At 34.6% G+C, this 72,089-nt stretch overlaps 2 protein-coding genes and 1 long non-coding RNA gene across 5 annotated transcripts in view; all 3 read left to right on the top strand.

The window, feature by feature from the left end:
• The window catches only part of LOC111043963, a 9,474-nt gene extending 906 nt beyond the window's left edge, over positions 1 to 8,568 (top strand). Inside the window, exons 1-6 of one of the 3 annotated variants that reach the window (XM_039442793.1) lie at positions 130 to 2,401; positions 3,172 to 3,383; positions 4,387 to 4,648; positions 5,879 to 6,138; positions 7,507 to 7,666; positions 8,392 to 8,568. In XM_039442793.1, coding sequence (XP_039298727.1) covers positions 5,929 to 6,138; positions 7,507 to 7,666; positions 8,392 to 8,519 — 498 coding nt within the window. In that variant the 5' untranslated portion in view covers positions 130 to 2,401; positions 3,172 to 3,383; positions 4,387 to 4,648; positions 5,879 to 5,928 and the 3' untranslated portion in view covers positions 8,520 to 8,568. Of the gene's footprint in view, positions 1 to 129; positions 2,402 to 3,171; positions 3,384 to 4,386; positions 4,649 to 5,878; positions 6,139 to 7,506; positions 7,667 to 8,391 lie in introns of those variants that run through there. The other 2 variants (XM_039442794.1, XM_039442795.1) reach the window with 2 other exon arrangements.
• Positions 8,569 to 35,540: 26,972 nt separating this feature from the next.
• Positions 35,541 to 48,107, top strand: LOC120354709 (uncharacterized protein DDB_G0285291-like). The gene is made up of 2 exons (XM_039442143.1): positions 35,541 to 35,621; positions 47,662 to 48,107. Exons 1-2 carry the CDS (start codon positions 35,582 to 35,584, stop codon positions 48,105 to 48,107), a joined length of 486 nt encoding a protein of 161 aa, XP_039298077.1. The 5' UTR covers positions 35,541 to 35,581.
• Positions 48,108 to 48,134: 27 nt separating this feature from the next.
• Positions 48,135 to 57,044, top strand: LOC120354861. Its single transcript, XR_005573257.1, has 3 exons — positions 48,135 to 48,318; positions 49,796 to 49,869; positions 56,857 to 57,044. It is a non-coding gene; the product is annotated as an uncharacterized LOC120354861 (long non-coding RNA).
• Positions 57,045 to 72,089: the final 15,045 nt, after the last annotated feature.

The raw sequence follows: 72,089 nt of genomic DNA, 5'->3' as shown, positions 1-72,089 counted from the left end.
CTAAAAAGAAGAGCGAAGAAGAATTTAGTTATGTGTTGAAGTGGATTCATCAAAAAACGATATTGGTGAAGTGTTTTCCTCTGAAGATAGCATTAGTACTGTAAATAGTGGTATAGATGTAAATAGTTCTGATTTTAGTATTGCAGGATGTAGTAGTTGGTATGAAGATGCTATGATGGAAAACACTATGTCAGGTCCAATTTTTGATGATGAAAAAAGTATGTCACCAAGTATGCTTAGCCATGAATCAAGCTCAGATCAAGAAGAAACAATTTCTGTAAATAATCGTAGTCCAGAAATTAAACATCATCTTGAAGAATGCTCAAATTCTGGGGAAAAAGTTGAAGATAATTTTACATTAGACTCATTTAAGAACCAACTTTCCAATTGGTGTATAAGTGAGAAAATCCATCACAAATCTGTAAATAGTCTTTTAAAAATATTAAAAACTGTTCCAAATCTTGATGGTTTGCCAGACTACGTTCGTACTCTACTTAGAACGCCTAGATGTACTGCAGTTCGGCCCTTAATGAGTGGACAGTACATATGTTTAGGTATTGAAAATGGATTGAAGAGCATTTGAAAGTCTTTTCAGGTTTCTGATGATATAACAGAGCTCAAACTGCTTTTTAATATTTATGGGCCACCTGTATCTAAAAGTTCAGGTGGTCAAATGTGGCCACAACTTGCAAGAATTCGATCAATAAAGAGTTCACCGGTTTTTGTGGTAGGCCTGTATTATGGCAATGAAAAACCTAGTGATAGCAATGAGTTCATGAGAAAATTGGTAGAAGAGTTGAATTGTTTATTTGAAAATGGTTTTTATTTTAATGATTTATTTTTTAAAATAAATCATGTTGGGTTTGTGTGTGACATGCCAGCTAAGGCCTTTGTTTTACAAATCAAGGGACACACCGGGTTTTACTCGTGTACTCGGTGCACAGTGGAAGGAGAAAGTGTAAATAACAGAGTGTGCTTTATAGATTCAAATTGCTCAAGTAGGACCCATGAAAGTTTTTGTTCGGTCAGTCAAGAAGAACATCACATTGGTGCAACAGTACTGACATCGTTGAACCATGTTGATTTAATTTCAAGTTTTAGCTTAGATTATATGCATTTAGTTTGTTTAGGAGTAGTAAAAAAATTATACTTTTGTGGCTTAAGGGTGAGCTAAGATATCGATTTCCACATAGGCAAGTGCAAAACCTAAGTGACAGGCTTGTCTCATTGAAGAAATTTATACCTTCAGAGTTTGGAAGGAAACCTCAGTCTCTTTCTGAGGTTAGCCGTTGGAAAGCAACAGAATTCCGACAATTTCTGCTGTACACGAGTATTGTAGTTTTGCCCCCTTTCTTATCCTCAGATATGATGACAAACTTTATAGCTCTACATGTATATCTCATTGAGAATATTATTGAAGGACAACAATGGACAGAACCATATCATAGACTATGCTAAGGACTTGCTGAAGTTTTTTGTTGAAGGATTCGCCCAAATATATGGGAAACAGTTTGTGTCACAGAATATTCATGGCCTTATTCATTTGGCAGACGATGTGTCAACATTTGGCCCATTAGATGAGTGCTGTGCTTTCCCTTTTGAGAGCTACATGCAAACAATAAAAAAGTCACTACGGAAGTCTAAGAAGCCACTGCAGCAGTTTTTAAAAAGACTTGAAGAGAAAGAAAATCTAATAGGTCAATCAAAACCAAGTTTGCCACAAAAAAATTCTCCTACTTTTAAAAAAATACATGAAGATGGACCTCTCTCTTTGTATTGTCAGGATCCTCAGTACAAAAAAATAGTTTTAAATGATTTCAACTTGTCAACTGCAGAACAAGATTCATGCTGTGGTCTAAAAGACAAAACAATAGTGAAAGTGAAAAATTTCTGCTACAATAAAAAAATGTGCTGTATGGTTGTAGTCGGTAGAATATTTTCAATAGTGGGAGAATTATATGAGAAACCTGCACTCTCTTCAAAACTTGACACATATGTTGTCAAACTTAATACAACTCTTAAATCTTGGCCAGTTAGTGAAATAGAAAGAAAGTATGTACAGTTTCCATATGGTAAAGACTCTTTTGTGGTAATTCCATTGATACATTCAAGTTTTTATTAAATGTAGGTAATGTAGGTAGGTAAAGTTATCAACTGCACAACAAGATTCGTACTGTGGTCTGAAAGACAAAACCACAAAGGCCAGTTAGTGAAATAGTGTAAATAGTGTAAAATACTGTGAATAGTGTAAAATACTGTAATAATCGAGGAGTCCGATATCACTAGGCATCAAACCTGCTTAACTGAAAAAACAAACCAATTCGATTCAAAAAACAATAATAATGATCTGAAAGTGTAACCCATGAAACATATATCTATCAGAAATCTTCAACAGAGACAAGTGAGTAGTTCATTACATCCCTATATCTACAATCACATGTTTACCGTAATTAATTAATTAATTATTTATTTATTCATATATGCACAAATCATAATAATGATTGAGAGAGAAACAACAGGCTTAACCCAAAATTATTTTTGATCAAAAACACAGTCTAACAATGTTAAATGTTTCTGCTCCAATTTAACAAAAACAAAAACTTACAGTCAAAAATACAAGAGACTGAAAATTTTGAGTATTTATATTCTATAGAACAAAATATACTTGATAATCATTGAAAATTCAAAAACAATAAACTTAATGTAATGAACTAATGATTGATTAGACCCTTATTATACTATCAAAGATTTGATAAAAACTCGTTGACAAAATCTTTGGTACATTATGTAGGCCTATATATACACCAATTATAATAGACCACATTCATCAACACATTCACTATTTCATCATTTTATAGAGAAATTTATTTTTTATAAAAGATACATGGGCATATTAGCAGGATGACATTATCATTTATCATATCGTTTAGCAAATCTATGACAGTCTAATATGGGCCTTGAGTTATATTTCATTTTTTCAGCACTATTGTGTATATGTTTTGAATCAACGATGGATAACTTACTCAGATTGTTCCCCAAATCTGTTTGTAGTATTTAACTTCCCAGTACTATTTGCTTCACTCAATTGTTCCATTCATTTCATCATACAAGTGAAGTTTTAGCAAGATGATAAATTTTATAGAATTGTAACAAGTTTTTGTGTTTTTCCAGATTTATAATAATGTGGGTGGTTGTCCACTTCGTTGAGGAGAGTAATGTTGAAGTGGTACCATGTTCATGGTTTGATGGGGATTCCTGTTGGTGGCCACAACACATCACCAGTGATAAAATAAAAAAACTGGTTGAAAAAGAAATTGCGCCAGGCTCTAACTCATGTACGTGGGCAAAATATAAGGCCAGAACTATGGGCAAAGAATATTATGGTGAGTTGAATTAATTAAGTATGTTTCATATAAGTATACAGAACTTAAATTCAATAATAACTGTTTGGTAAAACTGATAATCCTAGCTTTTTCTTAAAAGTGGGTAGTAGCAGTTGACTAAATTGGTTGATGTCCTATAAGGTCAATGTAATTATCTAAAAAGCATAGCACTGGTATTCTTGCACATAAAATGTGAGACAAGAATAACAGTTTCATGATTGTCGTGAGTGTCATTGGAAAGGTCTACAAGGCGTGTAATTTATAGTTTTTCAATTGAAACTTACTTCAATAACTACAGCAAAAAAGTTTGTTTAGTTTAAAAAAAGGAGGTTTTTGGAGAGGAAATATTAGAAATTCGAAAAAGTAACTGCTCTGCAGAATTTTATAATTTATCAAATACGACTTGTTTTAAGACAATTCAAATGTAAACTGTAGACGTGATGCGATTAAAGGTCACCATTCACTGTAGCACACTCTTGAGATATTAACAAATAAACCGATTCCATAGAGTATCCAAGGACCCAACATAGTACTGGACAAATAAAATTTTATCAAATTTAACACTTTTATCAGAGATATTGTGGAACTTCTCCATATTAAGATAAAGAAAGGAAAACTAGTTTTGGTGAATAAAAATGTTATAGTGGAATTCGACAACATCTTTTTTCCTTTCTTTATCTTAAAATTTTATCAATGAAAATAATTGCTTCTATTTACAGTTAATCTCAAATTATTCAAACTATTTCTCAAAGTGTTTAATTCATAATAAAACATATATTGATTAAGCGGATTATTATGGATTAAAAATATAAAAGTCCTATGATCATTTTATGTTTATTTTTTGTAATATTGCCTGAATATTTTTATTATTGCACTTTAGTATGTGGTCATGACACTATAACGGTGGTGCGAGGGGCACGAAATTAGTAACATTCTGTACTGTCCTGCTACCAAGAACTGTCTCTTAACTTCATTATCTTCCTATCTTTTAATTATTTTTCAGATTCACTATTCGCAATAGTTGCAATCAAGCGCAGTACACTAGCGATATTGGCAGTGATTCCAACAGTGGGAAGAGGAAAAGAACGCTGAAGCGGCCTCGTATATACTCATCTTCAGATGAAGACGACCCTGCTGCTGTGACGCCTGCTTCAGTAGTTTGCAGTAGCCCCGGCTTATTAATACCCTCATTCCGGAATCTTCAAACGAGCCAAACCAGCTGTTTCATTCCTCAACACCAAAATGTTCAGAATCTACAGAAAGAGGTAAGCTTTTGAACATTACTAATTTGGACTTATTGATTGAATATTGATTCAAAACTGCACTATTTTACTTGGCTATGTAGGCCCTAAGGCCCGCCGCAAAGTAGACTCACGCCGTGGGATGTTTTGTAAACCATAGATTGCTTTAGAATTATTCATAATCAATCAGCTGACATTGCATGTATTACACATATGTCTAGAGAAGCCTAGCAATGGTTTACAAAACATCCCACGGCGTGGGTTGCTTTTCGTGGATTAGTGTGGGTCTACTTTGCGGCAGGCCTAAACGTTTCACTCGTTAGTCCCCCATTATAATTTAATCTATATAAATGAAAATCGAGCATCAAATTTTGACATTCAATAACTTTTTTATTTGTGCACTGAATTTGATGATTTTTTCTAGTTGTGTTCGTTATGTTCAGGACCAGGTTTATGGCCTATCTAATTTATAATCCGACTTCAGGACTCTTTCCAACGAGCCTTCAAAGTTTACATGTAATCCTTATGGGAGAAGATTTGTGAGCTGGCCACACACAGAAATGAAAATCAGCTATTATAATCATTGCATCATACGACAGCCGTCGATAGATAGTAAAAAAGAGTTTGTGCTGCTCCATAACCGCCCATGTGTATTTTATTCTAAATGTCCCGGCTAAATCAAAATAACTTGTGTGTGTAACCATCCAGCAGTGCGGACTCAGGTTAAAGACTTACATGCTCTATAGACATTGCGTTGCTTTGTTTCAAATAATTGTGCTGTCTTCGGTTTTCAGAATTAATTGATTTTTAGTAAATTATTTATTTTGCAGTTGGAAAATTATCTATAGGCTATAAATAAAATACCGCATCGCGCCTCCTCAGGTGTGCATCCAGCTAATGTGTGTCATGAGATGCATTAAACTATTTGGCGGTATGAATTTCGCCGGGCCAGCTAGTCAAAAATACACACAGATCAAACATTTTTAAATTCATGATGAGCTAGACTTCAACATTTTTTGAAACATAGGTTGGAACTGGATGACAATGCAATATTCACTTATTATAACATATAAACTCACCAAAAGACATGAAAAGAAGAGAAATAAGTCATTAAAAATAAATAAATACATAAATATGATTTTATTGCCGTCAAATTCTTAGAACAATAGGCAAAGTCAAATATTGAATACAATATGACAAAAGATACCTGTGTAATAGATTCAACATGACTGTATCTATAATTATTGTTTTCAGGTGACAATAGCTTCAAAAAATATCTTGTGCGGCAAATAAACTTGATAAAAATGAGACTCAACAAAATTGATGAGACTCAAGAGACGATTGTTTCTCTGCTGCAAGAAAGGGAAGGAGCAGTTGGTCCATTACCGGTTGCTCCAACACCTCAGCAGCCGGACATAATCATGAATATCAAGAACCAGTTGCCCATTACAACTGACGAAAAAATGGATATTGTGGAGGATGAGCTGTCAACCAAGGAAAAGATGGAAGAAATGGTAAATATTTTACAACATAATAATCCTATACTTTTTGCTGAGAATGGTGCCCACATAAGCTTTAGGCTTGTGCGTGTGTGTATAATGGGAAGGATGAAGATGAGAGGTGAATATGAGTAAAATTTCTTTGCTTGCGCTCTTACAAGTATCTCAAAAATGGCTCTGAGGATTTCCTTCAATTATTGGAAATAAGTTACTTTTGGCATATAAACGTGCTATTTCGAGTCTACTTCATCTTAGAAGTGGTAGTAGTGGAACACATTATCATTGGCTTTTCTGAATGAGGCATCTTTTGTGTGCTAATTACAATGTTAGTTTTTTGTGCCAAATTTGTTATTTTTATCTAGGAAGAGCACCTTTCCGGAAACAAAATTCTATGACAGTGACAAGACTATATTTATTATTCCAGTTTACATATTTCACAAGAATAATCTTAATTCTTGATTCCCGTAGCGAAGCACGGGTGCCCTGCTAGTTTATCATATAATTTCATGAAAAACCACATTAGGGAAAAGATCTAGTAATGTATGAAACGTTATCTTAATGAAAGCAATGAATATGAAATGAATGAAAGAATCATGATATCCTACATGAAGTTTTATTAATAAGTTCGATATCAGCTAATTACAAAGGCAATTTCCTCAAGAAACTCATCAATTTTATAGGGACAAATATTAATAAGTATAGATTTGAATTTATTTTTGAATATACCAGGGGTAGCACTTTCTTTGATATTTTGTGGTGGAGCATTGAAAACTTCATGTACTCGTATACAGTGTACTTAACGAATAGAAATAGTTTGAAATGTCATTGAAATAGAAGAAACACATGAATAAAATAAAAATTTACCATACAATATATGGAAAATGCTAGGTATGACATATTCAGATAGTGCCCTAGTAAATAATAATTCCTGCAACGGCATAACCATTCATGAGAGATAATTGGACCAGCTCAGTTAGTGACCAGAGTCTAGTGGACAAGGCTCCTGTCAATACAATTGTCAAATTTTTTTGTGATGCTTCATTTTTCAAAAATCAGTTTCTTGTATTAGGGACTATATAGTTATATTTGAACTAATTCCTTTTATGATTGAATAAAACCCTATTTATTTCAATTTGACCATCATCAAATCAACCCTTTGAGAAATATCTTGAATAATTTGAAGTAAACTGTGAATAGAAGCAATCATTTTCATTGATACGATTTGATAATTTGATCAGGACTATGTTGGGTCCTTGAATACTCTGCTGTATCGGTTTATTGTTTTAATATTTATTATCAATTAAAACTGCCACTTATGAAATTACATTTAAGGACTCTAGATAATCGCTTTTATATACTTTATAATATCTCATCTGATTCCAGGCAAGATATCTTTCAAGCAGTGGTGGAAACACAATTCCTGAAATTGTCAGACGAATTCTGAAATCCACTATGAGTGACCATTTTGCTGCAAATTATAGCTGGATCGGATTTAAAAAGAAGAAGGTCTTCTCCTCTCTTCATCTGAAGGAAGCCATTTTTAGTAAGTTGCACTTTCACTTATAGTTAGTTTCCTTTAAGAGACAATTCTTTCACCATTCAAAAACAAACTAAATTTACTTTTGTAACCTGTACAAAAAAAAAAACTTCCCTACAATATATTTCGAAATTACAGCTTTTTTAAGAATGTGAAATGATTTATTTATAATTGAATAGCTGTTCAATTAATTTCATATGAAGAAATAATTTTATTTACTGTAAGTAAGCTGAAAATTAGTATAGTATTGTCCAAAGAACCATATTGGAGACGAGGTACAAGAAAAATACAGCAGAGTTGCAGAACTAAAAGTTACTTATTTCTATCAGTTAGGAGTTAGGATTAGCTGAATGTTTGTGCAAATTAGACGCATCTTGCACCTCGAGTCTTCAATATTATTTGCTTATTCATCCATTTCAATCAACTTATTACAAACAGGCATTTTCCCTTAACAGTAATGATAACAAATTTAGAAATATTGATTGAAAACTGGTCCAAATTTTGAGGTGTCAAAATTTCTTATTCCATCAAAGATTTGCACTCGAGAAGAAGGAATCAGAGAGTAGATAAACAATTTTTAATTTTGAAATGTAGATAAAAAAAATACGAACATTTAAAGAATATTGAGATTTTGCGCCCAAAACAATGGACAATATGGCTTAGAAAAATGTTGTCTTTTTTGAAATTACAGTTGCAATTTCCATTTGCATTACCATCAAATTTTTTCACAGGTGGAGTAAGACGTAATTCAAGAACATCGTCTGCGTCGGATGCAGAAATTGAAGATGTCATAAAAACGTGGGTGAAATACGCAAAAGCAAGATTCCAGGCCAGAGAAAAAAAAGGAAATTCAAACTGATTTTGTTCCAAACTAAATGAATAATAAATGAATAACTTATTCCTGAGTATTTCTGTATATTTCATTTTTTTAGCGAGTTGCCTATGTCGAAGTATGCTATTAAGGTAGCCGTTATGTTCAAAATCTATATTTGATACGGTACAACTTGAACATTTTTTTCCCTGTACAATTCATACTTATTGAACGTGTGGCAGAGACACTGAAGAGGGCATCTGTACTTCTTTCCATCAGTTTGGTGTTATGATTGGCTGAATTTTTGTACAGATCAAGCGCTGCACATGGGTGAGGTCTCCGCCAAACGTCTGACAACTTTGAATATTGAACCTTAGCACGTTTTGGGATGTCTTCAAATTTTATAGTTTTCCAGAAATTGCTATATTGGTGAGTGAGTGAGTCTGTGATATAAGAATGTTATTAGTACTATAAGTATAAGATACGATTGCAGGTTCGTTGGAATTCTCAGAGGTAGTTTGTATCTTTATTCTGGAAGTAGGAGGAGGCGCAATGCAGCACGGCGATGGAAGAAGATGGTAATCTTTTGGATTTCTTCTCATTTGCACCGCTCCTCACCGCGAACGCATACTTCCATTCAAACGAATACGGAAGAAGTCCCTTAAGGATGCAAAATGCCATGCTGCTTTGCATCACACCTTCTCCAGAGTGTGTCCAGCCTAAATTAAATGCTCAACGAAAGGTTGATTATGAATGTTTATTAAAACGTTGATATAACGTTTATTGAAATGTTGACTATAATGTTTATCAAAACGTTGATATAACGTTTATTGAAAGTTGACTATAATGTTTGTCTAAACGTTGATATAACGTTTATCAAAATGTTGAATACAACGTTTAAATAAATGTTTATTAAACGTAAACGTCAGTACCAACTAAAGGTTGAATAAACGTTTAGAAAACGTGATGGTCAACAACATACAACGTTGTCTAAACGTTTCAAATGTTTAAGAGGTAACGTTTATTAAACTTTTTATAAACATCAGTGTGCTGTGTGGGATAGGCTGAATGAGAGATGGCATTCTGTGAGAGACGTGGCATTCTCAAGTTGTAAACTGTTCGTGTTCTTCAGCCCGATAACTTTGTTGTATTTAACGTTGAATGTGTGTGGAAAGTGCGTAAAATCAGCGTCTGTAATTTGTAGTATTGAAATAGTATCATACTGTCGAAGTTGTGGATGGAAGGAAAATATTCTCTCTATGGAAGTTGCGAAAGCCTGGAAATTACAGTAACACGTCTTGTGATCCAATTGCTTTCCATCCTGATTCTGCACCTTTCACCTTATAAACAATTTTCAAATAGTCTAAGTACTGAAGTCAGAGGAAATAACTGGTGAGTGTTGCTTTCTGTTATTTATACATATTTTCTTTTTTGTGTTTTTGAGAAGGTGATATTGTGCTAATTATTCATATTGAATGAAAAAGACTAAGAAATTGTCGAAAACCACAGATTTATTGATACTTAAAAAGACTGGTTTCGGTTATTACACCATTGTCAATCTCTGATAAACTAAAACTAAATACAAGAGCAGCAGAATTGAGGCTAGGCGCATATGGAGATGCCAATTCTGCTGCTCTTGTATTTAGTTTTAGTTTATCAGAGATTGACAGTGGTGTAATAACCGAGACCGGTCTTTATAAGTATCTATAAATCTGTGGTTTTTGACAATTTCTTAGTCTTTTTCATTCAACATATTCTCTTTATTCATTTACAACTCTTGAATGAGTGAAAATCAACTCAGTATTAAACCTTAGTACTTGAATATATCATTATCATACAGTCCATTCTTTGCTATCATAGCTGTGTAGTCCAGAATTTGAAGTGCTCCTGACATTAAAGTATAAACCTGGTTGAGGTGATCTTGACACTCGAAGTTTCAACAATCGTATTAACAAATGTGTTCTTGAATTTGCAACAGGGTTCCCTGTGCAGCACGGAGGTGTCTTGGGAGGCGGTGGAGAAACCAGTGCAGACCCTGTGGGTGCCAGACCATGCCGTCAGTCATTGCACAAATTACCGCAACAAATTCTGGATAGGCAGGCGTAAACATCATTTCTGGTAAGATGCAAGCCACATCAATCTAAATGTGTCACGTGACTTTCCACATTGAGGCTAAGCACATATTGAGATGCCACATATGAGCAACTAGTCTGCTAGACGAATACATATTATAATATAATAATGTTCATATTTAGATGAGGCTGACATGACATGAAGTTGTCAATAGTAGTACTTGGTTCTGGCCACGACAGCACACGTTAACGTCACACGTCCAAATGGGCGGCACCTGCGATTAGCATATCCTGGCAGGTGTGACACGCAATCTACTACCCAACGGCACTGCCAAGTAGGTAGGCGAGAATCACGGAGGAGTTTAGCCTGCATTGAGTGGAACCACCACTTTACCGTTCCGGCGGTACGTTGGCTGGGCAAGCCCGGACGTATCCTCTATCTCGTCTTACAGAGGAAAAATACTCGTAGTTCCCAATCGTATATGTCTGCATGGTGGGCATTTGCACGTCCACCACACAGGCACCCAAAAGGGGGCGCGAGCGTTTGTAAAGAAGGACCAGTGAGATGATTTTTCGTCATGCTATGATGCTACTTCCAGAGACGGAGGCATACCCAATTCCCACAGTCTGTAGGACCCGAGGTCTGGCCTCCCGGGGGTTTCACATGCCTGCTACTTCCAGAGACGGGGACACTGCTGGTAAATAAAGTCCCATAGTCTGGTCTCTCACTGGAGTCACCGAAACTCCACCAGATTGCTTCACTATGCCCAGGTACTCCCAGAGACGGAGAGCTCTGGTGACTCGGTCAAGCCAGAACCTCCCATAGTCTGGAGCCTTCACCCAGCCATACTGCTAATTAATAACATTGAAAACAATACAGTCTTATCCTCGAATGAATATTAACCGGGGTTCCCTGTTCTCATAGTGCGGAATCGCGCTGCACGTGTAGTGCTGTTTTGTGGGTGAAATATTTCTTGCTATAGTGAGGTCCTCGTTATAATGACAGTATTCGATCAACTTCGGTTTTGCTATCCTTGTCTATCATTTGACAAAGCCAGTGGTACTATCCTTTTCTAGGTCCACAACGATGACAATTATGTTTTTGACGGTGTAGAAATATATTTAATCAATGTAGAGAATTGGCATCGCTATTCTTCTATCTTTATCCACTGCCTTTATAACGTGGACCACACTATAGATGTGTTCCTTTCACATTTTGGAAGCACACACAACGAATACCACTGAGCTTATAATAAGAGGAGACAGCAGTCGCTGTGGTCCCATCAATTTCTTTTATTGAGTTTACAATACACATATCGTATTGTAAACTTGATAAAAGAAATTGACGGGACACTGTTGTCTCTTGACTTCTTCTGTTATTTTTAGCTCATTGCTATTCGTTCTGTTATAATAATGATTATTATAGAAACGACAAACTGCCTCTTCTACAAAAGCGCTGCTATCGCACGTGTTTCCGATTTACTCACTGATCCATTCCTTTACATGAGTTACAAAAACTCATCCTGTGTAGTTTCTCACTCACGTGCTGGCCAACTTGCGCCTTGCCAAGCGTCACGCGTGTCGCGTCTTGTCATGTTACCAATTTTCTATGATCTATAACTTTGTGCCACAAACATTCACGCTGTTTCATATGCCACATGCCCCAGTCACGTCTCAATATCTCAATATCCACCAAGCATACCATAGTACTATACTTACTTAGTTGTTCACTAATACTTATTTTTACTGTTACTAGTTGAAGCTTGTTTCACACCGGTACCGTTCGGTTCGGTCAGTTTACACTTGCTGCTGAAAATGAATTAAAACTTTCATACATACAGGGTTCTGACACGGTTCTAATTAAGTTCTGTATTTTTTCCGAAACACATGTTTCAGACGCCTGTCCCATAGTGAATATTGATTTATCAGTAGAGAGGAGTCAAGTTGATTCCGTGTGAAATATTGTTTTTCATTTTTCACACGTTTTGTCCCACAACACTGGTTTAGATTGCACTGCATAAATCAGTCTATCTATATCAACCAACATCTGGCCAACAACTCAATTTTATTAAATAAAACTGATACAATAAATTGACAGAATAGTATATTTCGCACCTAGAGCAGAAAATGAGATTTTTCCGGCTCGAAGTCGGTTTTCAAGTCAGAGGCCATAGGCCGAGGACTAGAAAAGATTGAGAGCCAGAAAAACATTTTTGCCCGTGGTGCGAATGATATTTTTCGCCACACTACAGGTATTGCTGACAAAATAAAGAATACAAAATAAAGAATACTCTTTATCATACCTATCTCTTGATTTTAGTGGTAGAAGATTTGCAGTCATGATTTCAGATCCTTTTAAAATTTCACTTGGAATATCACGGGCGTCGTCATCTTCAAGCATTTTTGAAAATATGGAATGCACTAATCAACAATAAATAATTTAATAAAAATGGTTGCGAAGCAAATGCTGAATTAGTTTGATTCAAAACTTGAACTGAAATAATGGCGACTTAAGATGAAGAAGGTTGACACTCGCCCGATCTAGTGGATGACTTATTAACTACAGACTTCCATGTTAGCGGCTGGAAAGAGTACATTTTCCGGCCTAGGCCGGAAAGAAACCTGTTTCTTACGTCAGACGAGAGTCGTCTGCAAACAAGGTCTTTCAGATCTATGTAGGGACTCAAAAACAGCTGCTTTCTGTGCATTGTGGCAAAAACATTTTTGCCTGTGGTGCGAACGCTATTTTTCGCCACATACAAAAATAAACAATATATGAATGAGAATAGTTGTTTACTAAGCACTTCCAAAAGCAGAAGTGGAAGTTGATAGCTCAAGCAAATCTGAGGTAATCTGAATATCAGGAAATTGTCCAAGTATTTTTATTTTTTATTCTGATTCGTCTAAATAACCTAAAAGATGATGTTCAATTATGTGGGATGTTGAGTTTATACTTTTCTATTCTTTCAAATGACAATAAGATGATATTATTATAAATGTTTTAATTATTGAATAATGAACACAAATAATGAAAATTTTTTTGATCAGTTGTTTTTTGATCACCTTTCTTAGTTCCATGTTAGCGGCTGGAAAGGGTACTCTTTCCGGCCTAGGCCGGAAAGAAACCTGTTCTGACGTCAGACGAGAGTTGTCTGCAAACAATGTCTTTCAGATCTACTTAGGGACTGGAAAACAGCTGCTTTCTGTGCAGTGTGGCAAAAATTATTTTTAAAAAATGCTAGAATAAATTAAAATTATGATTTTGACTTTAAAGATTTAAAAAGTGATCGGGTTGAAACAGAAAACGAACAGAACGTGTGAGAAAGACTTGATTTGTTTGCTGTTCCCCGGTAACGAATGAGCCCTGATGAAACCTATTCGTGTCTAAGGTGTGTTCGGTGCTGTGTGGTTTTTATTAGGTTTCACACTTGTCGGAATTGACCGAAAATGAATGGAACCGTATACGTGTGAAACAAGCCCAATTATCTGTCAACTGAAAGTTCCTTCAAGAAATGTTTCACTGATGAGTAAAATAAAGCGAAAACTGAGATCAATAGAAAATCGTTACGAAGAGTAGTATATTAGATACTTCTAGGGAGAAGGTATAGCATTGGTCCTGAACAAATTTTTAACTGGATCTAATAGTTTATCAGTAGTTACATCTCAGCGTTCAATATGATAATATTAAGCTAGTCAACATTAAAATTTTTTCATGTTAGTGAGTCTGAAATTCGAAACTAGTATCTCGTTGTGTATGATATGCGTGGTTCTCATCATAACTAACCTTAGGGTATTATAATTGAATTAATTGCTCGAAGTGGTAATACCGTAGGTACTTTCTCACAATTTCGTTCCTTTTTTCAGAAAATGTGGCCAAATCTTTTGTGCGGATTGCTCGGAATACCTTGTTCCACTTCCAGATCAAAAATTGTTCGAACCTATGAGAGTTTGTATTTCTTTTAGACAACAATTAGAAAAAGCCAGTAGTACCAGTGGTACCACTTCTTACAAAATGTCAAGAAAGTAATACTTGTATTGCTTTACTGGGCTCAAATCGATTAGAATTTATATTTGGCCAAAAATTACAAATATTGTGAGCTTTGTGAGTTGTTCTATTTTTGTGCTCAATTCATGGATTGGTTATATTCCTTGAATCAATTTTTATTTTTGACATCAATTTTTGTTCTCAATCTATTTAATTCTCTGCAAATTTTTCATTCTCTAATTCAAATATTTATATTATGCTCAGTGTTTAAAAACATCTTTCCAGTTTCAAGCATTAATTAAAAATTCAATTCAATAAAATAAGACATTAATAAGTAAAAAAAAATTATAATTATGTTTTTTCAATTTACAAAAAAATGAAATTAAACTATGTTTAATACATACCACCTTGGTATCAGGAAACTACTCATCTCAATTAGTTGAGTCAGTTAATTATCTTACTCTTAATTTTGAATTACCTTAATTGTTGTTTATCTGTATTTGGTTTCGATTAAAGCGAAAATTTAAAAGACTGACAATGCTCTTCTCGAAATTTTGTAGCAAAATTTTAATTTTTCTTTTGTCTATTTTTTTAATGTCTTTTTTCGCTAAACTCTTTGTGGTTATAGTTGTATGTTTTCTCTATTCGGGAGTGTGTTTCACTGACTTAGTCATTAGTTTTAAATCACTTTAGAATTAAGATGTTATCACAACCATGGAACTGGAGTCGCCTTGCCTCAGAATGGAAAGCAACTAAAAATCTTGAAGAGCTACATAAAATTTTGACTGATGAACTCGTTCATAATGTTAATTAGTCCCACTAATCATCAATTTATTGGATTGTCTTAACAATCGTTAGGCTATTTGAAAATTATAATATTTGTTCATCTCGTTCAAGATTTTCTTAGTATCAAAAAATTTTTATTATACTATTGTTTCTTTGCATTTTAGATGTCTGTGGTTTTTATCTGCTGAAATCAATCAAATCGAAATGGCTCAAATAAACTTTTCATCTAAAATCATTATTCCCAATTAAGTCAATTAATTTCGAATTTATGTAGTTTTTATCTTGTTATTGGAAAAATCGACATTTAATTCATTATCCCCTACCATATAAAATCATTATTATTGGTTCCATAACTATTGATCTATAATAAATATTACTCTATTTTTATTTGATGGAAAAACTTAAATAGTAAGCTTTGCTTTCGCTAAAGTTTTATGTTCTCCATCCTAATGATATTCGTGGCAGCTATGGTAGAAATCCAATAATATTTGAGTGGTATTAGTACGAGGAATTTGTTGAAACATTCAGATACCACACTTTGATCCCTGGATTCTCTCCTTATGTGTCTATTAAAGAGAAAAAATTAGCTAGCGGTCCGGAGTAAAAGTTATTACCATAAAACAGATCGAGTAACAAGAAAGAAGAATGTGTTTAAAATTGATGATTCAGTTATAAACCATGACTATTTGTTGATTTTTTAAAATAAATCTTTGGTGCTGATTACTTTAAAATTTTCATCAAATTCCACGGTCATTCCACTATAATTTCTCATCACATGAGTGGATTAAAATCATGTACACTTGCAACTTTTACTAAGAGAATAGATTTAATCATATAGAATAACGTCTGAAACGTTTGATTGTGTAGACAACTTACTATGTAGGAGTGCCTTGACGACACCTAATTTTTTTTCGTTTTACCGAGATGTGAACGATTTCTAGTAAAATATAATTCAATGAGATAATAAATAATGTAAAATAAGAGTGAATTGTTTGAACATTTCAATTTTATGTTCTTATTCGATTTAATAAATATTTTGTAGCTTACAATACTTCTAGGTTGGATTTGCAACACACTATTCTAATATTGTACAGTAATTTCTTTTGTGCAAAATCATGCCAAGTATGCTATGTTGTATAGAAAATGGCATAATATTTGCATGACATGATTAGTCCAAAAGCAGCACATGAAATCAGTTCGTCAGTGTGACTTCCATGCTGAACTTGAAAGATTTATTTGCACGTTCTATCTGTACCAATTTTACTTGGTTGCAATTCCTGAAATCGTATAAGAGGAATTATTACAAAAACATGAAACTGTAATTTATGTAAAAGACACTATTACAGTTACAGTCAAATATTTGTAAAAAAAAGTGTCATGACTAATATTATCAGTTGGATAGTGAGATTTTTATAAGATATAATGTAATAGTTTATCCAGTGTTTTGTTGTTGCAAGATTTTGTATACCAAGTATTTGATTCAGTCTTCGTTATTGATTTGTAATGTATCTTGAATAAGTGATTATGTTAAATATTGAAAGTGCTCGTGAAAGATCCAGTAATGTTTTTCACTGTTATTTTGCTAAAAATTATTTAGGAGATAACTTGCGTTGATGCAAATTGTATGGATCTGTATTAAATTGAATAGCACTGTTGGTTCGTGGTTACATTATGTTCTAATAAAATTGATCTACTATGATATTTGTTTGTACATTGATTTGACAAAATAATTAATGTGTTGAATGCACTCAGCGACGGGCTGCTAATGTACGTCTGAAGTGGTAGACAGTGGCTTTTAGGCGCTCCTGCTTCTCCTTGAGCGCAAGTTTGGCGAGGTGAAGCTGCTGAGCATGGATCCTCAGCTCAATGCATTGGTTGGCAGCTTCCTCAAGGATGAGCACCTTGGAGACGCGGTTCCTTCTGTACATGAGGCTTGGCACAACGGCACGCAGCTCCTCTAATTAGTTTCTCACGTCAATTTCCATTCCCTCCTGCAATCCATGTTGTTGTGGGCATTTGCCAACTGCTTTATTTCACCACGTCAATTGAGGCGGTCTACGTAAAAAGGGCGTATAAGCAAAAACCTTGTTTTGAGAAAACGCCAAAAGAAGATTTTATTCTTGTGTCCTTTTGCTATTGTAATTATTATCCCTGTAATACTAATGAAAATAGATATTATAACTATTTCATAAGTTATTCAATGAGTTTAAAAGTAAATTAGACAAATCAGTCTTCTGTAATAAGTGAAAAAGATATGGTAGTTTATACGCCCTTCTTAGCCAGAACTCATTTTTCATCTAGAAAGGTTTTAAAAAATCAAAGTAAACATGGTTATGATCAAAGTAATTTACCTTTATTTCTACCAATAATTATTTGAAATATATGATGATCAACAAATGTATACTGAATACCAGAACTGAAAATTCTTTTTAGCTACCTATCATAAAAAATCAAGAGTCTCTCCTCAAACTTGACCTCCATCTATTTAAAAATACATTTCACATTACAAAATAATCAAAGTAAGTGATAAACCATTATCAAGTATAGGAATAATAATTATTTAGAATATAATAATAATATAAAAAAAATGAGATGACATATTATTTTGATGTTTTCCATGACCAAATAGGCCTACATATTAAACATAATATAACACTATAATAATATAAAAAATCTGGTGTGGTACACTCACACAACTTTCCTTGCTCATTGAACTATAAGTCTCATTATCAAAGGAGAATAATTTAGGGGAATAACATAATGACGATTGACGGCAACATATTTGCAACTACAATCAGTATATGTGTATATACAATTGTTTTAGAGTACTTTTTCCTTTATGTAAATTGTGAAATTCGATGATTTTTTTGAAATTCGCCAAAACAGCTGTTCTACAGATGAAATATCTTGACTATGACTGTGTTCTTTCTATAAACTGCTCTACCTACCCACGGTATATGGAAGAAGAAAAAGTAAAAACCGTGTACCTACCTACCTCATGCACGAGAAGGAGGTTACAAAGTCCATTTCTCAAGGATTGGGTGGACCCCCCATTAGTCACCCAGGAAAAAGACTCATGTCAGTTGATAGAGCTAATAAATAACTATACAGGGTATGGATTTGAAAAAATCGTTAGAGCAGTTTTTGAGAAAATCGTTAAAAACATGGTTTTTCAGTAACTGTCATTTTTCTCAAGAATATTACGGAGCTCCTGCAATTTTCTCAGAAATGAGACTCATGCCAGTTGATAGGGCTTATAAATAGCTATCCATGGTATGAATTTGAAGAAAATCGTTAGAGCCGTTTTCGAGAAAACCGAGAAAAACATGGTTTTTCAGTCATTATCCGCCATTTTTCTCAAGAATATTACGGAGCTCCTGAAATTTTCCCTGAAATGAGACTTATGCCAGTTGATAGGGCTCATAAATAGCTATATATGGTATGAATTTGAAGAAAATCGTTAGAGCCATTTTCGAGAAAAACGTGAAAAACATGGTTTTTTAGTAATTATCCGCCATTTTTTCCGCCATCTTGAATTGAATTTTATTGAATTTCTTATTGTCGGGTCCTCATGGTATAAGGACCTTAAGTTTAAAATTTCAAGTCAATCGGTTGATTAGGAATGGAGTTATCGTGTTCACAGACATACACACACACACACACACACACACACACACACATACACACACACACAACACATACACATACACACACACAGACCAATACCCAAAAATCATGTTTTTGGACTCAGGGGACCTTGAAACGTATAGAAAACTTGAAATTGAAATACCTTAATTTTTTTTGGAAAGCAATACTTTCCTTACCTATGGTAGTAGGGCAAGGAAAGTAACAAATGAGATGACATAATATTAGTTTAATATTATTAAAAACATAACCAGAACCTCAACTCGAATATCAGCTGTCATAGCCATCTTAAAACAGGTGTACCATCGACAATTTTCAAGATATTTTAAAAAATCTGGTCTCATTGGATTCACAATAAAATGGCGGATCGAATAGAGCATTCTGCGTAAAAAGGGCGTATGAGCTTATACGCCCTTTTTACGTAGACCGCCTCAATTTCTTCTCCTGTAACAACCAAATATTTATTGTTTTCCACCAAATTAAACAAGTCTTTCTAAGCGACGACTAACAGCGCTGTATTAACGGTAGTAGTCTATTACCGTATATTATTGTAGACTATAATCGACATACAACAATATAATACGTTAATTCTGTGCGAGCGGCTAAAATATTTATACTGATAATATTTTTCAATGATTGATTGTAGAGTTACAACAATTTTCTTCACCTCTCTTTTTTATAACAAATAGTATAATAAATTAGAAGTGTTTTTCGTGTTGGTGATATTTCTTGAAATAGAGTCCTACGAAATGCCACGAGTCCTGGCTTCATTTCACAGTTGTTACATATTAAATTTGCAAACTTGTAGTAGTTGACTAGACTGTGAACTAACGTTTCATAAACACATGTTTGGAAATAATTAGAATTAATCAGTGCAGCCAACTTACTGCTGAAAATTAATCTTGAATGGGCCCACTTGATAACTTCAGTATCATACCATATACCATAAAAGTTTGTGAAAATAAAAATATAAATATTCACAGAGAATTTGATAGACCACCAAAGTGGCCCACCCTACTGGGTAGGAAAGCACAAGTGGCCATTATAGTGGTCCATACGACCTCGGGGACTGTTCCGAGCAGACTAATAATAATAATAATATTTGTATGGCTTTTATTGGTGGGGAGTCCGTGACGGAAGTTCCATCTCGTCTGAATATATGATTTAAGCCGTCAATGGGCCTTATGAGTGTCATACTTCAGTCAGGACCGTCAGTTTAACGTGCTCATCCGATAACACGGGAGGGACCTGTTCAAGCAGACTATGACAGTAGCACCGCAACTATAGGAGCCTATCGACCGTAAAGACTTGAAAGTGACTTTTACTGTAGGCATCATGATGATATCATCATGAAGCACAATAAAAGTTATAAATTGGAAAATAAATTTTTAGGATATCTTCATGGTATTGTTGATATAATGATTTTTTTTCAGAAAATATCACTTTTTGAAAATGGAATAACATTCTCGAAACTATACATTTTGAGGGAATTCCTTTTTATTCAACAATATATTGTACAATGTATCCTCGAAATTTCATTTATCTTTCCCTGGAAAAGTAATACTGTATTTCGTTTTTTGTTGAAATGCTGTCCGCATTGCTAGTAAGGGAATTCTTGATTTTGAGAATGGTTACAGTTGCGGTCGGAACTGACGGAAGTCACTTCACATATTTTGGAATAGAAAACCCAAAAATTAATTTTAATGAATTGTGTTTATCTAGTTAGAAAGTTAAAATACAAGCTTGTTTTCATCGTCTAATAAAAAAAAGGATGATATAAATCATTGATATAATGTAGATATACAAGATTTGTAGATAATGCAGGTTTTAGAGCTGATGGTGCTATCCCCCCCCCCCTGTGGGAGGCCCTGACGCCTATTATTTATTAGCAGAATGTTGCTGACCAATTTTAAGTAAGATTTTGGAAAGAGATTTTCATATAAGACTTTCAACTATTATAATAATGTTGGAAAATAAGAATTGTATTTACTTGTAAGTACAATATCAGTTGAAGTAGGCCTAATGGGATAATATCTGCATAAGTGTTGAAACTGATATCAGTCACGAAAATACTGATATGGACATATTAAACAAAATATAGACTACATTGTAGATGGAACATCTGATTATTATACAATATTATATTATATTTTTCAGATAAATTGTATATATACTTAGTTGCAAGAAATTTTCGAGGAATAGCTGTAACTAAAGGGCATTCATCCCTTCTAAACACAAAAGCTCTTTTGTTCTGTCCTTAGTATGTAGTAGTTCACTGCTACAATCCGATAATAAAGCTTAAATTTCGTCGTAGGAGAGAAAATCAAATTTCTTGAGATTCAGTATGAAAAGCAGAATTTGAAAAGTAGAATGCAAATTCGAATATCTAAAATTTCATATTTTAAAAATTTGTGTTGGAGAAGATTTGCCCTACCACTGTTCTACGGTCCCAAACTTTGTCCAGATGTGTTATTGTCTGCTAGGAGTGGAAGCATGGTAATCGTATTATTGTTACTCATGCTTCACTGCAGTCACCCTACAAAATAGAACAGCTGCAGATGCAGTGTGCTCAGTAGATAGGAAACGCTTGTGTTATATTCCTCACAGAAAAAGTTGCTCTCAAGTAAGTTGTCTGTGTGAACAGGCTCAAATGGGTGATTTCCAAATTAAATGGAAAAAGAACAAGCCATTTTCCAACAGGTTATTGGCTCTAACATGAGTGCTGGCTCACCCTTCTTATCACTTGGGCTCGACACTGGTCTCACCATCGTAGCAGCGACGAGAAAATATGGCAATGTGACATGGGAGCCATTGACCTAGTGCTGAGTGCTGAGAACATTCACTTGAATGGGAAGCAGTGCTGATATCCATTATAATAATATTGTGACCTGGTTGGCTGAGGTCTGGTGTCAGATCGCACTTGATCAATTTCAGAACCTTTTTTACATGTCCTAACGACTGTTTTTAGGCAGCCAGGATCGACTACTTAGCGTGTCCATCCGAAATACGGAATTGTCCTGAGAAAGATATCTTGCTCAGGTCAGGGTTCGAGCCCGCGACTTCTCAATAACAGTGTCTAATTCTCTTGATTACACCGTCTCATGGTGTTACGGTACGTACGAGGAATGCTGACAGAAATGAATTTTACAATAGCTCGCTCTGATAGGTTCTCCTGGAATATTTAATCAAGATTAAATTTTAACAGGCTTTTGTGCAACCGGGCCTTGAAGTGATAAAACGTTGTAGGGTCCTGAAAAGACTCAGCTCACTTGGATTGTTGGATCCAAAGAATTTTTGAGGTTAGAAAAGTTTTCTAGAGAAAAGAACAATTACTCTAAAAATGGTGTGTGGGGAAGGGTGGTGGGTGTGGGCCCCTCCCTATTACCCAGCAGCCGAAAGACTAAATATTTTCGCATAGAGATTTTAAAAATTACCTTTTTCATCTATCTCTAAATCTATTAACACAATCCCATTGTTTGAAGACCGAAAGAACAGATTTTAACGAATTTCATCGAATACTTGTAGAATGTTTCAAGCATCGTATCAAAAAACAAAGATTTTCAGTTGCTAACGTCAAAAGGACATGTACAACAAAAACTTATTCATTCAAAATTGTTAGAATTGCGTTTAGCTCATTCAAGTTGATAAGATTTCACAAGACTTACCGTAGCCTAAAACTTCCAGTGAAAGATCACACTTTTAAAAACTACCAAGTTTTCAATTAATTCATTGATTACGATATTTATTCTACGAATACACTCTCATAGAAATCATCAATATAAAAAATCAGTTATACTAACAGTAGTACGGTAATTAAAGTATCTTTAACCTAATACTTATTTCAAGATTCATGATCTATGGTTCAAATACATAGTAAGATTCCAAAGTGCGCGTGCGCGGCTATTTACAAACTCTTCTAAATTTCTAGCACAGCCTTCTGAATCACTGTAGGCGATACTGAATCTCTGTATTAAATATTTAAAACTGTCTCACCTCTTTTCCAAACTCTATCTAAAAAAATCGTCCAATACAGGAAAAATTAAGAATACATACAGAAATTTGTTTTTTGTTTGAATTTTACTTTAAAAGACAATTATTTTCCCCTCCGTTCACAAGTTGAGATTTGCTACTGCTACATTATTACACCTCAGTTCATCATCTTAGAGAGAGATACAGTGATCGGTTTTGTGAATTTGTCAAGTCAAAAATTGAATACATATTATGGTAAGTTTACTTGATAAATCACCTATTTTCATAAATAAATAATAATAATATAATTTTCGTTTTTTATTTATAATTAAGCTCAATGGCGAATTTGAATCGTAAGTTCAATACAAATGTTTATACATATTACAAGCAACAGACCTGCTGTTTACAACAAAAGATAGTTTACGCGCCATAATCACAAATAATAAATGGTTTTATTGTAACTTACTGTATGATTTCATGGATTATGAATATCAATTATCCTGAATTCATTTTCAAAAAATACTTTGATTTGACTATCAAATAATTCGAACACCCCCCGTAACTATTAATTTGTAAAAATACCTTAAAAACCTTGATAGCGTTAGTCAAAACGCCATAGCAAAACCATCTTATTTAGGATTATTGGATTGAATTTATTATCCAATTGAAATAGTATATAATTTGGTACGGTACCTCAATCGTTTCACATAGTATTCAGATTTCCTTTCTTCCCTTTCTTATTTCAATTTAGAATGTTTTTAAGGTTGGATGATAATAATAGGGTTAGGTATCAGATAACCAAGTTTACGGGACCACGATCCACAGCACTCAATATTGAAAATATTACCAACTATAAATATTATAGATTTTATTAATATTTGTTGAAGATAGTTGAAGGAAGTTATTCATGGGCCCCGTTGCAAATGGGCTCTATTACATGATCATTTCGTCATCATATTTAGTGAAAGATCTTCTAGTCGAATATTCAAAAATTAAATTAAGAAATTATTTCGTGATTATAATTCTGATTTGTGGTTATGTTTTTGGTGGTCATTTTATTTTGTTTAGCAGGGTTGTCCCTATCCCAGCCCCTTAGTCATTCAACAAATTCAACTATTGAATTTAACCGTGATCAAGGATATCATCCGCTTTTCCAGTTGATTATCGTTGTATTTAATCACGGTTAAATTCAATAGATTGCAACAGGGAGTTGGAAACAAATATTAGTGGAATTGGAAAGCCATGACATCATAATGCGACAGATACGAGTTATGATAGAATAAAAGGTTATTTTTAATATATGGGCTAGCTTCCCTATAGTTAAAAAAACTGAATATCACTAAAAGCTAACATAATTCACGTAACAAAACTCACGAAACTATTACCCAATCACTCACGAGTTCACTTAATCACTTTTCACTCGATAAATTCACACGGATGGCTGAAAATGTACAGTTTATAAGTAAAATTTACTATTTTTCAAGCGGACATGTATCTAGCTCAACAGTTCGAAAACGACTAGTTTAATGAAACAAGGAATTCCATATTTCTATATACCCTTTTATAGAGTAACTATATATAGTAATAACATAGATAGTCATATAGGATACTCATGAGAAAATCTTTCCTTCAATGCTTTCACGGCCACAGAAATATGCAATTAACGAGCTATATATTTTATGGTACAGAATTGACTCATGTATGTGCATTGCAATGCAAATGTCAAAGAAGCAACTATTTAGTTATCGCTATATATATGGTTGAAAAAGTTGCTCATGTTTTGCACGAGTGTGCAGGCAGCCACTATCAATATATATTACAACGGATGTTTGAACAGTGAAAGCCTATAGCATTCGTCTGGCTCCATCTGATTGTAGACATTCAACACGCCATTTTTCTATTTAAAAATAAACAATGATCAGTGAACTGTGAAATCTTATCTTATCTCTAATATTCATAAAACTAACTATCTGTCATCTCATCAGCACAACTGAAACCAAGATTCAGACTGCGTCCTTGAAATTCTGTTGGTGGGGGGGGGGGGTTAAGGGGGCTCAAAATCAAATCTTGGGGGGTTCCCCAAAAAAGTTCAGCAGTTTTTAAAATGACTACTGACAGGGGGAGTGGAAGCTGAATTCTTGAATTCTTTCTCAAATTGTGGTGGGGAGTGTGTCCTTGCGCTTAGGAGGGGTCCCCTGCTGAACCACTAAACCATTAATTTTCGAATTTAACAGGCAGTTGTCCCGATTTTCCATATTTTCTAATTTTGTTTTCAAAAACTCTCTAGAAGAAAATGTAAATATTTGGTTCACAGATTCAGCGAACTTATAGAAATGTGTTCAGAAATCTTTGAGATGATGCGCTAAAGATAAACTCTACATTTACGTTTTCTGTACTTTCTGAAATTTTTCAGAAAAATAGAAATAATTATTATTACAGAAAATAAAACTAGATACTCTCTATTAGATTTCCTTTTTTCGCGCAGATTTGTGCAAATAAATTTAAATTGTCCTTCGGCAGATCTTTCACATTAATTCAAACAACGATTATTTTTGCGCAAACGATTTGTTTTCGGCGCACAACTGTCTATAATGATGCCTCGTTTGCACATACTGCTCTCTTATAGCTTCAGAGTTTGTTCTTCTGAAGACCTTCAATAAATCAGAAACCTTTTTTTCTCACAGCTCTACAATCGTCATCAAACCAACTTTGCTTTTCAAAAGAGGAGATCTGCCTATCTGGTCTTATACTTTTGAGTGGGGAGCACTTATATATTAGACTGGAGAGGCACGTAAGTTGATTATTGATATCCCCATCCTGCTCGCTGTCTGCATCCAAACTCTCGACCAACGCATTGATTTCTTCCCGATAGATGTCCTTCCTTTGTGGGTTCCATTTTAACTTCGGCAGCAGTGGCATAATTCTTGTACTCTCGTGAAGACTATCAAGTTGGCCCCCTCTCAATTCAAGTATGATTGGTAGATGGTCTGAAAAGGTTGCAGGACGTACCTCAAATGATATTACGTGTGGAATTATATCAGCTGAAACTGCACAAAGATCTATTACTGAAGCCCCTTGACCACCAATATATGTGAATTCTCCACTCAAGTCACCCAGCATTCGGCCATTCATTAATATGATAGTAGAATCACTGAATAATGATAAGAGAGCCCTGCCATTTGCATTCACAATTGTATCCTTAGATACTCTATTTGTCCATTCCAAGTCGTGAAAATTTGCAAGCATGACATCTGGTATCACCTGACAGCTTTTAACTCTTCCATTCAAGTCTCCCATTAAAATTACATTCTTATCACCCAGTTTGAGGAGGAAATCATACAACTGATTAATTAGTATTCCACTCACTAGCCTCCATATACACTGGTACCAAGTATATTGAATTTCCATCAAGAAGAACATCAGTAACAGTGGAACCCTCAACTACACGAAATGTTGCACTTATTCTATTATCCTTTCGAATCCCATGAATCATTCCTCCACTCGCTCTACCATATATTGACGTGCATACAGCTGATTGCCAATCCAAATCGTAATCATTTAGTTTTGATCTTATTTTAGAAAACAGCTCTTCATCTTACAAGAAAGTTTCCATCATGACGAATATATCAAATTCCCGTAGAAAGCTCATAAAATCAGAATCATATACCTTATTTTCAATACCAGCAATGTTATACGAGATTATTTCAATGCAATAATTTCCTGCTTTATTTTTACTGAGTGGACTGACTGCCTGTGGGTGATGATTCACACGAGGGACGAAAAAACTGAGTAATTTCAGACCTACTCTTGTTTGTTGCTCCAAGTTTTTCCGGCTGACACTGATTTCCCTCTCTTCTACACTTCCTCTGATTTTCCATTCCATCATCATTATCATTGCCGCCCTGACCACCTCCTAACTGTTTCTTCTCTTAAAACTCTTGCTTGACTTCTTTACAGGTGAAAAAGTTCCCATTGATTTCCAAGCCGCTCTTCCTCATTCTGACATTTTGATTCGAATCTTGGAGTCTCTTACTTGTTTTATTCAGTGTTCTCTACATCTCTCACGTGACTTTTCATCGAAGTCATGTGCCAAAAATATTTTTGTATTTTTCAACTTTCCACTCCATTGCATAATCGATGTTTTCTTGAATCCTGACACTTGCAATAACAGGTTTGGACGATTGCTACCCACCTTTCTCTCACCAATTCTTCAGACAAAATTGGTGTCATTAGATTTGAGCTCGACCAAAAGCACATCTTTACAAATATCTAAAATTTTGATCATGACGTTCCCCCTCAGCCTCGCTAACATCAAAGAATACCATGTTATTCTCTCTTCTCAAGCTCTCAATTTGAATATTTTGTTTCTGTAGCTCCTGCTTCAATCTTTCATTCTCCTTGGCAAGCGCATAAATTTTCGTATTTTGCTCTGTGAACAGAGAGCTTATATTTCTTCCTTAATAACTTGTTTGGTGTTATTTATTATTTCATTTTTGAATTTTTCCATTACCTCCTCCAAGGTATCCATGTCCACATTAGTGGAAAGTGATCAAATTTTCAATTTTTGTTGTGGAATAATATTATGGACGTGAGTAGAGTGTAAACAAAAGTAGTTTGGGAAAGGAAAGCTAACAGAGGAAGTTCTAGGAAACGCTGCAAGAGCAATCATAGCTTTGGAGAGAAATATGGAAGCTCTTGAATAGATAGGAAAAAACAGGAGGGTGAGAAAACAGACTGGAAGAAAACAGAGAAGCATTATTTGTTTGGAATTTCACACATTTTTTTTTTATCAGAAATAGTCCTTCTATATGCAGTGCGTTAAGCGATAGCTATGAGTTAGATATGTAAAAGCCTTTCAACAGGTGTTCTTTCTTTCCTATTGGCCTATACTAATCCCGTGATAAAGCTGGTGGCTGATAATCTGTTTTGTAAACAATAATAATAACATCTATGATTGTCGTTACAGACAGGCTGCTCAGAGGAATTTTGAGAATTTTTGGCAATAACTGATACAGAGCTATCCTTCAAATACTGCCGTTAGGTCCATGATAATTAGTTGGTACACCTGGATGACTCAAAAGTTTGTCTTTCCAACACAGACACACTACAGACTGAAACACAGTATTTATTCACTAACACTAGCACATCAAGATAGTGACAAGACAAATAACGGCCTGATGATTGTTTGAATTGCACTTAGAAATCGAAATCCTGACTAGATGGCTACTTTCGTTTCATTTATAATTTTTTGTACTCACGTGTAATCGTCCTGAATGAAACACCCAACACAAACCATCAACTCACACATCCAACAAGACAAGAAAAACTTGATATCATAAAATACTGTAACTAAAAAATACAGAGCTCAACACTTTCCGTAGCCAAACACAGCAAGTCAGGCTTGCCAACCTCTTCAACAGGGTATAAAAAACTGTGATAAATGAAATTAGAAATTAGAATCAGAACTTGCTGATGCTATGGGTGTTGATCTGGTTGTGGTGTGATGTTCAATATGCGGTTTGAGTCCTTTTTGGCACTTCTGCGGGAGCGATGAGTAGACCCTGAGCTCAGGTAAATATTAAAATTCACAGTTTTAACATATTGCGGGAAAACACAGCAATAGATGCAAATGACGCTAACTTAGGCGAGAGGTCCGCGGGATGACGCTTAGAAACTTCACAACTTTGAACAGAGTATATTTGTTTGGGCGTGGTACGATAAATTTGTGATTTCAAAGAGATAATGCTGTAAACAAAACTATTCGAAACGAGCAGGTACATGAATATGATGCGACATGGAAATGTTCCTTGAATGCTTTTAAACACAGCATTCAATACATGCGAGCGGTGAGAGACGCCATGACAAAATGTATTGCTCTGTGTGGTGCGACAATTAGATGTGGTGCGGCAATTAGACTCTATTAATTGAGAAAGTGGGGAAGTCACAAACTCTATTAGCGAAAGTGAAAACTAGTTGAGTGATTGAGAATCAATGTCATAAAGTACCTGCATAACTTCGACTAAACTTTGCGTTTGGCACAAACTGAAAAACAGGTTGTTCTTGAATCCGGGAAATGGAAAAGGAGTTAGATAGGGCACAAGGATGAGGAGTGCATTCTTAGCAAGATAGTCCAGGCGCTGGCTTACATTGAGCATACATGAGAGAGGCAGAGAATTTGACTTCGGATTATTGTTAGGGGGTCTTTAGTGTATATGAAACTCGATGTCGTCACGTCCCAGGGTGGTCGACAGATTGGGGGGGAGGGGGGAAAGTTGTAAAAAACGCGCGCTTATAAAATCACCTGTCCTGCAGTTACTATTCATAGTACAGCTTTGAATTTTTTCTCAATATTATGTACACATAACTGGCTTTCAATGTGGTCCTCTACATTTTTGCGATAAACCGCATAGTTTTTCCGTAAAAAAATAAAATATCTCGAAAAATGTATTTTTTTATTATGGACTTTTTATTATTTCTCGAATATTTAAGTCGTTGGCCGACTTAGAGGAAAAGGTTCTCAATAAACGTTGTAGGCCGTTTCTTCCTGAATCCAATGATATATATAGTTTGGGGGTTACGATCATAGATGCGGCGGTGGGAGGGGGATAAGTAGCACTGTTACGCTGCGGCGCGGTCCTCCCCCATGATTAATGCGCGTAGTGGCCTGTCTATCGCATCGCTCCTACTAGTCTATGCATTCAAATTATGTATTTCAGGAACGCTATCTTATGTATTTTCGGTCGCTGAACACGATTTTTCAACTCTCAAGCCTCAATAATTAATAATTCTCATCATAATATACAAATTATGGTCAAAATTACAAACTTTATTATTTATAATTACATTGTAATGAAGAACCATCTTTTTAGGAATCCTATATGTGTTTCTCAGTCGATAAAAAACTAATATTTCATGAAGAGACAATAATTATTCGATTTAGTTCAATTATCACTTTGGAATTGCGAAAGTCAATTAATAGAGTAAGTTAAACAAATTATATAGGCTACCCCATATAGAGCACCATATAAATTTATAGTTGAATCACAAATAATGCTAATTACTCCCATGTGATATGACTAAATATTTGATTTCAAAGAAGATACAACTCTCTATTAACTGATTTCTTTAACTCAAAGACCTTAAAAAGAGATATAGACCCACAATGCCTATGCCTTCCCAATGATAGCTCTTACTTGAAATTGAAGGCCGCCATTTTAGCACGAGATATTATATATTATATAAATTTGTAATACTATAGATCACAAAGGCATTGGTGGCATTGGTATGTAATAATCTTATGGGTTGCCCCCTCAATGGCGGATTTCAATTCCAAGTACGACACTAGCGCTGCATGTGAGTCTGTGCATCTTTAAGGTCTTTGCTCTAACTTATATCTACGAATAGATACTTTTCATCTGGCTGAGTTTGACTGATTGTCTTGGGATGGTACTTGAATGAAAGTTGAATTGAAGATATCTTTGTTGAATCTGGAATATTTTTGGAGAGAATACTGTTAGAAATCTATTGAGGGGAGATCAGTATAATCAAGGTGTGAGAGCAAGCAATCAATTCAATGAAACAACTACAAGAAGGACTCATGAACGGTTCAAATATGAGAGATTGTCAACGTATATTTGAAAGAAGTCTGAAGCTATTTGTGGAGTTTTTTTAGAATCACAATGCAAAATCAATGACTACTTGAAATTTATGACTGATTATTGTAACATAGTTTGAATTATCTTTAATTGTATTCGTGCTCTTAAGGAAGGACTCTGGTATTGCACATAGAAACTGGTCGAGAAAAGATCCCATACTTTTTTCATTCAATCACACAAACTAAGCAATGGAGTCTGTGTTATATCTAGAAAATATGAAAAAATACCCATAGAAGTAGAAAATCATTTCCAATAAGGAAACATTAACTCTATACAGTCAATACATTGACTCTCTGTCAAAAGGAAACCTTGAAGATGTAATAATGTGACAACCGTTCATGCTTTGGAACAAACCCTCATTCGATCATCTAAAACTCATAGGTGAGTGATTGGAATACCTAGTCTTCAAAGGCTTTCCTAAAATGGCTGCTACTATATAAATAAATCTTCCATCAAAGATATTCTGTTCAAGTATGTTGACATCATTATGGATATCACTGGAGGGTGTGAAGAAAGTCATCGAAGGAAGTAAAACAATAATAATGAGAGATGAGAATGATTTCCAGAAGCATAACCTTCTCACGAGAACATTACATTTTTCTTCAAGACTCTGATGGAAAACAGAATCTGCATAATGTTATCAATGGTCTGGAAGCAAGTGAAGAAATGTGTGATTCTCTTTTGAATGTAAAAAGAAATAGTTATTCGGTCTCCAACGATTTTTATCTTAACATAGTTGTGGCAAATTGTAAAAGTGTATTCTCACCTATAAAAAAACAGAGCTCTGTCATTCTCCACGATACACTTAAACAAAAAATCCTAGTTTTAGTTCATTCTAGAACAAAAAGATCTGATCTCTGTATTTTTACTAGGTAGCTGTTTAAAGATAATTCAACATTGAAGTTTTAGTGCAGCATGCATTTTTACAATAACCGCAATCTCTGTCAACATCTGATGGATATTTGAAAAAAAAACTATTAATCTCACTTGGCCCATGAAATTGTAAGTGGAACTAGTTGTGGATTTGACTAAATCCCTAAATATCGTTGACAACTTCTCGTAATGATAACATGGCTCTCCTGAATTCAACTCCTACTTCACTTTTCAAAACTTTCAATACGCTGCAAGATTATAGAAAATTTGTGATGAGAAGAATCATGAAAATTCTCAATGAAGATGGAGTGATACAGGTGGACATTGTTTTTCATGTCTATGGTCCAAATTCAAACAAAAGTAGTGAACGTACTAGAAGCAGCAAAGTAAAAGAATCACTCCAATAATAGGCTCTCCAAACCATCGAGACTTGATTTCTAAATCTGTGGCAAAGATTTGCACGTTAACATACGTTTAACATACGTTAGCTACGTGCAGGAATACATTCATTCATTCATTTGTGGATTGAATTACAAATCATATAAATATTATGTTTGAGAAAGAATCACAGGCATGGCCCAAAACTATTCTATTCCCAACTTTTGATACTGAATAACTTGTTACCATTTCAAAACAGTCTGAACGGGAATACCATAATGGATGAATCAATCAAAAGTTAGTGAAATACCATTATAATAATACTGTTAGAAATAATTTGAATGAATATTAAAATTTTCATTTCATTTTGATTTGACACATATATATTATTATATTGGATATAATTTTTCAAAAGTTCACGACAAACTGAAGATACATGAAAGATAATAACTTTCATACTAAACATAATTATTATTATGATAATAAATGAATGATGAATTCCATATCCACCTTTAAGAACTAAGAAATTCCACAAACACTTCTTGGAAATTAACTGACCACACTATATCAAGTAAGCGTGGCCAGTGTGTACTTAATAATTTAGCCTGCAGCGCATCACAATAAATGAATTTGAAATAAAAACAATAAAACACAAACACATATTAATATTTTCATTATTCTATCTTAATATGTTCCTTGAAACCCAAGTTTCGTTTATTTCAAACAGTCATTTCTTAGTTTCCTTGCAGAATGAGATGAAGTTTGTAATTTTGACCATAATTTGTATATTATGATGAGAATTATTAATTATTGAGGCTTGAGAGTTGAAAAATCGTGTTCAGCGACCGAAAATACATAAGATAGCGTTCCTGAAATACATAATTTGAATGCATAGACTAGTAGGAGCGATGCGATAGACAGGCCACTACGCGCATTAATCATGGGGGAGGACCGCGCCGCAGCGTAACAGTGCTACTTATCCCCCTCCCACCGCCGCATCTATGATCGTAACCCCCAAACTATATATATCATTGGATTCAGGAAGAAACGGCCTACAACGTTTATTGAGAACCTTTTCCTCTAAGTCGGCCAACGACTTAAATATTCGAGAAATAATAAAAAGTCCATAATAAAAAAATACATTTTTCGAGATATTTTATTTTTTTACGGAAAAACTATGCGGTTTATCGCAAAAATGTAGAGGACCACATTGAAAGCCAGTTATGTGTACATAATATTGAGAAAAAATTCAAAGCTGTACTATGAATAGTAACTGCAGGACAGGTGATTTTATAAGCGCGCGTTTTTTACAACTTTCCCCCCTCCCCCCAATCTGTCGACCACCCTGGGACGTGACGACATCGAGTTTCATATACACTAAAGACCCCCTAACAATAATTCGAAGTCAAATTCTCTGCCTCTCTCATGTATGCTCAATGTAAGCCAGCGCCTGGACTAAGAGTAGAAAGTTTGCTTATGATGATTTATAAGTACAAGTGGTTCACAATGCGGGATATAGCTGACACATGATGCGAAATTATATACAGGAAAATGTGACGATGTAGAGAAATTTATGCAATGCAGTGAATCTTCCCGATGGCGCGGGTGATGGTCCCAGATGCACATTTGAGGGTGACGTTGCAGGTGAGCCCATCCTTACCTGGATGCAGCATGATTATTCTTCCTAGCGGCCAATTCATGCCCTACCTGCATAACTTTGACTAAACTGCATTTGGCACAAACAATTTGATATATTTGAATGTATTTTGTTTTTAGAGTTTGCTTTTCGGCCTTGAATCAACTCAACTCATGATGCATACTATTTTAAATTGATTTTATCAAGCTCTTTTCAACGCACGTCTCCTCTGTCAAACTGGAGAAATATTAAACAATTTTTATATTTCTTGAGCTATGTCCTGACCTGGGCCCTGTTTCATAAGTCATATGTTACATACTCTGGTAAATTTGAACAGGCTTGTTACTTTTCTTGCTAAATTCGTGACGGTTACCGATTATCTTCTACATTTTTCTTTCGATTTTACAAAAACAAATGCTTTGGATTCAAATCCATGCCTTTTCTTTATTTCCTTCTCGCTTCTCCAATAAGTAGAATAAGTAGTCCAATAAGTAGTCCTCATTTTCATCTATTTTTCTTTGTTGGAAAAGGTGTTTTCCTTCTTTCTCGTCAATTTGTTTTGTTGTTGATGTTCTCCTTTCTCATCCATTTTAGTTTCCTCATTCAGTATACTAATAGGAAACTAGTATACTAGTATAATAGTTTTCCACAAGCTATTTTTCCAAATCTCAATATTATTATCAATTCTATCATTTTTATTTCGTCCTTCTCTATTCTTATTGAACACTTGTTCAGGTTTCTCTTCTGTATCTCGAGTATTCCTGATTCCATAGGTCTACATATTCATTCTATCCTTTACACCTTTATCAATCACTTCGTTACGATCATCATTCAATCCTTGTTCAATTGTGGTCTCTAACTCCCTATATCTCGAAGTTCAATCATCTTAATAGAAAATTCCTTCCACAACCTCTTTCTACATTAGTTCACTTTTATACTTCACTTCTCGTTGCTCTTCTATTCTATGAATCTCATAGATTTCACGTTCTTCATCACAGTTGAATCATTCTTTGATATATTTTTCTGAATTTACATCCTGACTTTCTTCCATAACACACTACTTCCGTCAGTCTATATCTTTGAGTTGAATAATATAATTATCCATTCAGGAGAACCACATACATAGAACATAGAAAATCAGAAAATGTACTCACCAAATCCCCAAATCCAATATGTCATAAATCGAATTGTTTGCCTACTTCTATTTGAGGTAAAAGGTGGACAGATGGATAGGAAAGATGAGAGGAAAAGATAGGTGAAATTATGCAAACCGAAAGTGCGACTATTAAAGTTGGTTCCTTGCTGTTTTCCCGTTCTGAGATAAAGTTTACTGTAAGTTTATATATATAACTATAAAGTTTATATATAACACTATGACTCGACTATTGATAAAAACAAAACTGAAAATTGAGTTCTGGCATTCACTTTTCACTAATATGAAACGTGAGTAACTTTTCACGTAAAAAGAAAATGTAATTTATGTACACGAATTAATGTATAGGCTGAATTTCCTATGATATTGAATGACACGAATATTTAGGCAGATTCAGGACGAATTTCCTGAATCTTGAAGCCTCGACAGGGAGTGCTGAATATGAGAGCTGAATTCACACTGACTGGCAAACTATCCAGTGCCTTGAACGATAAATTGATGGGTAATAGATATAAAATCATAGAAACTCTCCTGCCATTTGGCAGTAAATGAGCGAATTAATACAATTTCAATTGGCCTCAACACCATGCTTTCTAGGTTTTCTCAAAACTTTATCTGCAGAAAATATTGAAATTTGGTTCACAGATTCAGCTGAGTTATAAAAAATGTGTTTTGTATTGAGCTGAAAAAATATTGGGCCAATGTACGTCAAATAGGAAATCGCTAATCCCGGTTCTGATTATAACTACCTGAAATCTAAAACTATCAATTTGTTTTTCACGTATCCTTCTGCATGAGGTTTAATTGTTTTGATGTGAATTGTTTTATATGTATTATTTATTTTCTGAATAAATAATTATTTCATTATGGACTATTCACACCTGTATAATTTCTCATTTTTTTATCTTCAATGTTATGATGTTTAAGTGATACTTGACTTTGTTTTCAGAGCTCGTGGATGGATTATTTTCGAAAAAATAAACCCAGACCAATGAGTGGTAAGCTCTCTCAATTAATTATACTTTTTATAGGCCTACTCATCTCTTATAAACTTTGAATTTTCATCTTATACTTAAAGATCTCAACTAATTATATGTATAATAAAACTAATCTTTATTCTTGTACATAATTTCCTCTGAATCCTCTGTGAAGGAATGCTTCAATACTTGAGAGCCATAAACACAAAACTGAAGTTTATTTGTATTGGATACAAAAACGTATTTTACATGTGTCAAACTAAATTAAGTGACAGCTGACGGTTGTCAATATAACTGCAGAAATCAACTCATAGGGATCTGGGAATCACCAGTCTACTCCCATTTAAGAGGTATTCGTTTGTAACATTGAGTTCAGATCTATATTAAAAAAAAAAGAATGTTTGCGACAAATACTAGTGGCAATGCATTCTTTTATCATCTTACACTCTGAACCCTGTAGTTGTTCATTCTTAATTCGTTCCAACCCTTTATCTGTACAAGGAAATGCCTCAATTAAGAATTGCCACTGGTATTTGGAGCAAACATTCAATTTTTCGAGGTTGGAAGCGCTATGCGCTACACTGTTAGTTGATTGAAAGTATTGCTCCGTAAGTTTTTCAATTATTAGATATGTAAAGCTACGAAAGTGATTAACTATTTATGTTCAAGTTGTTAAAAGTTCAATTGTGGTACCTTTTGTGAATATCCAAGTTACAAGATCCGTAAGTAGTTATCAGATTAGTGTTGAAAACTTAGAAACTTTTGCACAAAGACGCCATTTTTAGAGCTGGCATTCAATTGAGTTTCAATAACAGCGGCTGTGGGCTGTGGCACGGAATAAGCATAAAGTATATCTAGTGTATAAGCATAAGCATAGTATAAAGTATAAGCATAGTGTATCTTTCCTCTGTGGCTGTGGGCACCGTTATAGATAAGGCTATCACTGGTAGTGAAGTGTGCGGTTGACCTTCAAGCAGCCAGCTGACTCAAGTGTCGTCTGTAATAGGAGCGTCAAACAGTTGATCTGCTATTGACATTCGAATCGACTTCCATAATAAACAAGTAACACTGCATCCAAGCCTGGGTTGTAACCGCTCGACCCTCGGGAGAGGGCGGCGTAATTGGGTGTCGTACATCTCTAGTCCAACGGTTCCGTTGGATCAGCAGCTCATCCCCAGGTAGGACTGAGGTGGGCAATAAGCAAAACATGGCGCTGTTGGAATATTAAATTGGTGGCTTGATAACTTAATTAAAAATGAGCATTATGCAACATTGAATAATAAATAAAAATAAAAATAAAATAGTCGAAAATTTTAAAAAAATGAATTAATAAATAGAATATTAATAAAACAAATAAATAATTAGATGAAGTCTAGTCACTGTTTAGCAATATAATTGCAATGGATGAAGAAACTTTGAAAGGATCATAAAAAGGTTTCAAGGATGAGCTGAAAGAGTTGAATAGTAAATTTGAAAAACTGTCAGAGCATGTATCAGAACAAGTTAAAAACTCTTTGGGAGAGGTTTCAGGAAAAATAAAAGAACATGGAGTGAAACTACATCAAATAGAGAGAGAGCTCAGAAGAAAAAATATAGTTATTCATGGTATTGAGGACAGGAACGAGAAAAAAAGAGAACTGGAGGCCACTGTTTTCCGTTTTATAAGAGAAAAACTGAAGTTAACAATAGAGGATGAGCCACATATGGCGACCACGTGCTCTCCTAAAATTTAAAAATTGTAGATATATGTTATTTGTTGCAACACGTGCTCTGAACATATTGTATTTAAGAATATGAACGCTCGAAGAGCTAGAATAATAAAAAGAACCGTTTCTCGAAACTATTGAGAATCCATTTGAATAGCTTACCTAGACAGACGCTGGGGCATTATTCTTTTGAAAATAGTTTGAGACAAAATCATTCTTTCCTAGAAATTTGCTAACAGCATTCCTAACGTCAGTCACAGACACGTTTACAATAGAAACCACATGGCCCACTGTGCTTTGTGTCAACCCTTGTATATATCTATAGCATAAGTTGATGGCAGGTGAATGAAGATTGTGAATAGCGATATAGATATATAGTTAGGAGAGCAGTAAATATAGATATGTAATTTTCAATGTAACCACGTGGTCAGCATATGCTACAATTTTACCACGTGGTCAGCACATGGATATTATTGAAGCAATTATTTGATGATCAGTTATTTGAATGGTGATCACATAAAACGATGAATATGATATATGAGTAAATGTATTTATAAATTAGGGCGTGAAGTAGATTAGGCTATATGTATAAAGTATTCAACAAATAATGTTGTACAATAAATTATAATTCAATAATTATTATAAGCTAATTAAGTTAGTTGAATCCGAATTCATAGGCTAAGCACAAATTTGTAAATAGAATAAATTAGGTATATTTGATTGAAACAGGTTGACAATGAGTATAAGAAACCTGCTTAATTAATTAAGTAGTAATTGATTGGTATCTTATTAATTTGATTTATTCAACTCGATTGTAATGATTACTGTATGACATTGTATTTTGTTCATTTCATGTATTTATTATTGAAGTATTTGCTATATTAGATTTATAAGATTGATTAGCCTACTGTATTAATCAAATCAATGCATTCAATTGTCAGTATCCAAACTTCAGAGTTTAAATATTGATAAAATATATGATATCATTTGTTTTAATAATGAAGGGGAGCCATAGTTTAAAATGATTTAACATAATAAACATTAAAATGAATTCAAATTGATATTTGAATCCATTTTGTAAGAAGAATATTAGCTGATGAGTTTGAGGGTAGGCGGAGCTAGAGGGCGAAGGGTGATGAGGGGTGGAAAATCGTGGTTCTAGTATATAAACAGGCAGACCATGCCTTGCAAGTTAGTGGCAGTTAGTTGCAGAGTTGCAGTGAGTTGCTGTTAGTTGCTGTGAGTCTCTTGGATTTTGGAGAGTGTTCAGTGTAGGAGTGAGTTTTTGGTCTCAGACTTCAATTATCCTATAGGGAATTGACTGAGCCAGGTAAAGATTGTATTTAGAATTTTCAATTTTTCTCATTTAAAATCCACACCACCCCACCCTAAAAAGCCCAAATAACTATATCAAATTACATAGCATCAAAGTAAACAGCAATTTTAATTATTTAGCTCTTCTAAATACAAATCTGTGGATACAGTTTTAATTTACTTCTTGAAGCTTACAGTTGAAATTTTCTTCTAAGCACAAATAATAGTTTTTTAAAGCAAGGCTCCCCTAATCATATTCATTCATTAAAATTTATCAATTCTCTTATTTTTGACTATAATCATATTTTTAACTAGAGTTGTTCAATACTTTGATTTTATATCTTATTTTTCAAGTAACCTGTTAAAATAGGAACTGTTTGTTAAAATTTGTTGTATGAAATTAAAACTTGAACTGTTGTACTTTCAAAAACTTAATCATCTTGTATTTATATCTAATCATTACTATATTTTTGATCAATTTTTTTATAAATTCATATAAATTTAAAGTTCAATAATAAATTCATAATTAACCTTTGTTTTGCCTTTCATTTTATACATTCCCTCACACACGACCCTGATCTATCTATCTTTATCTTTTTCTTCAATACTATTATTAGTTCAGTGAGTGAAATATAAGTATCCACACAGTGAGTGAAGTTACAGTAAAGTAATTAATTTTATCAATTCAAATCAATTCAATTTTATTAGTTTAATTTTATCAATTCATAGTAATTGATTGGCGCCGGGCAAAATACCGTATAGAGTGAGGGAGTTCGAAACCCACTCTAAACAAAGACCGACAGTGGGAAAGAGATCAAGGACTTTGAGTTGGATTTTGCATGAAGATTGGGTTCCTTCCAAAATCAGAAACACAGGTCAATTGTAATAGTATGACTACCTGAAGGAAAAAAATGGCTATTTTGGAAAATAAAAGACTTCTCAAATGCTCTAAAATATACATTTCAGATGATCTTCCAAGAGAAATTGTTGAAATGAGGAGAGAGTTGATGCCCGAGTTGAGGAAAGCGAGAGGGGAGGAAAAATATGAAGTAATAGAATATGATAAACTAATCATCAGAGAGGACAAGATAAATAACAAAAAGCGAGGCTTGAGCGAATCGCCACAAGCTGGCAGCATAAATACGGCAAAGGGTTCTCAGGTGGAAAAGAAGATGAAAAACCTGGAATTAAAGAAAAGTTCACTCGATGATTATTTCAAAGGAAAGGATGTAGTAAGTAACTTAGGGCAACCGAAAGACAAACAAACCTAGGAAAAAGTGGAAACCAGGATACCAACTAACAGGAAGCAAGGATTTAATAAGGCAGAATTAAAAAATTTTAATACCAACCATTCCCCAGAAAGACAGGTCATCAAGGGAAATAAAGACCAAAACCTCCCAGGTTCAATTATTGGAACGCTGAATGTAAGAACACTGAAAGTAGTAGAGCTTGAGGAAGCATTAAAGGAATCCAACATTGATATTTTGGGTCTAGCGGAAGTAAGAAGACACTCCGAATAAATTATTGAAAGAAGCAGTGGGTTCATCTTCTACCACTTTGGACAAACTGTAGGGCATAAAGGTGTTGGATTTCTTATTAGGAAGGATTTGAAGATGAAAATTGTGGAGTTTAGGGGCATATCTGAAAGAATTGCAGTGTTGAAATTATGAGCTCAGGGAAAAATACTATACATTTACCAAGTGTATGCACCTACGTCAATGGCCGAGGAAGCAGAGATCGAGTCTTTCTACAGTTCACTTACTGCAGCTATAAATGAGGAAAGAAGAAATTGGAAAAATATATTACTGATTCTTGGTGACATCAACAGCCAAGTGGGAAAACAAGAGAAAGGAGAGAGATTTATAGTTGGTGAATATGTCTATGAGACAAGGAACGAGGCAAGACAAAGGCTGGTGGATTTCAGTCAAGAACAAGGATTAAGAATAGTCAATACATTTTTTAAGAAGCGAGCCGGTAGGAAGTGGACTTGGATTTCATCCAATCAACTGTATAAAAATGAAATTGATTATGTGCTGTCGGGACACAAGGGAATTGTAAAACAGTTCGAGATTACAGGGAGTCTGAAATTCGTTACAGATCATAGACTTATTACCATCGAGTTGACAAAAGAATGCTTCAATAGGAGACCGAGGCAAGCTTGGAATGAACAATATATAGCGAGAAATATTTTCAAAGCAAATGAACAGAGACAATTTGAAACAGAATTACAGAATTGTTGTGAACAGGGGGATGAAGGTCTGCAAGAAAGCTACAATAGATTGGAAACTATCATTAAAAACTTTTTTGTACCTGAAATCAATATAAGAGTGAGGAAAATATCTAATGAAACAAGAGAATTGATTTTAAAAAGGGAAAGAATGAAAAAGAGAAAGAACAAAAGTTTCCAAGAAAAAATTGAGTTTAATATGCTTTGTAAATTAACAAGATACAGTATTAGGAAGGATATTATGGCATTTGAAGACAGACTGATAAAAAAGGTACTAGACAATAACGGATCATTGAAAAAAAGACAGTTATTTGATGGCAGAGTATGGAAAGTTGGAGTGAAGGATAGACATGGCAAAATAGTGAGAGATAGGAAGGGTATAAGTAAAAATGTTACGGATTTCTTCAGAAATGTGTATCGGGGCATGTCTGAGGGCGCTGATGCTGTATTTGATCTGGCTGATGAGCGGGAAGGTGTACGACTAATTAAAGATAGCGACCTCAAGGCAGTGGTAAAGACTTTGAAGAGTAACACTATGGCAGGAGGCGATAGGATAACAAACGAGATGCTGAAAAAGGTGTGCTCTATCTCTTCTGAGACTGTATTCAGGTTGTAGAATATAATCAATGAGCGGTCAGTACCATTGCAGTGGAAAACATCAGATATAATCTTGTTGTTCAAAAAGGGTGATCAGTATGATATTAATCATTTTCGGCCTATAAGCATATCTTCTTGTTTTGGAAAATTCTTCATGAAAATTATGCAATATCGTTTACAACCAATCATGAATGAAAGCCAGCCGGTCCAACAGGCGGGATTTCGAAGTGGGTTCTCAACAGTCGACCATCTTCAAGCAGTCAGTCAGCTCATAGAAAAATGTGAAGAATTCAAAATAGGAGTTTACTTAGCCTTTATTGATTACAAAAAGGCTTTTGATAGTTTAAAACATTCATTCCTCTTCGCGTCTCTTGAAATGATCCCAGCAGCCTTCTTGAATTTGATTAATGATGTATATTGCAATAGTACAGCACGAGTAGTATCAGATCCACTGGGAGAAGTATTCAGCGTGCAGAAAGGTGTATGGCAGGGTGACCCGCTATCTCCGACTTTTGTTAATGCCGTTTTACAAAAAAATTTCGAAAATCTAAAATGGGATAGGTATGGTTTACGTATCCAAGGAGAGTATCTGAGCCACTTACGTTTCGCTGAGGACATTGTTCTGATTGAGAAATCTCCATTGGAACTGAAATATATGATAAGCAGTCTGGCAGCAGAAAGTGAGAAAGCTGGCCTTATCATAAATCCAGGGAAAACCCATATTATGACTAATAGGGAAAAAGTAGACATAGCATTGGATGGCTGTTTATTGAATTGGTCAGGAGAGATTATTTACCTGGGTCATTAAAATGTATACTCAAGAATAAAGAGATCAATATTGGGAAGAAGACAAACATATTGAAATCCTGTGTCTTTCCCGCGCTTGTTTATGGATGCCAAACCTGGGCTTTGAAGAAAGGAGTATTAAGAAAAATAGCATCAACTCAAATGGCGATGGAGAGGAGTGTATTTAACATCAGAAGATTGGATAGAGTTAGAAACACATCCATAAAAGAGAAAACAAAAGCGGAAGATTTGCTGAGGACAGTTAAGAGCCTAAAGTGGAAGTGGGCTGGACATATTGCTAGATTGGAAGATAGCAGATGGATGAAGACTCTAACCGTGTGGAAGCCAAGCTGGAGGAGAAGGAAAATTGGAAGGCAACGATTTCGGTGGGAGGATGACATTGTGAAGGTGGCAGGTGATGAATGGACAATGCGCGCAAAAGATAGAGATAGGTGGAGGACCCTGGGAGAGGCCTATGTTCAATAGAGGACCTGGTTTCCAAAAACGAAAGAGAACGAACAATTAACAGAAAATATAAAAATATTGGATATTGTACATAGTAAAAGTTTCTATTTTGTTTAGTTGAATCAATTTTGTAATTATCTTAGTGAAGTTGTATTTTTTGGCTTTTAAATTATTTTTGTTGTACAGTGTTGGGAACCAATAAAGGCTTCATTTATTATTATTATTATTCAATTTTTCAAAATATAGATCTGAACTCAATGTTACAAACAAATATCTCTTAAAAGGGAGTAGACTGGTGATTCCCAGATCCCTAAGAGTTGAACAAACTGCATGATGGTTTGTTGTCACTTAATTAATTATACAATTAATAATTAATTATATATTTAAACCAATATGAATTAATCATATATAAAATTAATTAAATTGAATATTAAAATAATTAATTATATCTATTAAAATGATCTTTCAGATCATTGACCAAGTGCAGGATGCGGGCCCGAGAATCAATATGGTGGCCTGGCATTTCTGATATCAACAATTTACAGTAGTTGCAAATGGTAGCAAATGTTCAGAGCAAAAATCTAACCACAGCGACCCCCTTCACTACACACCCCTACCAAAAGGACCATGGCAGCAAATCGGGGCAGACTTAGCTAAATGTTTAGGAAAGTGGTATTTGATACTACAGGACTACTATTCAAGGTTCATTGAGATTATTGAAATACAATAACTAATTTCGGAGAGTGTTGTTCAACGTATGGCAAATTATTCAAAATTATTTTTTTAATATGTGAATCTTTTCTATTTAAGTGTTAATTATGTGAAATATCTGTTCTATTTATGGTTTTGAAGCATCTAAATTTTAAAATCTTCTTTGTGAACATACTGGAAAATTGTGAACAGACTGAAAATTTTGTGAAGTGAAGAACTACAAGACTTAACCTATTTCGGACTATGTGTAACTTATTGAACTATGGTGGACTATGTGAAGTTGAAACATTGAAGTCTCATTCGAAACCTTTGTAGCGTTGCAGACAGATCTGAAATTGCTGAAAAAGTTAGAAGTTCAAATCACTTTACCAAAACATAAGATCTCTCACATTCCCAAGTTAATGCTAGGGCTTCTTTTTCAGTCTGGGCATATCTTGATTCAGTCTCAGTCAAACTTCGATAAGCGTAAATAACCGGTAGCTATTTAGTATCATGATGTTGTTTTACAAATCCTCCCAATCCCTGTATTGAGACATCTGCTGAAAATTAAGTTGGCAAGCTATTTTGATATTGGGATGAAATAGGTGAAGAGGTCACTTTTTCTTTTAACTCATCCCATGCTTTTTTTTGTGCTGTTCCCCAAGTCCCAACTATATATATTTCTTCAAAAGCACTCTTAGAGGAGTTAGGTCCACCAGCCCTGGTAAAAATGTCATAAAATAATTTACCATTCCCAGCATTTGTCGCACTTGAGACACAGTAGTAGGAACAGGTAATCTATTTATAGCATCTGTTTTATCTTTGTCTGGTCTAATAGTCCCATTTGCTATTTCATGGCCAAGAAACTTGACACTATTAGTTCTTAGTTTGCATTTTGTATTGTTCAGAATGACAACATGCTCCTTGAACCTCATCAACAATGCTTTCAATCTCTTGTCATGCTCCTCTATTGTCTTCTCTACAACCAAAATATCGTCCACCTGGTTTATTACTCGCTCCATTCCTAAAATCTGAGCAATCGTTCTGTGGTACACTTCTGGTCCCAAATGAATTCCAAAAGGCAAGCGTTTGAAAACATAACAACCGAAAGGGGTAATTAAATAAGTTACATTTTAGTTCCCTTCATTCAATGGAATCTGCCAAAAACCATTTGATGCATCCAATAGAGACATGTACTTGCTCCCTTCCACCTTTGACAATGTTTCATCAACTGAAGGCAGCTGCAACCTTTCTCTCTGAACGAATTCATTTAATTCTGTATATCCACACAAATTCTCACCCTTGCTCCATTTTTTCTGGGTACCACAAATATTGGTGCATTCCATTCAGTTGAATGTGTTACAGGTTTAATCACACCTTCCTCACACATTCTCTGTAACTCTTCTTTCGCTTTACTCATCAAGGGCAATGAAATTCACCTGGGAGCTATGACTGCATAATTATGGTGTAGAATCCTTGACTAATTTTATTTTATATTCAAATTGCTGTGGAAATCTTCCTAGTTTATCTGAAAAAACTTCTGCAAAGTTGTTAATAACATCATTTTGCTCTATGGACTCAACACATGACTGAAGTAATTTCAATTTTAATTTTAAATAGCCCTACCAAATAATAAGAAGTGGAAATGTTACAAATATGGATTTTCACATGATCAAAATGGTAAGTGTCCAGCCTCAGTAAGTCATTGTTTTAAATGCAATGTAGTTGGTCATTTTGGTTGTGTATGTAAGCAAGGACCAAGACCAAATGTTAGGGAACTGAAGACTGATAATCAAACACCTACAGAATCCTTCTTAGGAGAGCTGATGATAGATCTGGGATTGAACCAGGACCCATGGACGGTCTCTGCTATGATTGGCAAACATCAGGTGAATTTCAAGCTGGATACAGGAGAAGATGTATCTGTCATTGGATCATTCCTATGCAAATCTTCAGGACTGGAGGTGAAACCTTGAACCTTGCCTCTTCATGGAGCAAACAGAACTGTTTTGCAGGTTGAAGGGGTTGCCACTGCCGAAAAAAAAGAAAAGGAAAGTAAATAATAGAAGATTTGAATGTTTTATCTGACCAACATATTCCACTACTTAGTATTTGTAAATCAAAGGGACTGACAAGTTGGTTTGGTGCTCTAACTGTTTGCTACTACATTGACATACTTAAAATCATGGTCCCGCACAACTGCCTGCTGTTTCTTGATACTTTCCGGTGCTCAACCCTGCTTATTGCTCTTTCCATTGTCAGAGAATCATCCAACTGTATGTAATCTTTCTGACATCTTGTTGTTCAAAACTGCAATAATAATCATGTCTCTAATTAATTCTTCTCGCAAGTTTCCAAAATCGCATCCTTCAGCCAATTTATATGGATCATTCACAAATGAGTCCACTAGTTTTCCTGTTGACTGTCTCCGTTTAAAAATGTTGCTCTTCCATACACTACGTTCTTTTTAAAACCAAAATATGCCTCAAATTTCAATTTAAGTATCTTGTAACAACCTGCTTCCTCCTCGGTCAGTCTAAAAGATCTCAATAAATCTTCTCCTTCTTCACTAAGACTATATAATAGTGTAAATGTACCTGGTATCGTTCAGACTTACTTGACAAATTTGAAGCACTTCTGAATCGTTCAAACCTTGTGATCCATCTGGACCATCCTTGAGGCTCCCAAAAATTGAAAGCCTCTGGAGTGGCAACTTGAAACTGAGCTACCGACCCTTGAAACTCTTCTTGGTCTCTTTTTTAACTTCTAAATTTCTTGATCGGTTTCTCTTTTTTGGTCCCATTTTTCTAACACTTGAGAGCCATAAACACAAAACTGAACTTTATTTGTCTTGAATACAAAAACGTATTTAACAGGTGTCAAACTAAATTAAGTGACAGCTGTCACTACAGCTTGTATTTTGATAACCGTTCAAGATATCTCGCCGGTTCTTGCACGAAAATATTTGGAAATTCTTCTCATATGAAGGTTTTCTCTAAAATGTATATTTTATTAGTTATAACCTCCCAAAACTCTAAACAGACATTTTCTCTTCTTTTCCCAAATTTATTCCAATTATAACTTTTTTGGGCAAGAGATACAGAAAAATGTCAAATATATGAGACTTGAAAAGTTTTCTCAGCTTCAAAACGATATCTTTACGTGATGTACATCGGTGGATGTGTTTTACAGCGCCCTTCAAATGATCTATGAATGATACCTTGCACAATTTCTGCGTTTCAATAAGCATGAGGTAACAAACTAGAACTATGAAATACATTTTTTTTCATTATTACTTTTTGATGAAGACTTGCAAATGGTCTCAATCTCTTCGTTACACCAACCCTACAAATTTTTGCCACCATCTTGTTTTTCATGATGGAAAATTGTTTTGAGATTGCCATCATGAATGTCATGTGTCTTACTACACATTATTACAAAGAGATCAATAACATATCCAAGTCTGTACCTTCTATGAGTCATGAGATACATGGGTTCTAATTTTCAGGTTTGGAATATGGTGAAAGAAGCATGTTTTCCGTTGTAACCAGTACATTTCGTACATTTCTCTCTTTTTCCTATAACCCTTCAGCCGTGGAAAATGGTCTTAAGCCCTCAACTAGATGTCATTTTTCACTTTTGCAACAATCGATCAATTGACAATGGAATGTTGAAGGGCATGTTTGGAATTCAATTTTAGACTTAGCAGCTTTGTTTGGACCAGTTAGAAGCTGAACATATCAAAAGTCTTCATCCCTACGCCTTTTACTAAAGGAATAAGGATTGTTTCAAAGTTGTATTTTTCATTTGTTGTTTACATCAATCATTTAATAATAAAGCTTGATTTCCTTCAAGTTATGCCCAGTAGAGTTTTGTGATATTTACAATAGTTTCACTCTTGAGATTTTGAAAGCACAGATTTTCATCTAACTTTTTGCAGCTTATAACCCTCCAACAATGAATCCAAAAAATACATACTAATCAAATGATTGGAAAAGCATTAAATTTCAATTCCATTTTATTCCACTATTTCATGATCTCCTTAATTTGTAATCACAGCTTTAGTGTTCGGGTTGAATTCTCCAATTTAGCCACAGTAGATCATTTGACAAAGAAATTTTAAGGGAATGTTTGGAACTCAATTTTTGACTCTGCAGTTCTATTTGGACTGGTGGTTAAACACCTCTTCTGAAGGTGTGGAACACCTAAGTTGATACTTTTTGTTGATGAATGTTGTAGGAAATGGTGGATATTTGAACAAATATTTTGTTTTCAGAGTGCTTCAACTACGCCGTCATGTTTGAGCCCAAGGAGTCAGAAACCGAAGAGCAGCCGCAGCACTTTCAGCCGCATCAACCGCAGCTGCATCAACCGCAGCCGCATCAACTGCAGCAGCATCAACTGCAGCTGCAAAATCTGCAGCAGCATCAACTTCAGTTGCATTATCTGCAGCAGGAGCTGCATCAACTGCAGCAGCAACTGCAACATCAACAGCTGCAGGAGCTGCAGCAATGGCCGTTACAGAATCAGTGGCCAGGACAGCAGCTGCTCCAAGAAGAGCAGCAGGAGCAGCAACTGCAGTTGATGCATATGCACCTCGAGCTGCAGCTAGTGCAGCAACAGCTGCTGCAACAGCTACAGAGAAAACTGCAAGAACTGCATGAAGGATGGTGGCAGGAGCAAGAAGCAAAAAATGATACGCCGGCAGCAGGTGCTATATGAGAAATGGTTGCAGGAGAAAAAAACTCGGCAGCGGAAGCAAGACCACAAGCAGCAGCAACAGCAGCAAAAAATGATGCGCCGGCAGCAGGTGCAATATGAGAAATGGTTGCAAGAGCAAAAAACTTGGCAGCAGGAACAAGACCACCAGCAGCAGCGACAGCATCAAAAAATGATGCGCCAGCAGCCTCGGAAGTCTGCTAGTGATACACAGGTGACATTTTTACACTTTATACAATATTTATTCCACCAACACTAAAACCAACTCAGTTTATACTGAATGGCTTCTATTGAAAGAGAAAGCAAAATGCAATGATCTGTCATATTGAGATGCTACTAGTAGTACACACAATGATTGCTTCAAAAAGGGAAAAGTTTGGAAGTTAATTTTCGACACTGCATTTCTGTCGTGTTCAGGGTGGAAAGGAGTTGAACATATCCAAAGTCCCAACCCCTAACCACTATGCTTAGGTGGTAGGGGTAGTTCAAAAGGACAATTTTTTGGTTTCTCAAAACCTATGTATTTTACGAACATGTCTGGTTCATACAAAATTGAAGCTTACATAATTTCCTACAATATTAATCCATCAACTTTTTTGTATCTTGCATAGTTTTCGAGATATCCGCTCTTGAAGGTGATAAATTTTTGAAAAAACACTTTTGCTTCAATTTTTCACTATTTTCTTTTTGCTCCGTTTGAAATATATTCACATTATTAATCAATGTCACTTATGCATTTCATTTTTGACTTGCATGGTATTGATTAATAATGTGAATATCTGAACGGTTTGAAATATCAAAATGCAATTTCCGCCATTTATTTTCTGTTGAAATTCCGTATCAGAATCATGTATTGCATGACCATCTTCCAATTTAAAAAAATAAAGTTGCATTCAACATGGCGGATCCAAGATGGCGGACCAGATTTTCAAAGTCATAGTAAGGTAGTATTTTCAATTTTATTATGATCCCCAATCACACCTTCCGTCAAATGAACTTTGTATATGAGATATTAAGCCGTTCTTTTCACCCACTCTGTATAGTATACAGGATAGTCTATATACTATATAGTCAAGGATAGTCTATATACTATTCTTGTATTATTTATACAACTCACTATAGTCTGTGCAAACCTTAATTTGCAGCATTAGTATTTTGGAGTACAGCGCTGCCAGATTTCACAAAATCCAGAGAGCCTGTAAAAAAATTGTGTCAGAGAAAGAGTGAAATAGAGAGTGTAAGCCTTTTTGATGGAGTCAGCATAAAATCGGCAACCGTGTACTCTTATTGTACTATTGAAATAACATTGGCCATAAAGGCTTACATTATTACATTCTGTACTCTCTGGCTACAAACTATAGTTGAGTTAGGGCACTGAGCTATGATGCTACATGGACGACTAGCTTCAGGCAGAGGGAAAGAATACAATGTATTAATGTATACAATGTACAATGTAATGTAGAATACAAGATTGTGATTTAGCTTTAGATCTTGGTAGCAGCTCTGCACAGTAATACTGCTCTTCACTGTCAATTGAGGCGATCTACTAAATTAGGAAATTTCACAAACTCACAGACATGTGAATAATAAGAGATAAGTTGAAAATCATTGAAGTTGAAGTAATTTAAAACCCGACCATTTTTTGGGGGAAACTCCGTCCTAAATATTGTTATTGTTTGTTACATGCGCAGCAGGAAAGTGAATGGCCAAAAGGATATAATAGGAATGGAAAGCAAAAGGATAATTAATATGCACCAAATTGAAGGTAATTATTTTAAAAAAATGAAATTTTGCTTTTATATGTTTGAATCTCTTACAGAGATTCCATAAAACTGCTCATCTGCTAATTCGAAACTGATAATCACAAGTTATATAAAGTCATTTTTTTGGCTGAGGATGATACTCAAATGAGCTCTAGGCTTGTGCTTGGGTAATAAGACGGATGATAATGATGATATGAGTGGACCTACACCTTTAGGTGGGTTCAGAATCACTCAGAACCATTTTTACTTTCCTTGCCCTGCTACCATAGGTGTTAAGGAAAGTATTGCTTTCCGAAAAAAATTAAGGTACCCCTATTTCTAAATTTCTATACGTTTCAAGGTCACCTGAGTCCAAAAAAGTGGTTTTTAGGTATTGGTCTGTATGTGTGTGTGTGTGTGTGTGTGTGTGTGTGTGGTGTGTGTGTGTGTGTGTGTGTGTGTGTGTGTTGTGTGTGTGTGTGTGTGTTCTCTTCTGCCATTTAATCCAAGTAATCATTGTTGAAGCATACGTTTCTCTGAAGGCATGATTCAAGTACTTCTAATTTATCATGTTATTCAATATATAAACTATTCACATAAAATTTAATGTAAAAACTAGCTATTGAGAGAACGATATCTTACTGGAGACTGGAGAACATAACTATGTGGGAGGAGAAGTTCTGAGAGTGAATAGGAACATTTAACTTTGGTCAGTTACAATCCAAAACTGCGTTTCTAGAAAGAGGAAGGAACCAGTAGAATTGGCAACTTAGGAGTGATCTGAAGACAATGCAAATACCTGCATCTATTGTATTAGTCACCCTCCAATTTCCTTACGCCTACGTCATGGTGTGTATGAATGTACCCCGTATAGCTGGAATTTGAGTGAGCCCGTTTCGACAGTTAAATTCCTATGAAAAAAAAATTGATATTTAACTTTTTATTGTTATAGGGGTATTCATTTATATTTATTGAATATACATATAAAATTTCAGCTTGATTGGAGCACTGGTCCAGGGTGAGCCCGTTTAGTGCAGAAAGTGTGTGCCTCCCCATTTGACCTCTCTTACAAGCACTGGTGTGTGTGTGTGTGTGTGTGTGTGTGTGTGTGTGTGTGTGTGTGTGTTGTGTATGAGTGTATGTGCGTCTGTGTACATGATATCTCATCTCCCAATTAACGGAATGACTTGAAATTTGGAACGTAAGGTCCTTACAATATAAGGATCCGACAGGAACAACTTCGATCAAATGCGATACAAGATGGTGGCTAAAATGACGAAAATGTTGTCAAGAACAGGGGTTTTTGCGATTTTCTCGAAAACGGCTCCAACGATTTTGATTAAAGTTATACCTGAAATAGTCATCGATAAGCTCTATCAACTGCCACGGGTCCCATATCTGTAAAAATTTCAGGAGCTCCACCCCATCTATGCAAAGTTTGATTTTAGATTCTCAATTATCAGGCTTCAGATACAACTTAAACAAAACAAATTGAGTGGAAAAGATGTGTGAAGGTAAGTTGTGTGAGTGCGCCACACCACATTTTTAAACTCATGAATGGTATTCAGTGAAGTTTGGCCCTTAACCTAGCGCCACAGTGCAGGATGGTTTCTCACAGCTTGACGTTGTTGTCATTTGAGATGGGTGTCTGGCTTGGAAGTGTTTCGGCCGCATTGCAGGATGACTATTGAGGGGAAGATCAACAGCTGGGTTTTTCTCGTTATTTTTCGTGATAGAGAAATTCTGATTGCAGATTCGTTCTCAGCTACCCCAAGTTTAGCCTGAAGGCTTAGAATGTCAACAATGGTTTTTAATAATTGAAATTCATCATGAAAAGTCATTAATATGATAGTACACCACGTTTCTGGAAAGATTTTACTGGTGACTGGAGTTATTATTTATTATAGGTAGCACAAACATCAAAATAATCGTGAGAAAGAAAACTGCTGATGAACGCGAATAAGACACCGCCACTCCATTGTTCTATTGTCTCGGCTGCTTGGCTGAGCCTGGCTGGAGGTATCAAATATCATTATAATCAATAATCATTTTACCTAGCTCCGCAGTGCAGGCTGGTTGCTTGGCTGAATCGGACTAGGCGCTGAGACAGCAAATAATAGCAGCGTTGGTGGGAATGCGAGCGGCCACAGTAACATCTTCCATCCAGCAATGGTCGGCGTAGTTCCGCCTAGTGGACAGACGAAAGATCAAACCAGTCGGTTATTTGATCCCTTCAGCCAGGCTCAGCCAAGCAGCCGAGACAATAGAACAATGGAGTGACGGTCTTATTCGAGTTCATCAGCAGCTTTCTTTCTCACAATTATTTTGATTTTTGTGTGTCAATAATAACTCCAGTCACCAGTAAAAAGTTCCCAGAAACGTGGTGTACTACCATATTAATGACTTTTCATGATGATTTTAAATTATTTGAAAACATTGTTGACATTCTGAGCCTTTTGGCTAAACTTGGGGTTGCTGAGAACGAATCTGCAATCAGAATTTCTCTATCACGAAAAATAACGAAAAAAATCCAGCAGTTGATCTTCCGGCAACCGTTAACAGTTAACAGAATTAATTATGGGCAATGATGGGATCAGTATCAATGATATAATTTTCTCGTATTTTGTTTTATCAGCCTCGATATTGCAGAGCTTGATATGTAATTCGTCACCCTCCAAAATTCGTATTAAATGCTTGGTCCCGTAAGCTACAAATTATATAGGTTCTACTGTGTTGAATGTAGTCTATACCTACTGGAGGGTTAATTACTCGAACATTGAGAATTTTGAATATAATAAAATTATTCAGTATTGTTTTTCATTTTGAATGTCATTTTCAATACTGGAAGATATACAGTTATCATTTCCCAAAATAGCGGGAAAATGTTATTTTTTCATGATAATATTTTGATGATTGATTTTTCTACGTTTCAACGACGGGATTTGCTTTTGTCTGTATATGTATGTTGGCATGTTTGTAAATTAGCTTTTGATGATTACAGCTTGGCAATGCTCTCGGTTTTATTTATAACAGGTAATATTGTCATCGTCAATACACGCCAATCAGTCATTGGCCGTTTCAACACTTACGATTTCTCGTCACGGTACCGGTTTCTTTTTTCCGATGTCCGAAGGGCTAATTGAGGGGACATATTGACAATGAGATCGGTTTATAAATGCTGTACGAGGTCTACTGTTCACAGAACTACTAGCTACAAGTATTCAACTGCAGAAGTCGAAAATAGGCATTTCATTTTACTCATGGAAGACCCTTATCTATCTACTTCACGTCTATGAAAATAACAATATCAAAGAAACAGAGTTGAAAGTACAAAGACATAGAGATGGAAATTTAAAAGTGAATGAATTGTTATAATTCAATTACTCAGGTATATTAAAAACGACTACTTTAGCATTTACCTGATTAATATTACCGCAATCATTATGTTTCAAATTCAAATTTGCGTTGAGTTGCTGTCACTCGGCTGCTCTCTGCTCCTATTTTCTTGATTCATGCAATAACTTCAAAAAAATGACGTCAACAAACTTGGTGACTCAACACATCTGTCTCGTTTTCAACTGACAATGGCAAACTCTCTCGATCAGCTATTTTCAACTGACGATGAAAAACTCTCTTGATCAACTGTTTTCAACTGACGACGGAAAACTCTCTCAGTCAGCTGCTACTTGGTTGATGAATATTATTACCGTATCTAATCATTTTTAAGTTCCCTCAGTGAGTTATCCTAAACATGAGTCCTAATCCAAATGATGATTTTCGTATCACAAACTCTATATTTCAAAATATAGTATATATTTCAAACTTAATCAAAATCGTTAGAGCCGTTTTCGATGTCCATCAGACATACAAACAAACTAACAAACAGAAATTGAATACGATGATAAATACGTCTATAGTAACATCCATATGGGAACGTCTGTTATAGTAGACTGCACAAAACTAATCCGATGTTAGTTGGAAGAGCTGAGTACCTCCTCACCCCTTACCATAAACTTTGCCAATTCTTCAGGTGTACTGTATTATGAAAATATCAATATTAATTCTTACTCATAATCAGCTGCCTAGGGGGCCTAGGCCCCCCTCAAGGATCAGAAAAATAATGAAAATGCGGGTCTATCTACACGAATCCTTAGAGTCTCATAATGATTTAATACTTTTCTTTATCAGCAGTAGTATAATTCCTTCTACAGTATCAACAATGTAGCAAAATTGCCTTGAAAGTATGGATACGGGTACAGAGTAATAAATAATATATTTTTCTCTGTGGTATAGTTTGAATACAGAATGGGTACACTTATTGATCAGAGCACAATAAGTGAGTTATTGAATAAATTTCAATGTGAGAATTAACAAGTTGCAAGATGTCACAGTGAAAGCGCACAGACAATCAAAAATGTATGTAAAGGGTTGTTGAGAATTATGGGAACAGCTTGATGTATCTTTAGCTTTCTAACTGAAAGTTGTAAAAGAAAAATTTATATTTTTCCATGATTTTTAAGAAATCTGTTCCTGTGTATTCCTACTCTAGGGCCTCTCTGTAGACCCATATTTCTAATAAATATTCCATGATTGAATTTAATAACTAATAATGTATATGTTTGTATTGATACTTCAACCACATTTGTATAAAATTGGAAAAAATGAAGCATATAATAACATCTTCTAATGTAACATTTATGGGGAAAAACCCAGGTCCCTTTATCCTTTGGGGGTATTCCTCCCCCCCTTTTTTAAAAATTGACGGGGAAAATCCATGCTGGTTATGAGCTTATACAGCATTAAATTCTCTTCAGTTTGATGAATAATTTCACGCTCTTGCGAATTTCCCTACAGTTTTTGCTCTTACGAATTTCCCTACACTTTTTGCAACAGCTTTAGTGTTGTGTGTGAAATCTCCATTCTGCAACAATAGACCAATTGACAAAGGAATTTGGAGGGAATGTTTTAAACAAAATTTTTGACTTTGCAGCTTTGTTGAGACTAGTTAGGAGGAGAACATATCAAAAGTCCCCATTCCCAACTCATGTGCTTAGGGGATGAGGGTGGTTTAAAAGTTGAGTTTTTCAGCGTTTTGCTCCCACGCTCATACTTTGAGAACAATGCGTTCAACCGACATAACTAACTATTCAAAAGTGCTTGATAGATTTTCTACACTTTTTGTTCAGTGAAATTTTGTGATATTCCCAACAGCTCCCGAGATATTTGCTCTTGAAGGTGTAATTGTTAAGATAACAGGTTTTTATCCAATGTTTTGCACTTTCAGGGCTTATAACTCTCCAACAATGTATCATGAAAAATGATGCTTATCGTAGGTTTGTTAAAGCATTGAATTCTCTTTGAAATGATGTATTATTTCACTATTCCAAGTTTTCCTTTCATTGTTATAGCAGCTTCAATGTAGGGGACTGCAAAGTGAAGAATAGTTTCCCAGATACCCTTCTTCAGATGTCATTGTTTAACTATCAATTGTTGCAGCAATGAAAATTTCACCCCCTACATTGAAGCTAGGGGTCTAATTGAGACAGTAAATTTTTCAATTTGGCATTGGCTATTATCAAACTGCATCTATCCACACGCTATATCCCACTATCACTATACTAGTATCAATATAGAGCGCACTTTAAAATTATAGGATTATCACAGTAAAAGTTTAATCTCATCATGCACACTTGCTAATTACAGTCAGTCACTCTCGTGTCACATTTATTAATTGATTGTTCAGTGATAATTGATTGCAATATTCTAGTTTGATTCTGTTCTCAAACCATCTTAATTTAAAATTCCTAATTTGCATATTCTCGGTCTAAAAATTGGAATTAAATTTATTCAGTTACAAAACACAACCAATAGGTATTCTGGGACTATTTATTTCTGGACAGGGGGCAGTTTTGGGCTAAGCATTTTGACCCTTTTCCAATCATCCATAAGATTTTTATATTGTTGAATGTAAAATAGAAAAATTGTTCGTTTGATGTTCGGCTGATACAAGGAGATCTTATTTATATATAAGGCTTGCTATGATCTAGAGCAAATTGAATGGTTCATATAAAAAATTTAACTATCTAATACCGTAATCCTAGTTTAGACTGGAAAAGGAGTGATAAAAAAGTTTCTTCCCTTACAATGCCGATGCCCGACTATTTTATATACAGTAGTTTCAATTCTCTTTTTTTGTGAAACAAATTGATTCAATATTAATATTCCAAGGATATTCTTATTGTTCCAGAACAGCATCCATTGTGAGCGTATCCATTTCATATTTCATATAGTTGAGCATATGAATCTATAATATTAATAAAATGAAGAATTTAAATTAACATGCACAGGATAGGAATGTTAAGAGAGTTAGGAATGTTATAGGAATGTTAGTTTGACGCATCATCAATACTGAACTACCGAACTGATCAACTTGAAATTATCCATAAAGATTCTGAATTTACTGAGGATGATTATAGGCCTATTTTCATATATATCAATCAATTAATTATAATTTAATGATTGGATGAAAGGTTATGGGTTCAAGTCCAACCACAGTCCATTTTTTGCTGTGGATTTTCAACTTCAATGAAGATTATCCACGTAATTTTGAGAAAATGATGTATTTTCTCAATTAGTTTTTCTATTGTTTTCAAGTGGATTTTCTAGGATAATAATAATCAGCATGGAACTATAAGTCAATCTATTTGTGTCCTTCACAGACCCTTGCAGAGCATAGGTTACCCCTGCTGGTATTTAATAATGTTGGTGAAAAATATCTTACCAGAAGGCTCGTGTTAGACTATTTTAGTAGATTGGTGGTTTTCCAGATCTATTCCCAGCACCATAAAAGAACCAATCTCCCGTTACACACTCGGTCACTTGGTGTATTATAATAATATGAGCCATTATTGTAATATGAGCCGTATATAATTATTAGTTTGATATATTATTGACCATATTATACATTGACATAGATTCAAGCATGACTATAATTCCACTTATTTTTACAGGATATACTCAGAGAACGGCTCTCAAGGAATAAGTTCAGATGGAACTGAATCAACAGACTACATTCTGCCAGACCAAATTGATAGTGAGACATCTATTGCAAGATCAAGTAGCCTAATCATAGTTAAATATAGACAGTTTATGGAGATTTAAAGTATGTGAATATAAAATGTATAATATATAGGCTGAATTATGATGTATAAAATTATTAACATGTGATTAAAATAAATAAAATTTAAAATGTATCATGTATAGTTCAGATGGAACTGAATCAACAGACTACATTCTGCCAGACCAAATTGATAGTGAGACATCTATTGCAAGATCAAGTAGCCTAATCATAGTTAAATATAGACAGTTTATGGAGATTTAAAGTATGTGAATATAAAATGTATAATATATAGGCTGAATTATGATGTATAAAATTATTAACATGTGATTAAAATAAATAAAATTTAAAATGTATCATGTATCATGTATTGTTGATACCCATTCACAAGATTAACACTACTATGTTTTTGACATTCACTCCAATAAAATCATGAGTCAGTTGCGAACTATCAGTCTGTAACATGACAAAAGAAATAGGACAGATGTATAGAGATGGAAGGACAATACTGTTTTCCTCATTTTCCCTTCTTGATCTAATTAAAATATTCTATTAGAAAGTAAAATAAAGTATGCACATGTAGGAACAATCAATTACTACTTTTGTGTTAGCAGCAAACGCATAAAAAATTATGCATTTTCAATATTACACAGACTTGCATTTCTTGAGAAAAATTGTGCTAATGCAGACTATTAGCATGAGGATGAGTATGATATAGTATTAAATTTTCACTATAATCTCTCAAGGGCCGGTTTCCGAGCTCGGGAATTAGCTAAATTCTAAACTCTAAACAGCTGAAAATTGGCTTTCCGAAACGTAGTTTTAACACTTTAACCGAAACACCGGTCTGTGAGACCGGAGGCAAAATTGTTTTCTCCATAGTGGCAAAATTGTGAATCGGAAATTGCTGCCCGCTCTGATACCTTCTCCCCACTATTCCTCAACATTCTCCAACAATGCTCGTCAGTCCCCAACTCACGGTTATCAAGTAAACATCAATCTATTGAAAACGTACCGGTCTCAGCTACCGGATCTTTCGGATAACGTTCATTTTTTACCGGTCTAGAATACCGGATGTTTCGACTAACAGATATTTTGAGCATTAAATTTTTTTTTTTTTGGAGTTAATATCCTACTAAATGGGGTACATAACCGGTATTTATCTTCACATATTGGTCTATTATGTTTTGAAAGTGGAAGTCTACAGGTTTTTTCTTTCAAAGGAAGTCACTGAAAATTGGCAACACTGTCTATAGTCAAGTCAATGAATACATTCAGTGATAACTTCTACTGCGAGATCTATATGGATTCTCTACACTCTCCACACCATGTGTTATACAGACACAGACACAGGATATCAATAACAAGCCCTATTCAAAAACATAACAATGATTCAAAAACCTCATACCTCTCCTTTGATGTTTCCAACAAAACTAAGGGAGGGAAGCTAGAACTCTCTACAATCTGAAGCAACATGGCTATTTTAGATGGTGCTCAGAATTCTAGAGAGACTTTTGATATGGCTCACTGTTTATTTCAATAAAATAATTTTTAAATTATTGAAACACTGACACAATAATATTGTTGTATAAGCTGTAAGGAATGAGTATGGGATTCCCACAGTTTCAGATTTTTCACTTGATTGTAATAAAGTTATATTACTGAAAGTATTCACTTAAAAAATATAATAATTATGTTCGAAAGGGAAAACATAGGGAAGAGTTGGCAGAAGAGGAATGCTTTGTATTATGAGTTCATTCTATATATATTGATGAATTAACATTCAATTCTAATCAAAATTATAAAAACGAGACTCTTCAATAATTCTCGAGGAACAAGATAACTTTACACTATATTATAATATAATTGTAGAGCTTGATATAATATGAGTATGATGTATCAGGAGTTGTCTATTATAGTAAGGGATCATTTCTTGAGTATACTATATGCAATCTCCCTTTTTATTCGGATTAGTTGTAGGCTATGTTCAAATTGAGAAGTTTGTTTTGAAATTCATAGAATTGACGAAATTCATTCCATGTGAACTCTCAATAATATTAGTATTCTGTAATCGATGAGATTTATTTGAAACTTGCTTGAATTCTAAAGCTGATTAATGCAGTTCGAGATTGATATAATATATAAAGCAATAATTGAACTTGTGAGAGGTAGAATCGTCTACATTTCAAGTCAGATTGGAAGCTTTAAATTTGAAAGAATTCTCTATTTAAGGGCCGGTTTCCGAGCTCGGGATTTAGCTAAGTTCACTTTTTATATGGTTCACTGTACATTTCAATATAAACGATTTCAAATCATGATATCACTGACACAATATTGTTGTATAAGCTGTAAGGAATGATTATGGAATTTCCACAGTTTCAGATGTTTCACTTGCTTATAATTAAGTTGTATTACTGAGAGTATTCGGTTAAAATACATAATAATTATGTATGAGAAGAAAACATAGGGGGGAATTGACAAAAGAGGAATCCTCAGTATTGATAGATCATACTATGTAAAATTATGAACATTCAATTGTTATCAAAATAATAAAAAAGAGAGTTCAATAATTCTCGAGGAACAAGGAAACTTCACACTCCATTTTAATTGTAGAACTTGATATAATAATAGTGTGATGTATCAGGAGTTGTCTATTAAAGTAAGAAATCATTATTCTAGAGTATAAATATATGCAATCTCATTTTTATTCGGATCAGTAGGCTATGTTCAAATTGAGAAGTTTGTTCTGAAATGCATAGAATTGACGAAATTTCTCCCATGTTAACATTTCAAGTGAACTCTCAGTAATTATTATTCAGTAATTAATAAGAATTATTAAAACTGGCTTGGATTCTGAAGCTGATCAATGCCGTTGACGAATGATATAATGTATAAAACAATAATTGAACTTGTGAGAGGTATACACTTCAAGTCGGATTGAGAGCCTTCAATTTGAAAGAATTCTCAATTCAGATGGTATTGTCTGAATAGAAGAAAATTATTCGAGCTCAGGAGAGTTTTTTGAAATCACAAGAGTTTACCCTTCACAAAAGAAATTGAAGAAAACTCTGAAAAATTGCTTTTTATTTATATTACATGTAGGCTATAAACCAAAAAATATGAGGTTGAGAATACAGCCGAACCTCTCTATAACGAACCCCCACTTGACGAAATCCTCTACGAAACGAAATTTTACCTGGTCCCATCACATTTTGGAGTTTGGGCTGCCTATTTACCTCTATTTAACGAATTTCGGACCTCTCAACAACAAAGTTTTCTCTTGACTTCAACATACAAAATGTAGTGTGTATAGGAAGCAGGAGATCATTTTCAAGGAATTTTTTAGTTTCAGCAGAAAGGTCAATAGACTAAAAATAATGGCAATTCAGGTAGGAAGAAGATGGGTGTCGGACAGTTAATAGAGGTTTAAAGACATGTCGGAAATTGAATGCAAGTTACTCTAAATTGGATTTCAAGAACTTGTCATTTGTAGACCAGGCAGGTGAACGACTGGACTTTCTAAATCTTGCTTTTGTCACACATTTCAATTCTTTGAACTGTGTAAGGATATGATGGTTGTGACGAACTTGAGGAGAAGAATCCGTCAGATCAAGAAGTTCTAGAAGCTTTCAAAATTATCAGGCAAGGATTAAATCTGAAAAATAGTGTACCAGCCTTTTTATGTTCGACTGTTTGAATAGATGTGAGTCGTTTATTGAACATGATGTTTTATTCAAATGCAAAATTCAACCGAAAATTACTCACTTTTTCAAATAAAACATTGAAAAATAGGGAAGTTGAGTTACTATAGTATTTATAGTGAAGTTATTGACAAAATTACCGTATTTTGCGTTCAATCTAATACAGTAGTAGTGTAAAAAGTACCTAGATTAAAATTATTCGAGAGTTTTCTGAAACTAGGGGAATTTATCCTCCACAAAAAAAATTAAGAAACCTCTGAGAAATTGCATTTTATTTATATTACATGTAGGCTATAGACCAAAGAATATGAGGTTGAGAATATTTTCAAACTTGTGTTACATGATAGAAATTAACATACGTGAACTTCATCTGTAGTGGGAATAATTCTCATTCAAAAATACTGAATGTGAAAGACTCAAATCCCATTCAAATTGCGCTGGAGTTTTGCCCTCTATTTGAATCATAATAAGCGTTCTCAATTATTGACTATGTATTGAAGAGTATTGAAAGCCTATTGAAGATTAAAAACCTATTGACATTACTTATTTATCTCAAGTTAGTTTCCTATTGACAAACCTCTAAATATAGATGATTTCTCTTATGTTTCAGATGTTGAATATTCTGAATAGTTGTAATAATAATTATACAGAATAGCTATAATAATAATTATACAGAATAGCTCTGTATATTGATCATGGAAATCAATGTATTACATCTTCATTATTGTACAATGATTGTGTCAAGTTGATTATTTCTTTAGTTCAATAATTTAGCTTCAAATCGATGGAGAACAATAATGTAATATCGAGCTGAAGAGAAGTCAATGAAACAATGAATTCTGCTAGGTTTCTTGCAATTTGCTGTAGACGTATCATGAGATTATCATTAAAGAGAGACCGTCTTAGGAAATTATCGTTTTTAACCAGTTTACTTTTCATAGATACATATATTTTCCTTCATAATTTTTCATTATTATATTTGTTTCATAGTTTCATTGGAGAGGGATCAAAAGATTTTTTCGGAGACTTGTGTGGAGATGCTATTTCAGAAAGTTATCGTTTTTCAGCATGATATTCTTCAAAGAATGTTGAACTCACGGAGATAAGATAAATTAGAAAGCTGTAGAAAAACATTCACTAACCTTCAGCTTGACTGTTCCATTATATTCTTGTCTTCAATAACTCTTTTTCATTTGAAAATCGCTCGAAGCATTAAAACATGAGTAAATCTGTCAATTCATCAGAAAAATTCAAGCAGACAAATGCAACTACAAGAGATCAATGTATTCTATTATTGATATCATTCAAATGAGAAATAAGATTTTGCTATCCCTTGAGAATATCTTCCATTCAAGGGAATCAAAGGAGCTAATATGCTCATATTACTCATGCTCATTACTATAACTTGTTCATTCACCCGCTAAACCTCTATATTTTATAATCTAAAATTCTCTACTCATTTCTCTCCACCAGTTCTCGACAACTCTCATTGAGCTGTCATATAATCCATTACATTTCTAATAAAACTATTCGATCAATTAATAATCATTATAGATTCAATGAAAATATTGTGTTCTGAATAATTTCCTTAAAAGGTTTCAAAATAATACATGAATTTTACAATTACTGGAAAATTAAAAGAAAGTAGAAACTTCTCCACTTGGAAAAGCTTATTTGTTCCTGAAAAAACGATTTTGTCAACAGGTGATGTCCCCCTCATTATTTATTGGAATGAGCTCGATTTGATGTTTCATTGCAGATAATTGATTAGTGGAGGTTTTTATATTATATTTATTCTTAATTCAATTGAATTAATTAATTATTGTTATTGAAGATTCGCCACTGTAATTTGAAACATATATACAGCCATAATATTCTTTTTCTAATTTAAAATTTGTCCTATTTGTTGGGTTTCTAAAAATTAATTTCTACCTGGAAAGATTTCAATGTAACATACGCTAGCTAATTCCAATAGTGAAATTCACTATCACTCATCAATACATTCATATATTAATGATTATTCACTCATTATTACTTGCATATAATAATAATAATTATTATATACAAAAAAAGTCCAGTCAATAATCATGAATATACCAATCAATGTTCGCGTAGTCGCTGATCGCACGCGTCTCTCGGGTTTGGAGTAGCTTGGTTTCGCTGTCCAAGTCCTATTCGTTCGTCAGCTCAGGCGATTCGTCGTCGTTCACGTAGTCGCTGATCCGTGTGATTTTTGAAGTCGCTTAGTTTCGTAGTCCAAGTGCTACTCGATCGCCGGCTCTCTGGCGACTTGTCGTTCACGTAGTCGCCGATCCGTGATTGTGTAGTGGCTTGGTCTCGTAATCCAAGTCCTACTCGATCTGCAGTTTGGGAAGGAGGCGCAGTGTAGTCGCTTATCTGTTGCAGCAGGTTGGCGCCCCGTTACTGCTTAGTAGAAAAGTTCTTAATCTGTTGACGAAATTTACAATATACCGTATTATTATTTAGATCTAATTTTATTCTTCAATAAAATGTACAACGAAATATCACATAATTATTAAACATTTTAATCTTCATTTGTATCAAAGTTTTCTCTCTCATAGTAGGGCTTCAACCTGTTGATATGTACAATTTCGTGGAACGGTTGTCCACGCCTCGAGTTAATTATTTCGAAGTTCTGAGGAGACAATCTTTTCGTGACTTTGAAAGGTCCACGGTAAGGGTGATTCAATTTTTTACAGGAGTCTGGTTGTGCTTGAGGGTAGGCAACTAGAACATTTGTTCCTGGTTGGATACTCAAGTCTCTGTATTTCTTGTCATGGGTTTCTTTTTGTTTCTCCTGAACCTTACTCATAATTTCAGGCAAACTTTTTCTGATTGCCACTAGCTCATTGAGGACATGCATCCTGTCTTGCTCGATTGCACTCGGCAGGAAGGCTATGTCTAATGGGCTTAGTGGATGGAAACCGTGGAGTAGGTAGAGAGGAGAATAACCCAGAGAACTTTGCTTTGAACAATTATAAGCAAAACAGACGTGACGAATATTGGAATGCCAGTTATTTTGTTTAATGTTCGAATAACACCTAAGCATTGTAACAAGCGTGGCATTATAACGTTCTGTTACTCCCTGAGTTGTGGGCATGTAACTTGATCCAAATTTTTGGGAAACTCCAAGTGATAAACACATCTCTATGATAAGTTCGACTTTGAAATTTGTACCATTGTCGGTATGAATAGTTCTGGGTAGACCATACAAGGAGGCGAAATTCAAAATGAAAGTTGCTGTATGTTTAGCGTCTATCGCAGTAGTTGGTTCGCAATATGCAAACCGTGTTGTGCGGTCTAGTGCCACAAAAATATATTTATATCTGCCACCCGATAGCGATAAGGGCCCTACCGCATCAATACAGACGGTGCTTAGGGGTTGATCCGTGATTGCTATTGGGCGCAGTAGCCCTACTGGCTTTTCTCTGCTCGTTTTGGAGATTTGACAAGTTGGGCAAGATTTAACATAGTCTATTACATCTTGGCGCATGGATGGCCAGTAGTACTTGTATTTTATTTTCGACAAGGTCTTATCAATCCCAAGGTGAGCACCATAATTTATATCATCATGATATTGCTTTAGTATTTGCTGAATAGCACTACCTGGTACTGCCAAGAGGTATTGCAGCCCTGTTTTAGTTTGCTCTTTATAAAAGAGAATATCATCGCGTAGGGTATAGTTGCGTGATTTTCGCGCAATTATTTTATCTGCTTTATCTAGATCAAATTGAGCATTGTAAATCTTACTCAGGAAAGGATCCTGTTTTTGCAGTAATCCTATATTAACAGTCAAAATATTGTTTATATTTTGCCATTCTTTTTCAATTGTTTTTTCTATTGGCGCTCTGGAGAGGGCATCATCTAATTGTAACGATTTTCCAGGCTTATATACAATTTCAAAATCGTATTGTACCAATTTCGCAGCTAACTTCGCTAAGCGTGAATTGGGTTCTCGTATGCTTTTGTAATATTGAAGACTTGCGTGATCAGTTATTACTTGAAAATGTTTGTTAATGATTAGCGATCGAAAATGATTCACACTGTAAGTTACGGCAAGCGTTTCCAAATGAGTAGCGGGCCAGTTTTGTTCATTGTTAGTAAGTCTGCGAGATACGTAAGCTACTGGTTTTATTATACCATCCGTATCTTTCTGTGCTAAGCAAGCAGCGATCCCTATGGAACATGCATCCGTAATAACATACGTATCTTTGTTATCACAGAAGTGGGATAGTATTGGCTGTGTCATTAAACAATTTTTCAAGTCATCAAACGCTTTTTGGTGGCTCTCGTGCCATTCAAATTTGGCGTCTTTATGAGTCAATTGTGTAAGAGGGTATGCTCTTTTGGAGATTCAGGAAATGAATTTCCTATAAAACGATGTAGCTCCAAGAAATCTTTTAACTTCAGTTACATTGGTAGGTTTGGGCATATTTTTTATAGCCTCTACATTTTCCGGAAGTGGCGAAATTCCCTGGTCTGATACCATGTGCCCAAGAATTCTCAATGATTTATAGCAAATTTTGGATTTTTCGGGGTTTAATTTCAGATTTGCTGCTCTCAGTCTTCTAAACACTTCTTCCAGATGTTTCTTGTGGTCATCAAGTGTAGAAGACATGATATAGATATCGTCAATGTAAATAAGAACGGATTTGTACAAGATGTCTGAAAATAAGTGTGTCATTCCTCTCATGAATGAGTTTGGGGATAAATTCAACCCCATAGGAGCGCATTTGAAACTAAAAAGTCCTAGAGGTGTATTAAAGGCTGTGAGGTGTTTCGACTTTTCAGCTATTCTCATGGAATAAAAGGCTGAAGTTAAATCCAGGGTTGAGAGGAATTTTGCAGAACTTGAGGCTTCCAATATTGTAGAAGGATTTGGAAGAGGATATCTATCTTTTAGAATCTTATTGTTGAGTTTTTTATATTTTACCACAAGACGAGGCTTGTTATTCTTGTTATGCACTATAAATGCGGGTGAGGCGTAATTTGATTTGGTTTCTTCGATTACGTTTGCTTTTAGAAGTCCTTTAAGGATTTCATCCATTTCTTCTCTTTCTTTAATAGCTAGTTTATATGGAGGCGAAAATATAGGTGTATCATCTGTGAGGTTGATTGTTACTGGTTCAAGAGTTGACACTGGAATGTCATACTTATGTTTCGAAAATACATCTGTGTATTTCGTAATTAATTTTTCAAAATCTTTATAATCTGTTCCCTTCAAGTTGGAATTTACATCAATCTTTTGAGTATCATGAATTATAATATCCATATTTCTCTTTTCTTTGTTTTGTTCTTGAATGTTATATACTGATTCAACGAGAGGATCCTGTGTTACAGTATTCTCTGTAATACTTTTCTTAATATCTTTAATATTTGAGCTTTGAATACTTATGTATCCAATGCATGCTCTGATTTTTAAAGTAACCATTCTTTGTCAAAAATTGTAGGCAATGAATTTCATTTCTGTTTCCGTGACTTCCTGAATCGCGAAATTGACTTTTTCTCCATTAAGATACATCTCATTTGGTGTGAAATGCAAGCTCACATTTTTTTGTACATTCCAGATGTTTCTCACTGAAAATTCAGTAGAGTCATGAGATTTTATAATTACATCCGTCGGTAACCGAATAGATTGAGATTCATTGTAATCTGTATTGGGTACAGCAGATTCATTAACAATGGGCGAAAATTGCGCTATATAAGCTGTCTCGCTGAGAGTGCCGAGTGATTGCCCACTGGGAAAAATCAAAGTTTTACCTGACGTGTTGAAAACGTCAATTTGATAATTTTGCTTCGCGATTGTTCTTACTTGGAAACAAACGTCGCTATCTTTGCACAAGGTTTTATGCTGAGGATTGAAAATCCTAAATTCATTGTCTGTTGGAAAATTAGACAATAGCAAGGGAATAGGATATGATTCGGCAGGCTGTATTCTAATATATTTTTTCGTGTAAACTGAATACGCGACAGAAACTGGACTTTCTGAATGGGAATGAAATACTTGGCCTCTTTCACACGATAGGAGACGTGCAACTTGAACACTGAACAGTGTTCTCGTTTTTTTGTCGAAGTACATTGAGTCAAATCGTGTCTTTCACATGGTGACTCCTATCCAGGAACCTCGTTTTGTCACGTCTTTTCCCCTCGAGGCAAGCAGAGGCAAGATCTAACAACTACGCCGCCGTTTCCACAAAGTATGACTCATCACTTTTTTCTCAAAGTCTAACTTCCTTAAAAATATAGATAGAAGATTTCTGATTTCGGATTTGGATTCAGCGACCCCAAATTCTTTAAAGCGTAAGTCCCGTTTTAGAAAATATCCGAAAACAAGGAAGTTATGGCTGTTTTTAATAAAGCTTTCTATTATCATATAATTATACGGTAAAAACGAACAGGTACTGTACTATACAGTACGTAAGTACTCTAGCTATTATAATACAACTTACACTGTATTCGTGTAGGAAATTTGGTAGGTTATTTATCTTGATTTCTGGAAATACCCCAAAATAAGGGAGTAAGATAACTTTGAAAAACCAAAGTTTTCCTGCCGATTGAAGAAACATTAAAAATTAGTCTACAAGACATATTATGTCTTAGAATAAAAACGTGTAACAAATATCAGATCACTATTCAAGCTATCAAGCTTTTCATAAATTTCATAAGTTTGTGTCGACGGTATATGACATAAAAGGCAAATGCTCGCGCTTGGTCCATAGTTCTACGACTGAGGAATGAGGATTTAGGTCAGCAACTAAAATCGACAAGCCATGATTGTCAATCTTACTCATGATACAAAGCTTTGTACTATGATACATGGTTTTCATTCCGTATCATTCTTTAATAAAAATAAAACAAGATTCCGGTTTCAAAAGCATCAAAGTCGCCAGGCTGGTCTGAGCTGTTCATGACTTTTTTTCAGTATGCATTATCAACTCAGCAGTTCTAATACACAGACATCACTACTTGGTATGCCATGACATTTTCTATTCTTTCAATTCCTATTATTACCATAGATCGATTCAGATCAGCACAATGTTTATACTGTATGTTCATAATAGATTTTTCTGATTGTAAAAAGAAATAGTCAATAATTGCTGAGAATTTAAAGTGATATTCAACGATTTGAACCTGATAAATTGGATTGTTGAATGACAATTGAAATTCAGTGAATTTTACTGTACAACATTCCTTTTCCTCCTATTTTATTGGGTGATGAGTGGGGATGATTTATGATTTCATATTTGGATTCATCTTTTCATAGTTCAATATTTTTTTGGAAAACTAGAACTTTTAAAAATTAAAAATGTTTATGTATAAACTTCTCAGGTGTTCAAAAACTTCTTAAAACCTTTGCCTGTCCCTTTGTGAGGCAGGAGTATTATTATCTTAGTATGTACTATATAATCATATGATAATGGAAAGCTATATTAAAAACAGCTATAACTCCCTTGTTTTCGGGTATTTTTGAAAATGGGACTTACGCTTTAAAGAATTTGGGGTCTCTGAATCCAAATCCGAAATCAGAAATCTTCTATCTATATTTTTAAGGAAGTTAGACTTTGAGAAAAAGTGATGAGTCATAGGTTTGAGCAAACGTCGGCATAGTTGTTAGATCTGTCGGCTTATTCGTAAGATCCCCATGTGAAAGTACAGGAGAGCTGCAAAATATGAAATATGATCTTCTGTAATATGATATTCCAGGAGCGAGGTCTCTGCCGTGTGAAACTGGCCTTCTCTTCACTCGTTCTCATGGGAATCGTTAGATCTTTGTTCAAAATAATTTTCTTACAAGAGAAATCAATGAGAACATTATTTTCTTCCAAAAATCGATTTCCTAAGATGATGTCTGTCGATAACTCTTGTACTATGAAGCATAATTGAGAAAATAGTTTTTCTTGAATTGAGAATTTAACTTCTGCAATTCCAAGGAATGGAATCTCTTTTTGATTTGCAGCGTACAATATCATGTCAGCTTTTCTATTATATCATTCTCTTGTACCAAGTGCTTTCTGGCTAATGATATATTTGATCCAGTGTCAAAAAGTATGATAATGTTTCGATTATCTGACATGGCTTTAATGTGGACAGCCGAATCTATTTGATTGCATGCTTCGGTGATTTTGGAGCTGGAAGAATGTTCGTTTGACAAATATGATTGAGGGTCTTGTATTAGATGTATCAGATTTTCTATTTTGTGAATTATATCCGGTTTCTTTTCCATTGTGTTTAACGGTTTGTTATCGAGTGCATATTTATATATCATATTGAGTTGGAAATCTTTGAGGCTCGCTATTTCGTCATCTTGTGAGAAAGCTTCTAGAGTTCTGTACTTCAAGTAATAGTATAAGACATTCAAAAATTTTTCTACATTTGTGCAGAGATTGTGTTCTTTTGACCTTTCTCCTATGCGTATTACTCTTTTGATAGTTACGCGTGAGTTGTTGGGGCCTTGAGGTAATTATTGTCGAACTTCAACTATTTTTCAGTCAATCTTGTTATTTCTCTGTTAAATGGGCCAGTGGTTTCATCATAGATATAGAAATTCCTTGTTCTATTATCACTCAATAAAATTGAATCGTTATGCTGGACTATCGTCGCATTATCGGTTTGCTTGTGAGTTATGAAAAAAATCCATAAGTGGCGCAATGTTACATTTTTACTTATCCATTGTGGTAGTGATTCGTCATCAGAGTCAAGTAAATCATGTGTGATTTGGTCATTCAATACCTAAATTTGAGTTGCTATAGGGAAAGCATAGTTGTTCATTATGTAGTCAATAATGTGTGACAGATTCAATTTATTCATATTATCTTCCATGCGTAGGGGTTGTTGTAGTATTTGGGATTTAATTTTAATTGGGTCTGTGTTGCATACCTGTTTCAATGGTTCTTGCTTATGATTTGGAAGATCCGATTTATCAGTTTTTTCCACGTATGTGTGTTTTCCATTATTTTTAACATCGTGAGATTCCTGTCTGGTATCGTGTGATGACGTAATAATTTTACTATCATTTTGGGTGTTGACGGGTTGACAAGATTGTTTTGATGCAGCTAGAGCGTAGGTCATAGTATTCTTTTGCTCTTTAATATTTACAGGACATCCGTTATTCACTACGCTAGTGTTTTTGGATGTCCTATTTATGCGTTTTTTGAATTGGCATTTGTCAATTTATTGTAATAACAACTATCTGTGCTGTGACCCTGCTTGTTACATATAGCACACGTTACTTTCTTTTTCTCTTCTGGGTTGGTGAGACCGTTATGAAAACAATCTTTTGTTGTGTGATTGGTATAATGGCAAATTTCACAAGGTGTTTTATTTTCAGAGGTGCGCGCTGGTTCCTGTCTTGGCTGTTTATTGTAGCCGTTCTGTTCTCTGCGATTTATATTTTTGAAATCCCTGTTATGGAATCTATTATAAGCCTGTTGGTTGGGATTCTGGTTCCTAGTTGTGATTTGATTGTTATTTTGGTTGAGGTACCCAGTTTTCTGATTTTCATGAAATCCCTGGTTCTGTGTTGTTTCTGGTTGGTTGTTGTTAGCTAGACATTTCATGTTTAATAAATGAACGTGTTCAGTTTGCTGGATTAATTTCTCCAATTTTTCTGTTAGTTTGTCCATTTTTTCGGTTTGGACTTCTGGTTTTTGAATTTGTTCGAAAGTTTTGCCGATAGGCTGTGTAATCCCTAGCCGATCATCAGTCATGAACTGGGACAGTTCGTATTTTTGAATGTTTTCCTCGAGCTGTTTCATTGTGTTATTTGGTAACATGCAAATTTTATCGAGTATGTGAGGTAAAAGTCCTCGCATTATGTACCTCACTTTTCGCGTTTCACCCATTTGTGGATCTATTTGTCTACACAAAAATTGTATGTGTGCCATGTAATTCTGTATTGTTTCTGAACGAGACATTTTCCTGTTTGCAAGTTCGATTTCGAGTTTTTCAATGTGTGCTACTGGTTCAAAGTATTCTGTCATTTCCTTTTGTACGTTTTCGTAATTTAGAGTATTTTGTGTTTGTAATCTGTCACTTATAGTGTCAAAGTAGTGAGCGGCACTGCCTTTTAGATAGAATAGTAAGTAGAGTAAGGAATCTTCTGAGCTCCATGAATTTGCCTTTGAGGTCCTATTAAAACTACCGAAAAAGTCATGTATGTTTTCGTGTGGTGAAGCAAAATAGGTTGGTGGTGTGATAAAAGGCCTCTTTCTGTCAGCCATTTCGGTTTCTTTATCTGAATATTTTTCAAGTGTTTCGGTTGGGATGCAAGAATTCGTATAGGTATTAATTGTTTCGGTTTGAGTGTAAAAATCTGTAGTGAAACTTTCTGTTTGAGTACATGAATTTGTTTTAATTGGTTCAGGGGGAAAAAATACGTTAGTTTTTCTGGCAGAAGGTGTTAATAGTTTATTTGGTGTATTTTCAAGGCTTTGTTCTCCTGCGCTTGCTAGTCTGAAATTTCTTCTTAAGTAGTTTTCAAGGACATATAAACCGGGATAGCTATCTTTTAACGTATCTGAAAGTGGGACTCGATCTATAATGTATTGAATCGCTCCATCACGCTCTTTCTGATATTCTAAAATATCACTGAAACTTTCTTTAATAAGACGAAGATTTGAGCGGACAAACACAGCATTAGCGGATCAGCATTAGCGGGAATGTAAAGGTTGTACTCCTGCGATAATTTTTTTGCTGTTTCCAAATTAAGTTTGGAAGTTTGAACAGTACGCAAGTCAGTTAAAGTAGTTGAGGACATATTTCCTAGCACAATTCATAAAAACGAGATACATTTTATACATATGTATAACATGCAGTATAGCTGGATGATTGATCTAGGTCAGGCACGAAACAATAGAAAGCAATAAAATACAATAAGAAATAACTGTAGGATGACTCTTCTCACGCTCATGGCGTTGACTGCTATTCAATGACAATATATATAATAATAATTCAAATAAAAATGTATATAGCATTTGCACTCAATATTTCATCAATTAGTGGGCTCAGATAGTTAATAGCCTTGGCATTGAAATAAAACATTCATTGAAAACACAACTTACTTCGAAATAACAATACACTTTTTTCCTGTAATAAAAATTCATTCAAAATGGTTTGCTATTATGTATTAATTCACAGAATTAATAATGTATAAATATGCAGAATTAATTCACTGATGAAACGCCAGTTTTTAGTTCTATTAAATTTAGTTTGAGTACAAGAGCTTTTGATTTGAGGTTTGCAAACATTTATGTATTTTATAATTTGAGGGACGGGGAAAGTCCAACATTTAACGTTAGATTAATCTGCATTAATGTTTTTATTATTACCTTATTAATTTATTTGTGTAATGCAGAAATAAGCTCGGCGTAACCTCCACCATTTGTAACATTAAATTGATTGAACT

The sequence above is a fragment of the Nilaparvata lugens genome, chromosome X (genome assembly GCF_014356525.2).
Source record: "Nilaparvata lugens isolate BPH chromosome X, ASM1435652v1, whole genome shotgun sequence".
Taxonomy (NCBI): domain Eukaryota; kingdom Metazoa; phylum Arthropoda; class Insecta; order Hemiptera; family Delphacidae; genus Nilaparvata; species Nilaparvata lugens.
The sequence above is the reverse complement of the archived record's forward strand: the minus strand, read 5'-3'. Positions and strand labels throughout refer to the sequence as shown.

Coding starts and splice junctions, on each gene's coding strand:
- LOC120354709 (XM_039442143.1), top strand. CDS start 35,582: ATGGATTATTTTCGAAAAAATAAACCCAGACCAATGAGTG. Junction 35,622..47,661: donor TAAACCCAGACCAATGAGTG/GTAAGCTCTCTC, acceptor TTTTGTTTTCAG/AGTGCTTCAACTACGCCGTC.